The sequence below is a fragment of the Crotalus tigris genome, unplaced genomic scaffold (assembly GCF_016545835.1).
Source record: "Crotalus tigris isolate CLP2741 ecotype Arizona unplaced genomic scaffold, ASM1654583v1 scf7180000017800.2534000, whole genome shotgun sequence".
In the NCBI taxonomy this organism is placed as follows: Eukaryota; Metazoa; Chordata; class Lepidosauria; order Squamata; family Viperidae; genus Crotalus; species Crotalus tigris.
The window spans coordinates 1739827-1796311 of NW_024096645.1; the positions used below are offsets into that span (position 1 = coordinate 1739827).

Below are 56485 nucleotides of genomic sequence, written 5' to 3' on the forward strand. Positions count from 1 at the left end.
CAGTAAACAGTGGGAGCACTGGGGAGCAAAATGTCATATAAAATAAATGTTGTATGTTGGTAGTAGTTTTAGCCCGGGGGAAAGGGGTGTTATGTCCCGAGCCTTTGCAAACGGCTCGGGCGTTTGCAGGCAGTCCCGGGCAGGTGCAAAGCTGCCCGGGACCAGACAGGCTGTCGCCAGCGCCGTGCGCATGCGCGGGTGCTGGCGCGGGAAAAGTAACCCATGTACCCGGGAGTTGCCTATATAAGGGGCTGCGAGGCGTTTGGGCTGAGCTGAAGCCATCTTCCTGTAAGCTGAACGCTGAATAAAAGAACCTGAGAACTCCAGCTGCTTCTCGTGTCTGTTTTCCCGCCAAGGACGCAACAGAATTCTTGCCAGAATTATTATCTATTATTTTGACACATATATCTAGGACTAACATGATCTTTTTCAAATGCATTCTGTGAAAACCCACTATGTCCCAGTCATCCCACTGACCTGTTTTTATATTGAAGCCAGCTTTTGAAGAGAATTTTTTGAGTAGAGAAGTGTCAGGAGATGCAACAACCCATTCTCCCAGCCATTTTTTCTTTCCAAATTTAAACAGCACATTTTCTTTGCTTTGTGGAGTTCTTGGTACTCTGTTGGTGCTTAGCCAGTTAGTAATGAAATTTCATTTCATTATGTCTGTAACAACTAGCCAAGCTTAGAGAGCACCAACAATTGTACAGTTCTGAGTGGACAGAAATTCTCTTCTATTGGAACCACAAGGGTTCAATACTTTTTTGTTTTTCCCATCTCACTAGCTTCTAGATCAGTGGTTCTCAACCTTTTTAATGCCGTGACCCCCCCCCCAACCAGTCGTAAGTCGAGGACTACTCAACTGGTGCAGCATCGTTGGCAGAATGGGACTTTTGGCGGGCTCAGCAGGGCAGAGGCAGCCTGGACAATTCCTATTGGCTTTTGAAAGCCAATAGAATTATACTCTATTCAAGAGAGTCTATTCTATTGGCTTTCAAAAGCCAATAGAATAAAAGGGAGTAGCACAGCTAAGGAAAAGGGGGGAAAATGGCGGACTGCGTTGTTTGGCGACCCCTGTGAAATGGTCGTTCGACCCCAAATGGGGTCCCGACCCACAGGTTGAGAACCACTGTTCTAGATCCTTGTTTATACACAAAGCAAACTATCTGCAAAGGAAGATTAGTCAACAGCTTGTCTACTCTCAGATGAAGGGACTGTATAGATTTGTCTTGGTTTTTAAAAACACACAGAATTGAGAAGTGTTAATATTCCTTTGCAAATAATATGTAATTTGTCACTAAAATAGCTAGCCTCAGCAAGCTGAAGAATAGTGATAACACTGTAGATAGATAATGTCAACACTTTGAAACAAAAATCCTGAGGCAAATTTAAGCTTCTTTCTTCTGGCTGCTGTAAAACTTCAAGAAACCAAAATAATAAATCTTTTGTAGAAATACATTTTGCATAGAATGATTTTTATATGCTGTAGCTGTAGCTGAACACCAATTTGATTTTTTTCTAGTTTGGATGTTACAATTTTCTGTTTTGTAGTAGTCTGATAAAGAAAGTCTCTGAATCTACTTCTAGTGGAATCTGTTAGAATTAAACCTATAAAAAAATAGATAAAATATACTGTACACTAATTCACGTTCACTGAAGCTCAGTCCCAAAGATGATTAGGTTACTAAGTAATATGCTTGTTTATGCAAATGATCTGGTTTGAGGTTTATATTTGTTTTTCAGAGATGCTAAAATTGTGCATGCTATTTTTTATTTTGCAGGAAACTGAATTTTTGGATATTACAAGTGTCCGAGATACTAGAGTGGGGAAATTTGCAAAGATTCCTAAAGTAAGTTTATGACATAATATATAACTTTCTCCTAGTGTCTACTCAAATTTAGGAGACTTTGGCTCCTAAAATTGGGTGAGCTGACTGAGAATTTAGAAGTCAAGGAAAACTGTCCTATACATCTTTTGTGATGAACTAAAACCCACAGCTGTCACAAGCCCAAAAAAGCAGCAGAGTTTTGATTGTGCAGTTGTGACCATCTTGACAGTTTTCATATCTCCACGGGGTACCCCTGTTCACTGCTGTTTCATCAACAAGTCAAAAAAAAAGCTTCTGTAGTAAATATTTCCCCAACTTTTGTATCAATGTGCACAGTACAAAAGGCCCTATGCAATTTGAGATGTTACAAAAAAACAACTTCCAGTCTGATATCTTAGCAATCTTGGAATGGATTTAAGTTCCTGCAGCTGTAATGGAAAAAACTGGATTTTTCCATCTGCACCTTTTCCTTCCCATTATGTTCTCTCCAGCTCTAAAAATGATACACAGAAGGTCCTACAGTGCTGAGAGATCTCTCCAAATTTGGCTGTGGCACCTTCTCTGATTGGAGCCCTGTTCAGAGAAGGTTTCCCATATGATTTCTCAGAGTTCTGAAGATAATTCTGCTAGCAGTCTGGCACAGTTGAATACCAACAAATTTTAACAGAAGAGTTTGAGGTGCCATAAAGAAACACAATATTGCTGAAGAAAGGGAAGGAGAGAAACAGTATTGATTTTTAGAAGTAAGAGTCAAGCTTCTACTGTGAATAGAGGGAGGAAATTTGTGGGCAGAAAATCAGTGTGTGCACTCTGTGTTTGTGTGTGTGTGTGTGTGTGTGTGTGTGTGTGTTATAGGCTACAGAAGTGCACTATTGCTCAGAGCCTGGGGTTTGCACACACTTAGAGGAGTTCAAAAAAGAAAAAAAATCATTTTGAATGGCAACAGCCAAAGTCTTCCACTGGTCAAGTCACATAAGGCATTCTTGACTTGAAAGTACAGCATCAACAATATCACAGCTTTACAATATTTCTTTCTTAGTGCCAAACAAGGACCAATTTATGTAAGCATTTTATAATACAGTGACATATGACTCACTTGCATGGCATTTCTTGTATTTCTTTAACTATCCTCCTGATGCAACAGCATTAAAATAGAAGTGTTCAAATAGTTCCGCCTTTTCCCAGGGTAACAATTGACACGTTTAATTTTAAGACCAGCAATTGTAATGCTTCTCTGTACTGAGCAGCAACTGCATTTTGATAAATAGCCATTAGGTGGGCAGGAGACAGAATTCCAGTGTAGATACTGTCTTTGCTAAAACATCTGCTTCCTTAGTAGTTGTCCTGTACTTCTAGAGCAGGAGAGATATTTAGGATTCTGGCCTTAGCAGGGCCAAGCTCGTGGAACAAGATGAAGACAGACAGAGTACCTTTAAAATGTCATGCTGACTAAATGCAAATTAAAGAAGCAGAATATTGAAAACTGTTTTTCTCCAATAGCCCTATGTTGGTTGTAGCATTTAAAGGCCATTTTAGGGATTTGATAAGATGTGCAATAATATACACCCGAAAACCAAAATCAGCTTGATAAACTCATCTATAACTAAGAAAGACAAAGAGGGGAAAATAGTGAGTAAAGACTATTATTTTAATTAAAATATTGTTTTGTGTTCAAAAAGCCCAATCCCAATTTGAATTTTAAAGCAAGGTTTTCTCAAGTCTTCTCACTTCTCCTTTCAGTTTTCCTTCTTAATGTGCTTTTATTTATTAATTTCTATGTCTACCCTTTGCAGAATCACAAGCTCCGAGACGTTTTCAAGTTGGATTTTCCAAACAACAACTTTCTTCACAAGATATTGACTGTGGTTTCTGGTCCTGATATGGTGGACCTCACATTTCACAATTTTGTTTCTTATAAAGAAAATGTTGGAAAGGTATTAGAAAATAAAATAAAGTTTCAGACGTTAATGGAAGCAAAAGCTAACCAAAATAGCCACACAGTACCATATAGTATGTAAGACAAGCAGTTGACATTCTGTTTAAAGTGCTGACATTAGAGATGATAGGCACTGGTTTTAAACCAGCTTGGACATTAAATTTACAGGGTGTTTTTTTATATGTGCATTTCTTCCCTAAAGTATTTCACCGAATATAGACATGGATAAAAATGGAACAATATGTGATTGTTTTAAAAGCTAAATAAACATAATATCAGTGTGATATAGTGATTATGTTAGGGCTGATTACTTTCATATTCAAACCCCCACCCAGTTATGAGTTCCTTTCCTGGCCTTGAAATACTCATGATATTTTAGCCTAGCCAAACCTACCTATATAGAACTGTGATGTAAACAAAAAAATGGCAGGAAGAACTAAGTACATTGGACTGAACTGTCTTCAAGCAAATTTTATATCTTTTGACCTTCTATTTATTTTGACAAATGCCTAAATCTGAGTATCAATGTGATCATCCATTTTAGATAGGAGAAATATGTTAATTTGTTCTATTTAGTTTAAATACATAGAAAGTAAATGTCAATGATTCAAAAAGAGGCATAGAATAGAATCATGTCTTTAGAAAGGATAGCAATAATGGGAAATGAGCATTTATTCCATGTGGAAATACTGCCTGGCACAGCCACTCATGCACTGAAATGTAGATGTTACACTTCACAAGTTTTGGTCTTTCAGCTTGTATCCTTGGCTTCATTTCTCAGAACTGGGCAGATGATATCATGGACTTCGTTAAGAACCCCTTTATATATAATGCTTCCCGCTACACTTTCCTAGAGAAAATGTGAGTAGTTATTCACCAAGCTTGTATTTCCAAGTATTTTTTTGACAGTCCTTAGTAGTATGGTTTGGTGGCTGAATGAAGCTGAAAGCTGGTCATTTAAAAACACTTGAGTGTTATGCAGTCTTAGGAGGAAGGTACTTAATCTTCCCCCTTCTTCAAATAACAACAACAATAACAACAACAGCCAAATATGAGCAAAACTTTCTCTTCATAGGGTAGCTGATGAAAATACAGTCCTACCAGTAAAATAGCATCAACTCACTGAAATTCATTTTATTGACCATTTGGGAGAAGGAAACAAGGGACTTCCTCTTTATTTCTTTGCTCATCTCTGTTCTCTTTCCCTAAACTATCCCCCTTCCTTCTCTTTGCATCCCCTCCTGTGAAAACCTAGAGATCCAGGCTTGATACTGCAGCATATAACCTTGTTTGCCTTTTTGGATCTTAAAGCCTCTATTTTGGATCCTTTTAACAGGCTTGATTCTACTCACACAGGCTCCAGGCTCCAGTTCCTGAGGAATCAAACCAGGGTTACCTCAATATTTTTCCCTGCTATGGCTACTTTCCTTCATTCTTATTTTGTCCCATAATGTTGTAGATACCAAACTAATGAAAATGTATCTGTTCTGCCCTTTCCTGCAGTCTGCTGAAACTGAAGCTGCAGCTGAACGCTGAGGGGAAAATTCCTGTCAAGAAGTGAGTATGGTATTCATAATGCTTTGGTCAATGATACACTCAGATCTGAGATGGCCCTGGTTATAGCATAGGCTCCTATTGGGCTTTGGGCATAGATGTAACCAGCTAATCTCTATTCCTAGCATATATTTATTCAGCATTTTTCATCTGGAATGGCACAATCCCACAAAATACAATGGAATGTAGAGGTCTGTTGCACAGGGGGAATATTCCATCTTAGCAGTTTGATCACACACATATATACACTGTCATTGACAACAAAGCATCATTGATGTATCATATTTGTGATAGATATTTAAATGCACTACTTCCTTGGTCCTTATGCAAAGAGTAGGGCGTATCCTTGTACCTTTGCTCTAAGAAGAATGAGCGATTATGTATGCGCCCATGCTTTTTCTATTTCCACTGAAAAGGCTGATTCCTCAACAAACCTCCTTCTTCCGCCCTATGGTTTACAGATTAAAGCAGGTCAAAGTAGGTCAGAGCTAGGATGTGGTATAGTTCATAGGGGATATTCCTTCTTCCTGGAAATATAATTGTGAAAGAGTTTCCTTATGTTTTCTATTCGGTGCTTTTATTGTGATGTGTTAAATCTCAGTGGCATCTTATAGCACATATGCCATCTGCTGCCTCATATGCTGGTTTTGTGGCCTCTGGAATTATCCAAAAATCGTATCTGCAACATTTGAAAGAACGTCACTGAAAAACTAACGTTTTGATTTCTTGATATCTTTGTAAAAAAAATATATGTTGGATATTTCAGAAATCCATCCTTTCAAATAAAAACCCCATTCAGCTCCAGAAATACAGAAGTTTCAGCTCTGTTCACTTTAGGAATGCCTAATATAAAACTTAGACACTGAAGGTTGAACTCTATTCTGACATAATATTCTCCTTCAGATAGAGTTTTGTTTATTTTATTATTATAATGGTTAATCCTTACGGGCAGTCTTCCCACTAGAATACTGCATCTTCCACTAGTGGCCCTGTCTCTCTTTAATTTATCATCCCTTTCTTTTTCAGTATTTTTCAAATGTTTCCTGCAGACAGAAAAAGGGTAGAAGAAGCATTAACTGCCTGTCATCTTCCAAAGGGAAAGGTCAGTAATTATTTTTTTTCTTACATGTATATACTCCAGAACTCATCAACTGAATTGGAATTTAATTGTGGATAAGGTATGTAAATTACATAATAAACACAGATTTCCATGGACTTATCCATGTCAAAGCTCTTGAGCAAATGGTTTTGCTCTTTCAGCACAAAATTTGCTAAGTTGAGCAGCCACCTCTGAAAAAAATATTCTACGCAGCTTTGTCTGACAAGTCAGGAACTAAATGGGTAGAAGTAATTTGTATGGGATCATTGGGACCTCAGTGAATGTGCATATTTTATTTAGGCTTAATACCTGAATAAAATGATTGTTGGCAAATGTATTCCTATTGGCTTGTATCAAGAATAAGGAGTTAGATATAATCCTGCATGTAAAAAAGGTAAAGAGGGGAAGACTGTTGAACATTTAAACAAATAGTAAATTGGAAACAATTGCCAATTTGCAAATATCCTAGAGAAATAACTGTAAAGGTAATTCTTGTTCAGCAACTGCCTTGGACAACAACAATTCACAGGTAAGGGCTGTGATAAAAAAACTAACTTTGCAACCAATGCCCACAGTTACGACCTTTGCAGCATCTCTATCAGGTGTTTGCCATCATAGTTAGTACATATTGCCCTGTGTAAAATCATAAGCAGTTATAGTCATAAGATTTTTCACTTTGTAATCATTTTGGTTTTGTACCACTCTTCCCCAACTTAGTTGTGTTGGACTGCATCATCACAAATTCTTGAATTATGGCTAATAAATTTGGGAATCCCCAAATTTTTAGAAAACACCTGGTTACAAAAGTCTTGTTATACTGTATGTAATGCCCTTGCAAACAGCCACCATCTTTACCTTGAGTCTAAACCTTCAGAAGAATCTTTGCTTTATTCCACAAGTGTTGCCATTACTGCCATTCTTGCAATGCTCAGTACTTCACATAAGCTCAGGTGTGGGAAGAGGTGGATAAGCCAAGTAACCAGGATAAACTGCAAATTCTCACTGATGGAAAACAATTTGCTTCCCATTTGCAGTATTTCCTGCTGGGCCAGAAACAAAGCATAAGCTAATCATCTCAGTTTGAGAAGGGCTAAAACCACACATTGAGGTAACAGAACCACAACAGCATGGCACTTTTAAAAACACTACAGGTGGAGGGGCCCATAAATGACTGCACTCTACTCTAGCTACATCATCCATTGTGTGAAAAAAGTTATATTCTGAAGGGAAAACAAATTCTTCCTAAATGTATTTTTCTATTTTACATGCAGCTTTTCTTTATGACAAAAACAACCTTTTGCCATATTTAGGCACAGGAGAAAGAATTCATATTATAACTCAGAATATATTGTTAAGTATGATCATGAGCTGCTCTTTCATTTCCAGAATGATGGTATCAACCCAGAGGATTTCCCTGAAACAGTGTATAAAACATTCCTGATGAACCTCTGTCCTCGGCCAGATATTGATGAAATATTTACCTCACAGTAAGCTTTTGATGGCATAAGAGATATTATGTAGGTAAAAGGGGTCTGGGTGAATCCAATGAAATCTAGCACAGTTCTCATCTTTCAGCATTTCAGTTTGGTTGGATTCATATTAGTTTTTTGGGATTCTGAATTTGCATTCTGTGTCAACCAGCATTTTTTTCTGGATGGAAAGATTATTCCCATTTCATTCCATGTCAGCCACACATTACCTGTCAGAGACTATTGAGATAAACTGATCTTATCCCAATCTAATGCCTTTCAGATATTCTATGTTACAGTACTCCTCCTCCAGATCCCATCCTGTTGGCTGTGCTTGATAATGAGAACTGTAGATCAACATATTCAGAAAGAGCAAATTGGGAAAGATGACTTAAGTAGGAGCCATGGTGGCGCAGAAGTTAGAATACAGTATTTCAGGCTAACTCTGCCCACTGTCTGGAATTTGATCCTAATGGAGCTCAAGGTTGTCTCAGCCTTCCAGCCTTGCAAAGTTAATAAAATCAGGACCCAGATTGTAGAGGGCAATATGCCGACATTATAATCCATCCATAGAGTGCTGTAAAACACTGTGGGCCAGTATATAAGTCTGAGTGCTGTTGCTATTGCTAGTATCTCTATTATATAACATTTTCTCTACAAAGGGAATTCTTTATGGGTGTTAGTTGTTCATTTCTTAGTTGTCCAGTATGCACAAAGAAAGTTTCAGGTTGATAAAGAAAGCATTTTAGATTGAGCTTTATTTTTGCACCAATTGTTTCATGCCTTATAGTGCTGAATCAAATTTGCAGTGCAGGAAAAGATAAGATAGAACAAGCTTGTTCAATACTAAAATAAAATAAAAGAAAGAAAGTTGCCTTGCTGCTAAGGGCGGGGGGGATTTTCCAGGGACACCTAAAGACACTCTTCTTCATTGTTTCTCCTTAGCCATTCAAAAGCCAAGCCATACATGACGAAAGATCACTTGACAAAATTTATCAACAAGAAACAACGAAATTCCCAACTCAATGACACACTTTTCCCTCCTGCCAAACCAGATAGAGTACAGGGCCTCATAGAAAAATATGAGCCCAGTGGGATGAATATTCAAAGAGGTGAGTCTTTTCCATTAGAATGAAGTTTTGTCAAGATCCCAAGCCTATAGAGAGAATAGAGTGCTACACACTGTCCAATTCTTATGTGAATGTAAATAAGGTAGAAAGCATAAAGCAGTAGTGAATATATTCATGTGTGCTTGTTTGAGTATCTATATACATATACCCACTACACCAGTGGTTCTCAACATTTTTAATGCCGCAACCCCCAACTGGTCGTAAGTTGAGGACTACTCAACTGGTCGTAAGTCGAGGACTACTCAACTGGTGCAGCACCGTTTGCAGAATGGGACTTTTGGTGGGCTCAGCAGGGCAGAGACAGCCTGGACAATTCCTATTGGCTTTTGAAAGCCAATAGAATTAGACACTATTCAAGAGAGTCTATTCTATTGGCTTTCAAAAGCCAATAGAATAAAAGGGAGTAGCACAGCTAAGGAAAAGGGGGGAAAAATGGCGGACTGCATTGTTTGGTGACCCCCGTGAAATGGTCATTTGATCCCAAATGGGGTCCCGACTCACAGGTTGAGAACCACTGCACTACACACAGAGGGATATTTGGCAGTTTAGTAATGAACTTTCTCCTAAATATCAACAGAATATCAACAGGAACAGGACAGTGTTGAGAGTCTTACGAATACTTCAGGATTTCTAAGTGTTTTGTGAATACTTCAGGGTATGCCATTATATACCAGTTGGCCTTCCCTTGAACAATAGTCCTCTTCTCCCAGAAAAAAAATATACGGCATTTCTAATATTGTGGAATGCTTCCTTATAGCCTTCTTCTCTCTTTGTCATCCAACAAAAACGAATAGCCAATAGGTCAGAGGAGGTTGTGAATCACAACTGCTAAAAAAAGAAAATTGTTTCCATATTTACTTAGTGTACATATATTTCTTGATTAAAGATTTTATTCATGTTATTTATATTTTCCTTGTATTCTTAATTAATTTGCCTCAAGAATGTTTAAAATCTGTAATCAGCAATAAGCAAACAATAATCATTATCAAGATAAAGATCACTTCCATTACAATATGTAAACCCATGAATATGGAAACAAATAATAATAATACAGGTAGTCTTCATTTAACAATTGCCACATCTAGTGACTATTCATAATTATGACTGTGATGAAAAATAACTTTACAACCAATCTTTGCATTTAAAATTTCTTAAGTCTGTAAATGGAAGGAAAGCTGAAATAAGATCATAAGCACACTCATGCTTTCATGTTTTCTCTTAGCAACCATTTCACTTAATGACTAAGTTTGCAGTCCTAATTGTGGCCACTAAATGAGAACTACTTCTATATTTTTTTTATAAAAAAAAGAGTCTTAAGAGTAATTATGATGTTCTCTAAAAAAAGTATTTGGTAATATTTGTTTGGGTAGTGTCAAGAATGGCTTCTGGGGGAAAATGGACATAGAAGAAAATGAAAGTGGTAAAATGAATAAGGGTTTTTCACATTTTATTCATTCGTTCATTTAAAACGTTATAGTCACCCATCTTATGTCAAATGCTGGATGGCTCGCAACCAACAATTAAAATAATACCAATAGTAAAGTATCATAAAATATATACTGTATCTATTAAAATCATAAACATTAAAACCTGGCATCAAAGTTAAGTTCTTCATTCAGTCCATTATTAAATCCTCTCATCCAACAAATCCTATCCCAGCACTTGGGAGGAAAGCCAGGTTTTAAGGGTAGAAAGGTAATTGTCTGCCAAACCTCAAGGAGAAGGGGTTCCATAGAGCAGGGGCTGCCACAGAAAAGGCCCGCTTCTTAGATCCCATAAAATGGGAATGTTTAAGGCAAGGGACTAGGAGCATGTCCACCTTATGTGATATGGTAGAACAGGTAGATGTTCTTATGGAGAGGCAGTCCACCTAGCCCGATGCCATATAGGGCTTTAAAAGAAATAACCAGCACCTTGAATTGTACCAGAAAGGAAACCAGGAGCCAATGTGGTTTGCATAACAGAACTGTTACATGGATAAACTTAGGGGCACCCATGACTGCATATGCTGCCACATTCTAGACCAGTTGAAGCTTCTGGGTAATCTTCAAGAGCATCCCCATGTAGAGCACATGGCAGCAGTCCAAATGGGAAGTGAGTAAAGATAGCTAAATAAGGAATCTCCATCAGATTGAATGGAATTAGGAATACAAATTATGAAATAATCATGGCTCACAACAATCATACATCTACTGCCTTTAGTTTTAAGTCAGAATAAAGCACCAGCACTGCGGTTGAGCATCCAACATAGAAACAGGCAACTTAGTTTCCTCCAAAGTTTTATACTCTAACACCCACAATTCCTTGTCATTGGCCATGCTGGCTGAAGCCAATGGGAATAGAAATCCAAAACTTTTGGAGGGCAGCAAGGAATCCCTGATTCACAGTCAGCTCCTTCAAGGCCTTGAATTCCACTGTCAGTCACAATGTGATTATTTGCTCCTGCAGGACAACTGTCTCCTGAAGGAATGGTTTGGTTCCTGTGTGGTCCTGAAAACAGCATCGTATCTCAAGACAAACTGCTGCTGTACCAAGATATGAACCAACCACTCTCCCACTATTTCATCAGCTCATCCCACAACACTTATCTAACAGGTATGGTGATATCTACCAAGACACACTCATTTTCTCAGGATAATTTTCTCCAAGGGGTCAACTTTTATATGTGTTTAGGATTACAATTCCCCACATTTCCTGGTTCTGCCAGTTCAAAAAAGATTAGGTAACAGATGCTATGAAAGATAATCAACCAAGATCTAGCCATTGATGATCAAAGAAAATAGGCAAAATGAATCACAATCTGCCACAACATAGGGCAGATGCCTGTAAGCCTATTGGGTGCTTTTAACATATACATCACCTAATGTATTTGCTTTCTGAACAATCATTTTCCCTCTTGTCTGCTAAATTAATCATACCCACACAGAGCAACTTTACACCTTCGCATTCACTCATACTCACACTTATACACTCTGGTACCACTTTCCAATTGCCGCCCTCCCTATCTTTTAATCATTTTTTATTTGTAATTTTAACAGTTATTGTTTTATGGTACTGTTAACATTTTATATACATGCCTCTTTTTTTTCTTTTCTTTTCTTTTTAACAGCTGGACAGTTTTCTGGAATCTCATCTCCTGAAATGTATCGCCAAACTCTCTTGGCTGGTTGTCGTTGTGTGGAACTTGATTGCTGGAAGGGACGTCCTCCAGATGAGGAACCTATCATCACCCACGGGTATACTATGACAACTGAAATATTGTTCAAGGTATGCATTTGCCAGTGATTTTTTTTCTGTTCTCTTTGAGCCCATATAGTTCCATCTGACAACATGCTACCCCACCCCAAATTAAAGATAGAAAATCCTTATTCCAGAATACCTTTCCACCCACAGCCACTCCATCTTGCTAGAATTAAGTGTAACTGTTTTTCCCCATCCAGATTTTCACATCCTCCAGGCATTGGGATATGATCTTGATGGCATTATTTAGTCAGCTCAGGATCAAGATGTACAACTGGTATCAACAGCATACTGGTGTAACTACACTCTACGTTGGAAGATGACCTCTTTCAGTGGTTTCATGTAGTTGTTAAAGAGGAAAGGCAGGAGTCTCCAACCCTGAGGCATTCCACAGCTAAGGGGGCTGAAGAGTGGGCCTCTCCTCTTTCCTACTTATGCCAACTGGAACCAGCTTCAGAGAAAGGAGGAAAATAACCTTAACACTCTGTCTCCGTAGTATTTTGTAGCCTGAAACCCAACTAGAAAAGATCCAGATAATCTAGTTCAGAGCTTTCTGAAGTTCCAGTCCAGTCACTTCCTCAACAACTTTCCCCAAAAAAGGATAGGGCAAAAGTTGTCCAGAAGTGTTGGATCCAGATATGGAATTTTTAGGAAAGAGTCTACCACCATCTCTTTCATGGCAGGCAGAACAATTTATTTATGTAAAAATATTTGCAACCATGTGAACCCAACTATAGAAATTTTAATCACCTAGGATTAAAGGTCATGGATCTAAATTGGTGGCATGGTTGATAGAACTAAGGATCCTATTTCCTCAGGAACTGCAGTATCAAATGCTTTGCAGACAATAAGATTAGACAAAGTGTCAGTCAATTCTCTTAGATTTGCTCAGTTGGAATCCAAGTGGATCCAAGAGATTTTTGAGCAGCAGCATCCAGGGCCTCTGGAGCTTCTGAGGATCCAGTTATTTTTGAGGGCAGCATACAAAAATAGCACATGCTTCTTATCTTAAGGTTATAAAAGCTCCATGTCTGTTAAACTTTTCCTCATAGGACTTGTTTTCCATATTCCTTTGTTGTCTTCCTCTGGAGCAATTTACACTTAGCTATACTGATCTTAAAAATCTGGAACACAGGCATTGTACCCAGAACTGGGGAGTAGATGACACTAAACACAAACCCAAGATGGTTTGTGTTTAGCATGTTATCAATTACAACACCAAGAACCTTATATATATGCTCTGATTTACTACTACAAAACCAGGTACCTCTATTCTAAATATATATTTTGCTGGTTTTTGACCATAATAAAGATTTCATTTCATTAGTTCATATTTTGTTTGCCTAAATGAGTTTGAACTTAAAGGTCTTAAACTTTTCCATTACTTTCTGTGTTTTGCACAGCAATACTTTGACATTACTGTAATCAAGTCACATAAGACATAGCTATTCAATTATAGGTGCTTAAGGTCTATATATTGCATCAGTGATGCATGCAGAATAAACGATAGACTTATATATTTAAATAATCAGAATCCTATTCTTTCTTACTACTCTTTCAAGTATTTAAATATTTTCTTTTGTCCCAAAAATTCAGAAAGAAAGTTACTCAGTAGGTTCCCACCTTCAGCTGTAATTTAAGCAGCGGGGGGGGGGGGAGAATAAGAAGTCCCTTTAAATGATTACCCTGGTAGTAGTTTTTGGTGTTAGCAATTTATATTCTCCATCTTATGACCTCATAATTACCATGACACAACACCACGCAATCTACAGAGCAAATAGAAGCTATTGTGCTTGAGTGGAGCTATAATTATAGGGGATGATTGCTCTGCACCACAACAATGAAACTTGAAAAGGAATTACAGAGTGTTAGCACAGCATGTACTTTTCATAATAGCCTATATAACATTTGGACATTCCCCTCTCTTCTTTCTTCCTTCTTAGCTTTCCTCTCCAAAATAACTCGTGGGTGGAAAGAGGTGGCTCTCTCCTGATTTGAACCTACATCAGTTTCCTTTGGGATCAGATCAGATCAAGAGGCAGGATCAGTCTTCCCCTCCCCAATCCATGATCAACTGCTTGTTCAATTAAAAGTTGTTCTGCAAAAGACAATCTAAAGTTATAGGCCAGTGATGGCGAACCTTTTAGACACCGAGTGCCCAAACTGCAACCCCAAACCCACTTATGTATTATCGGGTGCCGGGTGGACGTGGCCCATTGGGTGGGCATGGCTTTGGTGGTAACGGCAGACTGGGCGGGACTAAAAAGTTCAATTAATCAATTCCAACTTTGCAAGGTCTTTTTTTCCCCCTAAGAAGTTGAAATTGATTGATTGAACTTTTTTTTTTTTTTGCACATGGCGGTGGAGGCCTAAAGCGAAAAGGTTTTATAAAACCGAGCTGAAGGCCTAGGACTGGGGTGATGGTGTGCGTGCTCACAGAGAGGGCTCTGCGTGCCACCTGTGGCATGCGTGCCATAGGTTCGCCACCACGGTTATAGGCCATTCAGTACAGTTGACTCTTGGTGAGCTGGAGTTCACCAACTTGGCCTCTCTTTCATAAAACCCATTTTTTTGGCTTTCCTCAGTTTTGTTATGTGCTGATAAAATTCATTTGGCATTACAGTTGTTGCAGAATGAGCTTCATTTTACCCACAGAAGATAAATGTCCTATTTAAAATGATGTTAATCAATGGCTGGACCACAGGAGAAGGCATATATAATTGTATAGAAAGATGTATTATCAAAAACTTTCAGTTACAGTATTGAAGTAGGGAAAATAAATAAAGAGGTTTTGCAAATGCATTCTTTCTTTCTTTCTTTGTTTATTATCAAATTTATATAGCCCCTATCTCACAAAAAGCAACTTTGGGTGGCACACAGCAACGAGATAAAACACAATGTAAAAAACCACAGATATAAATTCCAGATAAAAAAAATTAGAATGCTGTCTCACAATGCATGATTGTCCAAAGAAAGTGAGTGGTGGAACAAGCAAAAACCTCATTCATAAACTTTATTCAATTATACAATATAAAGAGGTAGGGAGTGCAATGACTCAGCCGTTAAAGAAGCTGAGCTTGTCAGCTGGAAAACTGACAGTCCGAGTATCACATGACAGGGTGAGCTCCTGTTACTTGCCCCAACTCCTGTAAAACTAGAAGTTTGAAAGCATGCAAATCCAAGTAGACAAATAGGTACCATTCCGGTGGGAAGGTAACAGTGTTCCTTCATGCTGGCCACATGATCATGGAAATGTCTTTAGACAACACTGACTCCCTCAGCTAAGAAACAGAGATGAGCACCGTCCCCTAGAGTCAGACACGACAGGACAGGAAAAACTTTACCATTACAATATACCAAGAATAGAAATGGCTTTAAAGACCGGTCAAACATATTAATAGAGGATAAGACAATTACTGTAGCTGTTTATTATGATACTTCTTCCAAATGAGGCTTTTTAATATCAGACCGGGATAACTGGGGAGCAGCAGTTTCAGTTCCTGACCTTCTTATGCAATGTTCATAAAAAAACCACTTGGCCCCTATAGGAAAATTGGTGCTGATCAGAATAGGTCTTTGATCTGGCACATACTCAAATCATGCAATCCTCAGAAGCAAAAACAAATCCCACCTCATTACAATATTAAGAAGGTACAAAAATTCTGCTGGACCAGATCAAATGCCTCCATGATTTTGTCAGAAGCCGGTGTGAAAATTTTATTAATGATCGTCAACTTTTTAAAAGGATTCCTCTCCTCCCACAGTCTACCTCTTTTCCAAGAGTTATGTTCATTCATTCTATGCACATTTATCTTGCCACAAATAAGGTAGTTTGATTATTCTTCTATCTAATGTCACCTTTCTATGGTTAGCCCAACCGATATTTTCTTTTTCCCTTTTAATTTATCAAATAAAAAGGCAGATGTATATAGGTTCAGCTGATTAGCTAATTAGTACTGCAGGTCTTTCTTTTTGAAAATAAGCTTTGATGAACCTCAGAGGGTGAAAAAAAAATGCTGTTGAAGACATCCTTTCCTTTGGTGCAATTTCTGATTGCTACACCATGGCTAAATCTGTAGCTCTACAGACTATGGTTAGAGCTGTTAGCTTTAACAATAAATTTGACCATGGACTCAGTCATCATAATGTTTAATTTGGTGTATGGAATAGGTCATTATAAAATGCAAGTAAATTGCCATGGCAGTTGCATTTTAAATTAGATTGAGGTGTAATCAGGCTAAAGTTAGGAGAGTTTAATTGCAATTTCAGCCTATAAAATTAGAAGAGGACAAAGACACAATTGCTCATTTTAAAAGTGCTTATCTCTGTATTTTGGTATATTTATATATGTCAAAATAATTCCAAATATTATGAAATAATTGCCAGTGGGGTTTTTCCCCCCCAAAATACCATTTTTTTCAAATCTTCTGCAGTTCTCACCACAGACAATTAGGGTATAAACCCATACTGTATACGCTTTAAACACATTCCCAATATAATCAGACATTATACTATTTCCCAATTATGGACATTATGGCTTTCAACATTGCTAACCTCAGATGTTTTTGCTTTGACAACAGTTAGAGATGCAACCATTTTCTTCTTGTGTTTTATTTACTTTTAGAGTTAGATGATGCTGGGGGGGGGGAGGATTGTGCATGAGAGTTTAGATAGACATAATAATACTGGACTTAGTGTGTGAACCAAGGTTAATGAAATAAGAGATGATAAGAATTGGCGGCTGGAGAAATGGAGGGAGAGCCTGCATTTCAAACTAATTGGAGAATGTGATTTATGACTGTTAATTGGAGGAGGGAATTGTGCTTTGATACTATGGGCTCAGGGGAAGTGAATCCAGTTTTTGGCTACGACTGTGTTAGTGCCAATGCTATGCTACTCAAATAAAGAATCTTTAAGATAAACAATGCCTCGAAGTTCTTTGAAGAGTTCCATCTGTCGGAACCATGACAATGGCATTCTCCATTTCACTTGTAGTCATGGTCTCTTGTCCTTTAACATCAGGCATCAGTCTATAAATGACTGTTCACGTGATACTAGAATCTCTGAGACTTTCAGGCAACTGACCATTGTACAGTATTGCGCTGATAATTCCCACACAAATATGCACATATTACTGATTTGGGTTCCAGTTATATATGTGAAGGCTTTCTCCCAGACATGAGTAATCCGTGGTTTTCCAGATATTGCTCAACTAAAATTCTCCCCAGAACCACCCAGCATCAGCATTTGAATGTAGGTTTCTTCTACCTATGCAAACATTCAATTACATTCATGAAAAGCCAATCTCTCCTTCACTCTCCTTCTCTCTCTTTGTCTCGTACAGGATGCAGTTGAGGCTATTGCAGAAAGTGCTTTTAAAACCTCTCCCTACCCCGTAATCCTGTCTTTTGAGAACCATGTGGATTTGTGAGTATTAGGATCTTACTCAGTGGGAAAAGACTGAATCTGTGTTTTGATAAACTGGAAGTGGGGAGGAGGGTATTCAGTCAGTCAGGGTAAATTAATTCTTGCTGCAATATTATTAGCAACCTTCTAGCAAATCAAAATTAACTGTGGCCTACTCTTTAAAGGAAAAAAAAACAATCTCCATGCAGAATCCCAGTCAATTACATGAGAAAGCAATTGTATATGCATGTGCCATGCTAGTTTTCAGCCAATAAACATATTTCCTCCAGCTGTGGGTTTTCTCTGGAAGTTGTTTTTTCAGTTTGGTGCTCAGACAACTCACAAAAGGCTAAGCAGGATTGACAATCAAGATATGGCAAAAATATCTTGCCATATTTTTTCAAAACTTATTTATAAGGAAAAGGAAATTCTCATCCAATCTTCCCCTCCATAAACATTAAAACAATTATTTCTAGATTTCCTAGAAAATGTATCTATTAAAATGGACCTGGGAAGTGTATTCGATCTGAATAAATGTAGAATGCAGCAGTGTGATAGTCAAATTATTTAATAATTAAGAAGAAGAAAAAAAATCTTAAATTAACTCTAAATAATTTTCAAGGGCATTTTAAAAACAATTACCATGCAATAGCAAGCATGGGATATGGTAGAGAGGAGATGCAGACCAAGGTTTAGAACAAAACCAAACATTTTCTGAGGTAGTAAATTTAGATCAATCTTGCACGTGCTAGGATATAAATAGGGAGTAAAACAAGTGATGTTAAACTCAGTTTTTTTTCATAATTTACTCCTTTCTTGTATTTTCTTTTAGGCCTAAGCAGCAGGCAAAGATGGCTGAGTACTGCAGGACCATCTTTGGAGACATGTTACTGACTGAACCACTGGAAAAATATCCAGTAAGTGAATAAGAAAATTAAATAGTTAAGTAAGTAGTCATTCAGATTCACTTGTCCAGACCATCTGCATTCTGTGTTACTGTGACGATGATGTGAACATTAACTTGGTCCATTTCTTTGTTTTTTTCTTTGGTAGCTAAAACCAGGAGTTCCACTTCCAAGTCCTCAGGATCTCATGGGGAAGATCTTGATTAAGAACAAGAAGAACCAATTCATGCCTGGGGAGAACCAAGATATTCTGAAGAAGAGGAAGAGTTTGGAGGATGAAGTCACAGACCAACCCCTACCTACAGAAAAGGATAGTACAGGTATCATATCATACAGCACCCTTTCCAAATTTGGCTTCCTCCAACTATGTATTTACGACTATAATTTCCAGAATTTCAAGACAACATGGGGGAAATACTTGCCCAGGAATTATGAGAATTGTCATCCCCAAACAACTGAAAACACTCAGGTTAAGGAAGATTATGACAAAAAATAAGATTGGCCTTTGGGGTATTTTTTACCCTGGAATACAGGTTGTCCTCTACTTACAACTATTTGTTTAATGACCATCTGAAGTTACAACAGCACTGAAAAAAGTGTCTTATAACCAGTTTTCATACTTACAACCATCGCAACATCCCCATGGTCACTTGATCAAAATTCAGACACTTGGCAACTGGCATGTATTTATAACCGTTGCACTGTCCCATGGTCATGTGATCACCATTTGTAACTGACCCAGCAGGCTTCTGACAAGCAAAATCAATGAGGGAAGCCAGATTCACTTAATGACCACATGATTTGCTTAACAACTGTAGTGAATCACTTAACAATCATGGTAAAAAGGTTGAAAATGGGGCAAAACTCATTTAACAACTGCCTTGCTTAGCAACACAAATCTTGGGCTCAATTGCAGTTATAAATGAAGGGCTACGTGTAGTGATTCAGGATTATCTAAGAGACCACATAAACAGCATCGTGATTGCATAAAAAATAGGTGTTATGGGAGTCTTAGAGAATGTATAATAGAGAACAGAGCAGCATAAAAGTCTGATTCTCTTTAGCAAAATGAAAGACTAAGGATAGAACTATATAAAGATAATGTAAGGCTTCAAGATATACTTAACACTTTCTTCTCATTTTCCCCCACAATAATAATTTTGCTGGGTAAATTGGACTGAGAGATAGCGACTGTCTCAAAGTCATCCAGTGAACTTACATTTCAAAAAGCAACATCTACTTTTGCATTTGTTGCTAAAGAAATAAAATTTGAATTCATGTCTCAAAAAACCATGTAAATTAAAAATGTATAGGGGCTCAGTAACCACTGCTAATTATTTTCTTATATATTACAGATCCCTATAAGATAAAGGAGTTACAGTGGTATATATCCAAACTAACCTTCTTAATTTGCTTTTAGTTAACATTTTTATGACCTGCCTCCACTGACTATTAGTATGTTGTAGTTCACACTGGTCAACAATCTGTGCCTGGGTGAGTGAGCCTCTAAAGCTCCAGAATGGAAGTTGGATGGGGAAATGTCGGTCTGGAGGAATTACAGATTAGATGCGAACTTTCATAAGTATACCGATTTTTCTTTCAAATTGGCAGTCAAACCAATTGAGGAGGATGAAGAAGTTCCTGAAGCAGAGAGAAATTTGGAAAACCTAAATGAGGAAGAGATTAAAAAGCTACAGTCTGATGAGGTATGATTTATGATTTTGTGTATTACCACATAGACAATTACCATATACCTAAGTATAAGGTAATTATTCAAGACTTTAGCTTAGCTTCCAAGGCCTTAGCTTAATGATCTCTTATACAGTCATATATATTCATGGGATATTGTCCTGCCTTTAACTAGGTGAAATAGTTTGGACCTCATACTTTCCTTCACTTAATGAAAGATGATCAGAGGATCTGATAAAAAGTAGAAAAACTTCTTTTTTTATGAAATAATTAAACTGTAATTTTCTGCTAAGCTGAATGCTCTAGGAATCTTTTAACAGAATAACAGAATTGGAAGGGACCTTGGAGGTCTTCTAGTAGTCCAACCCCCTACTCAACCAGGAGACCCTATACATGGGGTAGGCAACCTTGGCTCTTTTATGACTCATGGACTTCAATTCCCAGAATTCCTCAGCCAACATGGCTGACTCAGGAATTCTGGGAGTTGAAGTCCACAAGTCATAAAAGAGCCAAGGTGGCCTACCCCTGCCCTATACCATTCCAGACAAGTGACTGTCCAAACTCTTCTTAAAAGTCTCCAGTTATGGCGCACCCACAATTTCTGGAGGCAAGCCGTTCCACTGGTTAATTGTTTTCAGTGTTAGGAAATTTCTCCTTAGTTCTAGGTTGCTTTTCTTATTGATTAGTTTCCATTCATTGTTTCTTATCTTGCCTTCTATGCTTTGGAAAATAGGTTGACCCCTTTTCTTTATGGCAGCCCCTTAGATATTGGAACACTGCTATCATTTCACCCCTAATCTTTTTTGCTAGGCTCATGATTACATGTATTGGTATACTTTATCATATATCGTGATTACAGTATTGATATACTTTGCAGAGATTATTTTATCTTGGTCAGCTATTCTTACTGAAAAGTTGATGATGTTGTTAATTTTCACCTTCATCCTTTGTATGATTCTCTCTAGAAACGTAACAGAATAGTTCATTGAAATGGCTAAGATTTATCCATTGGTGTCAGTTATCCTATCATAAAAGATTAGCCCTTCAAATGTGTTGTGTCTTTCCTGAATTCTGACAGAGCATGACTTTTGGAATTATTTTAATAATGACAATATTGGCTAAGCTTTTTAACTAATAAATAAATGAAATTCCTTGGAAGTCTGGAAGACACAACACTGACACAGCCATGGGAAAACTAGCTGGTGAGGTCTGAAAAGTATGCATTGTCTTTAGCTCTGTTGTTTTACCACACCTAAATTCTGCCCTCTCTGGTGTGTCAGCAATACCAATCAGCTATCCTTGCCCAATCAGCTAGGAAAGGGCAAGAGAAAAATCAATCCCCATTAACTGTCTAGAGCAGTGGTTCTCAACCTTTTTAATGCCGCGACCCCCAACAGGTTGTAAGTCGAGGACTACCCAACCAGTCGTAAGTCGAGGACTACCCAACCGGTCATAAGTCGAGGACTTTCCCTGCCCGGGAGTGCCGCGCATGCGTGGTGCCGCCCCTGCGCTGGCTGAGGCGTAGCTGGCAAGCGGCAGAGACGGAGCAGGCCGACCACCGGCTGGGCCACCAGATGGCCCAGCCCAAGGGAGTAAGGCACCCGCTGGGCCCCACGCACACCAGCAACCCTCCCTGCTCCCGCCGGCCTCCCACCTCCCACCCCTGGCCCTCTTTTACTTACATTTTAGTAGTTGCTCAGCAGGAATGGATTGAAACTTCCAGACAGCTCGCCTTCGCTGCAGACAACTTGCAGCACCGTTTGCAGAATGGGACTTTTGGCGGGCTCAGCAGGGCAGAGACAGCCTGGACAATTCCTATTGGCTTTTGAAAGCCAATAGAATTAGACTCTATTCAAGAGAGTTTATTCTATTGGCTTTCAAAAGCCAATAGAATAAAAGGGAGTAGCACAGCTAAGGAAAAGGGGGAAAAAATGGCGGACTGCGTTGTTTGGCGACCCCTGTGAAATGGTTGTTCTACCCCAAATGGGGTCCCAACCCACAGGTTGAGAACCACTGGTCTAGAGGCAGAATCATGAATAGGGCTAGGTTTATCCCTCTTTTGCATATTCTAGTCCTAATCTTGAGGCAGAGGCAGAATCTTGAGTAGGGCTTATCCCTCTTTGCATATTGTAGTCCTAATTTTACAAGAACAACTTTCCCTAAAAGGTTGGAACTACAACTCCCAGAAGACTATGTAAATAGATGCAGTTAGTTGGAAATCCAATTCTGAAAAACTCAGATCTGCAGAGCATATAATATTCAAAGAGGAAGGCACCAGCCGCCCTTCTTCTTCTGACTTCTACTTAGTCCTTTCTGATACTTATTTTGCACATCACTGGCGTTTGCATCACAATTTGCTCTGTAACCCTCGAAATTCTGTTTAGGGAACTGCAGGTCTGGAAGTGACTGCTTATGAAGAAATGTCCAGTCTGGTGAATTACATTCAACCCATCAAATTCGAAAGTTTTGAAATTTCAGCACGTAAGAACGATTTGTTTTCTCCTGTTAAGGAAAATGTTTTTCTATGGTTAAAGCAAGCCTCACATATATTTGCACTGAAAACTATGTATCTATTAACTATGTAAATGTCATTCTTTAACACTGTTCTATGTGGTTTAGGACCTATATATGGGGGGGGGAGAAGCCCTACTTCTAGTAGCAATATGATTCAGGGTGGTACCAGTCAAGGAAAAGTTATTGCACCACTAGATGAATTGTATGTTTCAGTGATCGTCTAAGTGAGCAGAAGGTGACCCTGCTTTTAAACGGTGCAAAATTAAATATAGCATCTTTCAGCTGTATTCAGCAGCTGAATACAGCATTCATTCAATTGAACGAATACTTATTACTTTTTTTTATTGAAGAGTTTTATAAAAGTTACAATATAAACCCCAAAACCAACCCACCTTAAACCCCCCCTCTCCCTCCCCCACTTCCCAGAGCTGAATACAGGGTTAAAATTATAATAATCATAATCTAACTAACATTAACCAACTATATAAATACTTATTACTTATGTATAGTTTTTCCAGGTCCAAAATTTTAAAAACCTTCCTGATAGAGCCTAATCTGTGTCTTCATGTGAATCTCCATGAAGAGTCTAGGACAGGGTCTAAATTAATTATAACGGCTTTATAAATTAGTCTGAAAGCCAGCTGAGATAATCTAAAAGTGTATCTAGCCCTCAAGCCACATTTGCCATCCATCTTCTAGAACATACTAGGATAACAGCATCTTATGGGCCAGGTGAGGCCACATTCCAAGGCAGAAATTGGAACAAGATTTGGGTTTGTTGATGCACAATAGGTATTTATCATTTGTGGTTTCTTCTTCAGAAGCATGTAACCCAAGGAGCTTTACCTGCTTGTGGACTTATTATGCATCACTGATTCATTGAGAATTAACAGGGAGAAAACTGTATATCTGTAACCTTGTGTCATTGTCTATATTTTCATCACATTTGCCCAAGTGTATCAAAAACATTCTCTAATTCGGGCCAAACACTGAATAAGAATTTATGAAACTGATGAAAACCCAATGAAATTGCAGACTTTTATCCCATTCTATGCTTAAAGGATAGATAATAAATAATAATGAAATTGAGACAAAGAATTCAAAGAAATTATTCCCTATAAAATATATTCAATTAGTGCAAATTTTAGCAATGGAAAAACTGAGCCAATTTACGTTCTAGTCAAAAGTTGCAGTACCTTTAAAAGAGCTACTGTATTTTTCCGTGTATAAGACACTATTTTTTCCTGCAAACACCCTGTTCAAAAATCAAGTGCCTCTTATACAAATGCAGCATCTTATACACAAAAAAATAATGGTAACCTCCGCAGCCCAGGCCATGCCTATGTGGGTTCTTTACATGCTGCTGCCATGCTGCCTGGTGCAGGTGTCAAGCCCCTGCAGGAGGGGGGGGGGCAAGATCGTTGGGTGGTGGCGTCCAGAAGCAGTGGATGGGACCAGCAGCATGGATGGCAGCGACAGCCCTTTCCCTCCCTCGTACCTGTATGCTGGCCAGGGACCCTGTGGAATGCAGCTGCGAGGCCGTCCTGCTCGTTAATAGCGGCCGGCCAAACTTCCGGATTTGCCGGCTCAGCTGTTCTATGCACCGCCAAACAGCTGATTGGCATGGAGAAATGGTGGGAAGTTTAAAACCTGCCTTCGCTTCCCTTGCCTTGCTGTCATGCTGGTGCTCACACCGGTTTGTTTACCAGGGTCGGAAGGCTGCTGCTTTGAACTGACTATGCATGCTCATCATGCCGGATGCTGGTTAGGGGGGTGGGGGGCAGGGCTGGCCAGGAGGCGTCTATTCAGAGCACTGGGAGGCGGTTGCTTCCAGCGTTGACTTTGTTTGCTGTAAGCTTGGAACTCGCATGCCAGAAAGTCTTATACAATGGTGCATCTTATATACAGAAAAATACAGTAATTTTTTCTGACCTCCTTCCTGAATTTGGAACAACTGATAGGCTGGTTTTTGACTTTCAAAATAACGTTGTGGGTCCCAGCTTTCAAAGTTAATCTATGGTTTCTATTCTATTTTTAAATATGTTCCTAGACACAATAAAAATGGCTTCATTGCACATAAGTGGAAGCTTATTGTACAACTACTTCATGAAGGTTCTACAGCATGTGACAAGTAGAATTTGCAGCAACACAAATGCTATCCTCCCCCCATGAAACACAGTTTAATAGCAACCTTAATTAGGCAGTGACTGGTTCCTCCCGTATTTTCTGCAGAGGTTATGTTATCTACAATTTTTTTTTGTTGCCATAAGTAATCTCCCTGGATACGCTTTCATGCTCAAAGGAATCCTAAAATGAATTTCCACCTGACCCCCAACTCTTTCTGTGTCTTCTTTTATTTTTTATGTGAAGCAGCATGTGCAACCAGCATTTTTATTTAGAAACGATAACAAGGATTGAAAATTAAATTGAAGAAAGGATGGATTTGAAAACAAAAGATTGTGTTCTATGCTTTCTTCCTTACTTTTCCAGAGAAAAACCACAGTTATGTCGTTTCCTCCTTCACTGAATTAAAGGCTTATGAATTGTTGACCAGGTCACCCATCCAGTTTGTAGAGTATCCTTTTTAAAGGCATCCTTAGTGATTAGTTATGTTTTATATCTGTATATAGGAGCTCATTCTACAGAGCTCATTGTACAGAATTTCTCTGTACAAATCAAATTGGGATAATAGTTGCACATTCCATCGTATCGGACATAATGTGCAATTATCTATAGAGTATATTTGTTGTTTTTATTATTGTAACAGAGATTGTTATTAACTAGCTGTAGTGTTTTAATAATATTAGATATTAAGAATTTGTTTAAAAGATGTACACTATTAATCATTCTACTTAGAGGCTATGACTCTTGCATCAATATCTGTTGGGACTGCCCCAGAAAAACTCTTGCTACTATTTTATGTGTGCAGAACAATTATAAACAATAGCAAAGATGGTTTATCTCTGATAATCTCCTGTCTTCATTGCCTCTGTCTCCCTTAATCACTCTGTACACAGAATATTCTTTGTTCCCTTTCAGCTGCACAATGATTAATTTCAGCATAATATGAATGAAATCAATAATGAATGGGCAGGAATAGCATTTATCTTATTGTGTACAACTGTTTATCCTACAAAATGAGAATAGTCATTGCATTCATTCAAATAATGGTCTCCTATTAAAAGAAATTCAGCTACAACAAAAGGCAGATGAGCCGAATTTATCCCAAAGGGACTCGGATTGATTCATCTAACTATATGCCACAGATGTTCTGGAATGTTGGGTGTCAAATGGTGGCATTAAACTTTCAGACAAGTGGTGAGTGGCGCACTTCTTTGGGCTTGGGTTCATGTGCTGTATTAAGTTTCTGGGTCTAATATTGTTTTGCATAAATGTATTTACAGTATTTATTTAACAAACTGATATAGCTGCTGATCTATTAGAAAGATCTCTGAGTGGTAAACAAAACAGAATATATAAAGAGACTATTTAAAACAATAAGCAATAAATAATGTTGAATCCCAATAAAGCTCGCATCCATCCATTAACCACCCAATACCTAATAGTATGTTAGATCTGAACTTGTCTATATGATCATGCATCTCTTGACTTTAGTTGTACTAGAAGGAAAGGTGCCCAATTCAGTGGAGCTTACTAATTTATTTTGTTTGCCCTGAGATGAAATAATCTTCTCTGCCACCTCCTTTCCCAGATGTCCCCATGCAGCAGAACATGGCTCTCTTTGAATTCAATGGGCAAAGTGGCTATCTTCTCAAACATGATTTCATGCGTCGTCCAGACAAGCACTTTGATCCTTTTTCAGTGGATCGCATTGATGTAGTCGTGGCAAGCACTTTGTCAGTCACTGTAAGTAAACACGGTGGGGTTGATTGGGAATCTACTGCCCAAAGGTGTGGTGATAAATATCGAGTGTGTTTACTACCTAGCAAGGTCTCCCTAGCACAGTAATTCTATAGTGATCTGCAGGACATTCTGATCATAGAAAATTATAGTTGTTACTGTGTTTAAATAGAATGAATTCATTTCATGGAATTAACACTCACTTGGCCAGTTATACTGTAGCTATAGAGAGAAAGATAATGACACAAATGGACTAATCTGCAATTTTAGACAAAACTTCAGTGTATCTACTCTATTGCAATTGGACATGTACCGGTACCACTTCATATCCAAATAGAACAAACCTGTTTGAAGGCCTCTCACTGAGTAAGCTAGGGCTACCATATGGCCATGGCTATGTTTGACTCCAAATCTGGTGTTCTCCAGCAGCTGGAAATATTCCCAAATCAGTCTGTCAGTTCTTTGATTTTCTCATGTTCATGTAGCAGTTGGTGTGAACTTCTCATCCTTTTATAAAAATCTAATTCCCTTTCCTAGAAATAGTAGCATCACCACATTTTAGGAATGTAATTGTGTCACTAGGACTAAAGAAAGCAGCTCAGAGGGGGGACATGATAACAGTGTTCCAATATCTCAGGGGCTGCCACAAAGAAGAGGGTGTCAAGCTATTTTCCAAGGCACCTGAAGGCAGGACAAGAAGCAACGGGTGGAAACTAACCAAGGAGAGAAGCAACCTAGAACTAAGGAGAAACTTCCTGACAGTTAGAACAATTAACCAGTGGAACAACCTGCCTCCAGAAGTGGTAAATGCTCCAATACTGGAGGTTTTTAAGAAGAGACTGGACAGCCATTTGTCCGAAATGGTATAGGGTTTCCTGCCTGAGCAGGGGGTTGGACTAGATGACCTCCAAGGTCCCTTCCAACTTTACTATTATTGTTATTGTTATCATTCAGGTAATAGTGCTTGTAAGCCTAGTTTCATTCTAAATCAGGGGTAGGCAACCTTGGCTTTTTTATGACTTGTGGACTTCAACTCCGAGAATTCCTGAGCCAGCCATGCTGGCTCAGGAATTCTGGGAGTTGAAGTCCCTACCCCTGTTCTAAATACACAAATTTTACACACCTTCTGAATTCATACTTCTCACTTAAAGAAGAAAAGTTGTTTTTGAAGGGAATTATAGCAGTCATGATGATACTTTATGTTAAGCTTTGAACTACCTGCCTACTAAAATTTAGAAAACTAAAGAAAAGCTAAACTAGAATGCTTCTCAACTGTTGCTTGTTGAACAGTTTTTGATACAAAAAGCATTCAGTCATGCATTTCTATGAACAGCACTTTGCAATAATATTGTCCCCACAGATAGAAGAATGTGTGAGGTGAACAAATATATAGTATAAGAAATAATGTGTCTATTATAAAAGTTGGAATTTATTTTATTCTTGGTTAGAGAAAAGAATGAAGGATTAGGAAGCGAACATGTATTAGCTTAGCAAACACCAGACAACTTGTTGATTGGAAAAATTAACATATGTTGATGGGGAAAAAAATTAATAAAAAAGATTGTTAAAATAAAAAAAGAAATAAAGTGTAATGTAAGACCAATAAGTCTTACATAAGCTAATGAGAAATGAACCTGAAGGATTTAAATAGTAGCTTAAAACAAAGATGCAAGTACATTCAAAGGTTGCTACTGAGTTGAAATGCATACATGATCCAGAAGCGGGAATTATTCAATATGTGACTGTACTTAATAGTAATTACATGAACGCGGTGTTAGAAATGAAACAAAAGTTAACTTTTGCCCCAGCCCTATCCACACTTTTTTTGGAATGTAGTTCTCGGCCTGATCACTCAAAGACCAGATTCAGCCTGAGAAAAGTTGTGTGTGCCTCTGGCCAAAAGAAAAAACAAAAAGGACTAAAGAGCTAATGCTGAAACTTTATGTAATAAATTATTCGGCTCTTCTTATTCCATGCACAGATCATTTCTGGTCAGTTCCTTTCAGAACGCAGCGTGAAGTCCTATGTAGAGGTAGAGCTGTTTGGCCTGCCAGGAGATCCGAAGCGTAGATACAGAACCAAAGTGACACCAAGCGCCAACTCAATCAACCCTATATGGAATGAAGACCCTTTTGTGTTTGAAAAGGTAACAGTCCTTAATATAATAATGTGTCACTTCCAAGGGTACAATGTCAGCTGTTTCCAGGTTTTAGGCCAGGGGTCTTCAAACATGGCCCTTTTATGACTTGTGGACTTCAACTCCCAGAATTCCTCAGCCAGGCATGCTAGCTGAGGAATTCTGGGAGTTGAAGTCCACCAGCCATAAAAGAGCCAAGTTTGAAGACCCCTGTTCTATGCATCTAAGACAGGGGAGATTCCTCTATCGTTCTTGATGTAGGAAACAGTATAAAAATGGAATGAAATAAACAGGATCAGCAGCACATTTTTAGAATCATCACTTAGTCATGGGATTGAGGAAAATATTCAGGAGCATATTTCATTGAGTAAGCGCTATCCTCAAAAATTCCAAGCATTAGAGGTTGTTATAATTTGTAGTTTCTAAGACACGTTTTATGGGCAGAATGCTTTGCAGACTTCATTTCCTTGTTTCTAGTGACCCTCTCAGGTACTCGTTAATATTTCAATGCTGCAAATGGGAAATTTAAGGGAAAATGATGTATATTCAATTCTTTTATTTGAAAAAAGAAAAAAGAAAAGATCTCCTAAAATATGCCAGATCAAGGGCTACAAATTTTGTGCTTTCTAAAAAAAAATTAAACATTTGCAAAAGCTCAAGACCACAAAATATGGAAATATATGTCCCTTTCATTGCATTATAATCTTCATTATTCTGCAGATGAATTGCAATATTCTGCAGATGAATATAAGAAAGTGAAGGCCAAATGTGGCTCTTTTAGGCTCGTGCCTCGGCATGCATATTTTCCAATGAGACAAACTGAGACAGGAAGATCATTTTATTACAATTTATCAGAATATTCAGACAAAAGGGATTCCTCTCATTCAAAGAGGGAATCTCAATCTTTAGCTTACAACTCCTTTTATAGTTAGCATAGCAAAGAAACATCCAAGAGGGAAGTTGATTGGACAGGATAAAAGTAACCTCCCCTTTGCATAGGAAATCAGTTACATGTGGTCAAGCATGTAACACATTTGCATCCCATAATATCACACATGTTCATTAAAATAAGGCCTGACAGTCAGAAGAGGCATAAGTTGTAAGGAAAAAGGTTGTTTAGAGTTCACTAAACAGATAAACCAGACCCAATTTGTACTAACAAACTTTTTCTTATCTTCAGATAATCTTCAGCCTGTTTATCTCTTCAATTTAGGAATGTTAAAAGCTATTCCTAAATTCCTATCTGTATTGTACCTGAACAGAGAAAATAATCATATCTGAAGATTTATCTTTTCAGTTTAGGAATGTTAAAAGCTATTTAACCAATCCATACAACTCTCCTATATTCCAATCTGTAATGAACCAACATTATTTTAAAAGAGAGAAAATACATCAAATTAAAATACAAAATACAAAATAACTCTGTTAGTTAACAAATTAAAAAATCCATGTCATTTGTCCCTCACAGCCAGTATAGAACTATCTTCTCAAAATTAGGAATGCAGAAAGCAGATCAGCAGTGGTTCATATTGTCCACAATGATAGATAGGTAGATAGATAGAAAGAGAAAGAGAGAAAAAACCAAAAGATATAAAGAAGATTTCAGTACAGTTATTTTATTTATATATTTCTAAGAATATCATACTTCCAACCAGATCGGTCTTTGTTTATATCTCTTGGCTATCAAAAAAGTTTATGTTAAGAGGAGCAACCCATATAGGGAATCCTCCCTGCATAGGGTGGCTGACCTTGAGGCTGGCAGAATATTTTTTTTTAAAAAAGTGATATTACTCTTGAACTAAGTTGAATCAGGTAGTGAGAAAGCAGCTACCAGTAATGAAGAGGAATAATTGGGGATGTGATGGGGAGAAAGGGAAACAGCTCAGTGGCTTGCTTAGAACAAGATATGGCCTTAGGAAGTGATATCATCCACAAGAACGTAGAAGCCCTTTTAGATATGAAAGCACAGAAGATAAGGGGACCTCCAAAGTATAGCTATGGAACTAGTTTTCTCCACCTTGGGATTTGTTTTTTAAGGGGGAAAATGTTACAGACCATCAAACAATTTTTTTCCTGCCAGATTTTGATGCCAGAGTTGGCTTCTCTCAGAATTGTAGTTTTGGAAGAAGGTGGGAAGTTTATTGGTCACCGCATTATCCCGGTTACTGCTGTGTGCTCAGGTAAAACTTGATCATTTTTCTGACCTTTGAACTTGACTGTTTCTCTTTTTTTTTAACCACAATCTTGGGGTAGTTTCCTATGAATCTTGATGTCCTTCATAGAGCCAGAGGTGAAGGGTGGCTCAATAGCCAGCAATTAACTCAAAGCTATCTTTGTGCATTCTTCAGAAGCGTAAAGTACTAAAGTAGGATCTCTTTGTGAGAACTAGAAAATCTGAAACCTTTTACAGTATTCATGTCTAATTGATTACAAATAGAAGTGGCTTCACAGTGCTTTAACCCTACTCAGGGCTAAAAGATTTGAAAGTGAGGATACAGAGAACTATAGGAAATGGAGTAATGTGTGCCACCAGACTTTTTCCTTAATATTTTCTCCTTATATTTGAAGGAATGCACAAAGAGAGCTCATTCCTTAAGGATATATATATATTGAAGAAATGCTGAAGGACTCTTTTCATTCTCTTGTTATCCAATTTAAGTATTTCATCATGAGTGACATTTGTGACTTCTTTGGTATGAAACTGGTACACAGTTTACAAAAGCAGAAATAATATGATGTCGAAGAACCTACAAAGATGCTGTTTTTCTAGTCAGGCTCATTGCATTTCTTACTCTGGCACCCAAATTGCCATCACTATATATTTTCCTACTGGATTCATGCACTTTTTTTTTTAGGTTATCATCATGTTTGCCTTCGTAGTGAGAGCAACCAGCCTCTTACAATGCCCTCTCTATTTGTCTATGTGGAGATGAAAGATTATGTTCCTGATTCATGGGCAGGTACAGTATTCTGAAGATGAAAGAGCAGAACACCTATATTTTAGTTGCAGGATTTTAAAAAAGAATAAAAGGTGGCTTTCAGTTTTTATTGCCATTAGTCTTGGTTTGCTTCTAGGTGCTATTTTTAAACAGAGGCCTGGTGTATATTGGCCAATTAAAATTATTTATTACACTGTCTGGATGAAGAATGTTGAAAAGATTCTCTTAGTAAAATTGTGAAATAACTTGAGTGAGGCACTGGATGAGGTGTTTTTAGGCAGATATGAGTGTCTTAGGCAGCCTCCAGTAAAGATAACAATCTTATAATAACTGTTACCAAAAGTGAACAAGTGTAGAAGATGAAGGAATGGCCTTGAAGGACAGGAGAAAAGGCTGCTATAAAGGCAATAACCAGACAAACACAATTTAAATCTGGTCAAAGAAACTAAATTGAGAAAATGTCTCAGATAGGCCCCTCTCTCATTCACACAAAGAGAAAATGAGAGAGGAGGAGAACATACTCAGACTTGCAATATTCTGTTACTATATTTGTTCCAATAAAAATAATTTTAGACCTACATGGCATTGATTTCCTAGTCTGGTCTACTTATAGAGGTACTGCCAATAAGAACAATAAGTCTATATTGCCATATTTGTAGCAACCACAGCGTGCATTTAACTTCTTTTCAGCTATTTTTTAGTATCCCAAGACAAGGATAGGTAACATAATGTCTCCTTCAGATACATCCATGCAGCTTTCTTGCCCAAAGTGCAGAAGTGATTAACTATTGCCTTACTCTGAAGATTATTTATTTCCCAATTAAGCTTACAGACCTAAAGTTCTTCAGAGGTTTCCTATCCAAACACCAAACAGACCTGTTCTTATTTGATGTTTTTATTTTTTCAACTTCTGTTCTTGTTACGTTTCTAATCCCAGACAAAGTCAGCCAAACAGGACAGAGACAGGGAAGGTTAAAACTTCTTTTCCTAGATGTTAATAGGCTGAACAATGATTGAATGGCTACTCATAGTCACAATCTACAGAGATGGCTATTATTGTATTGCAGCACACTTCCCAATCTTAGCTGAAGGAGGGTGTATAAGTCCTTCCTAAGAAAAACTGTAAATGAGGTTGTAGGTCACTCAGCATTGTTCTAAAAATAGTCAACAATGCAAAGCAAGAAAAATGAGATTTTGTTGCTCTTATAAATTGTATACTTTTGAACTGAATACAGGCCCACTTCAATTTTATCTCACAGCAGGCAATTTTCAGAAGGTTAATAATCTATTATTGCAAATTGTATGTTCTGAATTTTTTTTACTAGTTGATTCAGAATAACGAAAAGCATATAAGGCAAATATTACTATATTCTTAGAAAAGGAACTAGCAATCAATCAATAGGGGATAACGAGATAGTATTCTACATCTTGTTTTTTTAAAAAATAGATCTCACCATGGCTTTATCCAATCCAATAAAGTTTTTTAATGCTCATGATAAAAAGATGAAGAATGCAGATGCTAATAATGAGGTGAGTGCTCCAAATTATATATATATATATATTGTGTGTAAAATACCTGCTTTTGTACTATAGCTCAAATCACGATGCTAGTGATAGAAGTTAAGCCAGCATATTCCATCTCAGAGTCTGACATGCCTCTTAATAGCAACCAAAGAAAAACAGAGATCAGTTATTTTAAAGAGGCTTTTAATAAAATGGGCCAATGTTGTTTTAGAATCATAAAATTTATACTTCTGAAATACTTCAGTTAGGATCCAGAATGTTATCCATACATTCTAAATGTTACAGAGTTATCCAAAAGACAAGAAACACTTATGTAACTGGAATAGCAAATAGTTTATAGATAGTCCTCACTTAACGACTGGTTGCTTAATGACCAAATTAATAATAGCTTCAGAAAGGGTGGTTTATGGCCTATAAAGTACTTCCAACCATTACAAAACATTGCACCAAGAATAACAATCGGCTTGATTATGATCTGGGTGCTTGGCAACCAGTTCACTTACTTATTACAGTCATGATCATGTGATTGTCATTTGCAATATTCTCTGCTGGCTTTCCCAGAAGGTCAGTGGGGAGGGCATCAGGGAAGGTTGTAAGGAGAGGAGATGGATGTAAGCTGAAATCCTTCATGCAGCTGGAGGAACAAAGCTGAAACCCTTGAATCCTGAAGATTTCAGCTCTGTTCCTGCAGTTCCATGAAGGGTTTTCCCTTTTCCTTTGTGAAGGGGAGGGGAATCCCTTTGTCAGATTTCAGGAATGGAGCTAACATCCTAAAGATTTAGATGAGGGATTCTGTGTGTTGAATTCCACACAGCTTAAAGTTGCTGAGATTGAAAAACACTGTTTTAAGGTCTGCATTGCACTGTTATATGGAGGATGAGGAAGGAGATTTAGCAAAGAAGTCAAGGAATGTGGGGCAGTGCATTGGAATTTTAAAATAGATGAAAACAAGCTAACAATCTCTTCTCTTTGGCCTCTAAAGCATTTTTAGTTATTATATTCACAAGGAATCTTAAATGTTAAACCTGATTAATATACCATAGTTGCTATCTTCACATAATGTACCCAAAATACCCTATTATGCTTTATCATATGTTGAAACAAACTATATTATGGATTAATACAATGACTTGGTTTAACCCATGTTAAAACTGTGACTTGCTTTGTACAGCTGTCGATGGCACCCACTTTCAGCCTATTTTATCCTAGCTGCAAACCTAGCTGCTAGATATTTTGAAAAGCAGAATTAAATTCTTTTTTAGCCCCTTTTCACATCAGACAGTGTCAGGCCCAACCCAAGAATGACATAGAACAGACATGTCAAACACAAGGCCCGCGGGCCGGATCCGGCCCGCTATGTGGTTTCATCCGGCTGGGGACCTGCTCTGGAAAGAGCGAAGAAGCAGGCCGCCACACCTCGGCCTGGTCCAGGCTGACCAGGCATTGATCTACAACTTGGTTGCGTCCATCAAAGCCAGAACGTGCTCAGCGTTAAATCCACAGGGCAGCCCCGCCCCCTGGGTGCGCACACAAGCAGAGTCCGGCGTCCCTGCTGGCTGTCTTGTTCCGCAGGCTGACTTCACCCAGGACACTGGTGCTGGCCGTCTCCTGTGCACCACCCAGGTGGCGGGGCAGAGATGGTGAGGCAGCTCCTTGCTGGTTCCAGTGGATCTTAGACTGAGCACGTTCTGGCTTTGATGGACTCAACCAGGTTGTAGATCAGTCCCAACCCCCCACCACCAGCACGTCCAGCCTCGAAGCCATGAGGCATCCCTTTCAACAGGACCGCCCCCGCCCGCCCACATGGTATAGGAATGGCCGGCAGCAGCATATTAGTGTTAACAATCTCTCCCCCTCCCATCACCCCTTCCTGAGTGTGGGGGAAGGAAAAAGATGAGAAGGTGAAGAAAGGAACGAGGGAGGGAGGAAGGGAGGGAGGGGAAAAGGGAGGGAGGGAGGAAGGAACAGGAAGGAACAGGGAAAAAGGAATGGAGGGTGAGAAGAAGGAAGGAAGAAACGGAGGGAAGGAGGAAGGAAGGGAGAGTGGGAGGAAGGGAGGGAAAAAGGGAGGGAGGGAGGAAGGAACAGGGAGGAAGGAATGGAGGGTGGGAGGAAAGAAGGAAGGAACAGAGGAAGGAAGGAACAGAGGGAGGAAGGAATGGAGGGTGGGAGGGAGGGAGGAAGGAAGAACAGAGGAAGGGAGGGAGGGTGGGTGGGAGGGACCATGTCCCAGCGCTTGCCCCAGTCCCATCCTCTGCCAGAGACCCTCAGATCTACCCCAGTCCTGCCCAGGCACCCCTGAAGCGAGTGATGTCAAGCTGGCCATGCCCACCCCAGACACACCCATCCAGGCCACACCCACCTGGCCCCCCAATGGCAACCGCAATGCTGATGTGGCCCTCAATAAAATTGAGTTTGACACCCCTGACGTAGAAAATCCAGCCAAAGTTCAGTTCTTTATTTGCTATACACAACAGACAGAATCTGCCAGACTAAACCCTTACTGGCCTAAGGAAATACCCTGGAAGATTCTAGAGAGTGGCCATCCTAACTCTCTTCCTCTGTCTCCTAGCCAGGTGTAGGTTGTGTTGCCTCTTGTCTTTCCCCTTTTCTTAGAATGTACTTCCTCCTTCCTGGGAAACTGCTGCTTTACTATTGTCCATCACACCACCTCCCCTTCTGTAGGCACCACTCTTCACCTCCAGGAACAACATAAAAGCCTGGATATATAACTGTTTTTGGGAGCAGCTGAAGTGCTGCTTTCCAGACTTGTTTTTCTCCACTTCTTATTCCGGATTAGACAGTTATTCACAAAAAGAGTGACTGTGTCATCAAATCTTCATAAGATTTCACATTTAATTATCAAGGTGCTGTAAATGGAATTTTCTTGAAGCTAAGAATAAGACAGTACTTAAAAGACATATTTTCAGCTTGCTTTCTGAGTTATCACAGCTCTGAGTGTTACTGAACAATTTATTTGGAGGAGTCAATGTGAAAAGTATAACAATTGTGTCTATTGAGGCTGTTGTTTGGGGCTGTCAGAGAACCAAACACCCTGAGATCTTCAGTTTAAAGAAGTCAAGTGAATGGAAAAAAGAAATAACATTTTTCAGGTTGAGAAATTTGGATTCACTGGTAGGACATTCACATGGGCTACCCTGAAGAATGATGATGGAATATCTCCACTTTGTTACATATTTTATAAATGCACCTTATGATATTTCATCTTTCTTGCTGCTTTCATGCAGGAACATTAAAGTGCCAAACAAGAGTAAAAAAAGCAAAAACAATATAGGATTGGGTAGGAAGCTGCCAGTTGTTTCCAAGGATCTATTTTTGCACTGACATCAATTTTCTGTTGAACTTTATTTTATAGAAATCCATTTTGGAAATGAATCTTTCAGTCAACGGGATACCTAACATCAAAGGAAGTTATTGCACTCCTTCAAATGGCCCTGCAGGTAATGCTATGGAAATGATAGGAGCTGAGAACGGGAGAACACATATGGTTCACATATTGAAAGGAGATGGTATAATTCTCCAAATGACAAGAAGTAGGTTCAACCCACATCCCTGGGACCAGTTGAACATTCTGACCATAGTCAAAATCTATTTATAAAGGAATAAAGTTTTAGTCTGCTGTGATGTTGTTTCCATTCTCCAGGAACCTTGATTACACCAAAAGAAGGGACCATGAAAGAAGCTGCAAAATTAACTGCAGGTAAGAAAGCTCTCTCTTTTTAGCAATCTGACACAATGTCATATGTATACAGATTCCATATGTATATCATTATTACAAAATGTGTGGTGATTCAGCCAGAATATGATATATTCATATCAACTGGTAGGCTTTATCACAATACCTTTCAAAAGCCACTCCACACATTTATTCAGGGATGGGACTTCATTGTGGAAAAAACTGCGATAGGAATTAAGGAAACTCTCTCCTTATTACTTTTTATTTTATCTAGGCCATTTAGGGCTTTTAGAAAATATATGATGTGGAAGGTATATGTTTCCAAACTGGTTCTTTAAGACTTCCAACAGTTTACCCATCAATAAAGAGACTATTCACCTTGTTCTGGTTGTTCTTTTTCTCTCTTTCCTTTTACTTTTCTCAGTATTGTTAACTTCTCAGAGAGCTAGGACTTCACATAAGTAGGATGATTTGAACCTTGTTATTTGTGACACAAGTGAATCTAAATGTCTTTTCCAAAGGCTAATCTGTAGCATATTTCTCAACTGCTGGTTCTTTTACCTGATATTCATTCACAGCTAATTTGTAGTAGCCTAAGGAGCAGCTGTCCAGAGTACATGTGGACAATCTCCTATCTTCTCCTTATCCAGACAGGTTTCAAGGAACCCATCTACCCCCCCCTCCCCCGGTTTCTTGGTCTTTGCTGCAGTCATTATCTGTTTTCAATTTGCCATACCTCCCCTGGAAGTAGAAGTAAAGTTACATTTTTTTAAAAAAGAAGAAAATACATTATCCTTATCCACCAAGTTGTTTCCTTCATAGTGTAGAACAGAGGACGGAGTACCAGATGTCCTGTTTTCCATCTCTATTCTGTTGCCATTATGAACATAAAACAATTAAGGCTGGAATAACCAAAGGTTACTCTCTTTGGGACCGCTCATGCTAATTATTCACTGTAATGTTTTTGTTTTCTGAAAAATTCTCTGGCCTGTTCACAGGGGTGGTAGTGTAAATTCTTGTCTATTTACGCCTCTTTCCTGTTTTACCTCCTTTTTGTCATGTTTTGCTAGTTATCTCTTCTTGTTGTTTGCTTGTCTTTAATAAATAAACATCAAGCTATATTTTTACTTGCTGTACTGGCATATGTGCTCGCCTTGATATGCATATTGAGTATGCTGGATGCAAACTGGAAATTATGGTAATTTTTCCAGGAACAGAGAAGTTTCACTTCTACTTAGAGTACATGTTGATGGAATTGTCAATGCTTATGCTACCTGGGAATTATGGAAGTAGGTGCCCCACTACATTGCAAAAGGACCCAGTTGGGACATATTTCTCTTGCATGATTATTGTTTTAAGAAAGTTTGAAAAGTTCACTCCAAGTGAGATGAAAATCCAGAAAAAAGTGAAGCAGAAGAATAGCATTAGCACTTTACAGAACTCTCAAGGTGGTTTACAATATAGAAGCGTTATTTGCATATTGCCTCCAACAATCTGGTCCTCATTTTACCAACCTTGGAAGGATGGAAGGCTGTGTCAACCTTGAGCCCTGACAGGTTCAAACTCCAGCTGTGGGCAGGGTTTGACTGCAATGCTGCACTTTAATCACTGCTCTACCAGGGCTTAAGAAGAAATTAGTTATTTATTCAGAATAATGGCTATGAAGTAATGAAGTCACAGAACCCCATTTATAAGTAGAGGAAGGGGTGTCATTAAGCCAGCTTTCCACTAAGCCAGCTCCATATCCAGCTGGAAAACCCAACTGAATGGACCAACCATTGAGCAGAGTATTGGGGATCCCAATCAGTATTATGAACAGTACTCATCAGGTGGCTTTGAAATTTTTACAGATTCATTCTAGAGCCAGGGTCCCCAACCCCTGAGCCATTAGGAACTGGGCCACACAAGCGGCAGGCGAGTGAGCAAAGCTTCATCTGCACATGCATGGGATCTAGGTTGCACTTGAAACCAATCCCCACTCCTGGTTCGTGGAAGACTATTTTTTTTCCAAATCTGGTCCCTGGTGCCAAAAGGTTGGGGACCACTGCTCTAGATTATTCTTCAATGGGATCTGTATTGATTTTTTTCTTACGTTTGAGATGCTTAGAAGACAAAATATATTCATGCAACATAAGATTAATCTTGAGAGAAAATGGGCATAGTAAATTAGTTGTGGAAAAGGATCCTTCAAGAAGGTGGCAACCTAGCATCTTATTTCAACTGATGGATGTCTATTTCATACTGTGTTTCAGAGCCACAGACAGCCAGCATTGAAGAGATACAGCAGATGAAAATTTTTGTGAAAGTCTTGAAAAAGCAAGAAAAGGAACTGAAGGAGCTGGAGCGGAAGATGACAAAGCGCAAGGAAGAACTACTACAGAAATACACCACTTTTTTCACTGAGGTGGTTAGCCAGCTTGGCAGAAAAGAAATGCCATGCCCACCAAGAACTCCACGAAGAAAAAGGTAGACTTTAGTTCAGAAATAGGCAAACGAAGAGTTTCTTATTTGCAATCCGATTAAAACTGTGTTTTGATACATTACAATCTTGTCTTTCTGCCATCTTGGCGACACATCATGGGGCTCCTTGGTGGTTCCCCATCCAGACCTTAGACCAGTTTGGCTCTGCTTAACCTATTAGCATCTAAATGGATTATAACTAACTGATAATGGTATGCTAAAGCAGAGAGCATGCCATTTATCTGTTTTCATTGTACCTGCCCCTGGGTATATGCTGAGCCAAGCAAGAGAGCCAGAGGAATAAAATTCAATCACCAAACTTGTGATTGCCTGAAACAGAATTCTCTAGGTAAATTTTTCTTCCTATTTCCCCATGTTCCACCTTCCTGGCCTGTAGTTCTTCCAACAATAGAGTCCAGAATTTCTTGCTAGTATTGTAAAACTGGATCAGCTCCATCTGCTTTTATCCTATCCACAGCCTATATAATAGACTACAGTCTAGGCAGTGTTTGCCATTTCAGCAACTTTAAGATATGTTCTTAAAAATTCTAAAGTTGCTGAGATTGAGAAACTGAGCTAAGGAAAGGAAAACCATTGCTTCCCCTCAGAAAAAAATAGGCACAAATAAGAGTGTTTCACTGTACACACATGCAATTCCTATGCCCGCTAATTCCACAATAATTAAGTTTTTACTTTTCCAATATTTGGGAGGGGGGTATCTGAATGGCTACTTAAAAGACAAATGAATTTCTGCATTGCCAAAAGTAGGTACTTTCTCATGTTTAAATAGCAGTTCTGGTGCATTTCCTGAAATACAATATTCATGTCATAAACATTCAGTATATGAAAGGACACTATCCAAACAATATGCTTTTCTAGTACAGAGATTTGGTAGAAATTGGTATATGTGGTTATATGTGTTAATATGGTGGTAATGTATTACTCTTAGTGCTAGAAAAGGGTGTGGGAAGCAGCCCTTTAACCAAACTGGTTTGTTCCCAGTGCTATTCAAACGTGCCAAACAAGAGTGCTATGAAATAGAAGGAGAACAGGCATTACACAATTCCAGACAACAGAGAGAATTAAAAGAAAAAATATATAATCTTTATTTCTGAAGGGGCAAGTTCAGAGTAAGAAATTCCAGATTTCTCTGACATAAAAATAAGAGTTTGAACTCCACCCAAGCTGCTGAATTGCAGTTGTTTCGTCCTTTTGTCAAATAGTGCCTGTCTATTGAGGAAGCAGATCAAAAAACGGTGGAGTCTTACTAATGATCCTTTCATTTACTGATCTGATCATATCCCAGGTTAAAAGGGAAGTACAGTCAGGGACTGGCCACTTCTGCCTTAGACTGAGAATTGTTGCTGTCTCTAAAGTTGCAGGATTGTTTTGGATGAAAGCAACATGAAGGGAAATGTTGCAGAGTTGACTGAGAATGCTGATAATAAAAGGATAGAGCTAAAAGAGAAGTTGGAGGAAGAACTACTCCACCTGGGAGAAGAACAGTATGACGCAATCTGGAAGAAGAAAGATCAACATGCCACAGAGGTATAGTAACCATATTTTTATTAGCATTCCTTTATATAATAATAATAATAATAATAATAATAATAATAATAATAATAATAATAAAGTAGCAACAATGGTGCATTGGAAGATCTGCAAAAAATATCATTTGCCTGTAAGCAAAAACTTGTGGGATCATAAAATAGAGAAAGTCATAGAAAATGATAAAATTAAACTGCTCTGGGACTTCAGAATTCAAACAGACAAGCACCTGCAACATAACACCCCAGACTTAACAATTGTCGATAAGAAAGACAAAAAAAGTCTGGATAGTGGACGTGGCAGTGCCTGGAGACAGCAGGATAGACAAGAAAGAACTGGAGAGGATAACAAAATACAAAGACCTAAAAACAGAAATAGAAAGACTGTGGCAAAAGCAAGGAAGGGTAGTACCAATAGTAATAGGCTCCTTGGGTGCAATCCCAAAACAACTGGAGCACCACTTGAACACCATTGGCATTGACAAATTCGCTATTAGTCAATTGCAAAAGGCGTCCTTATTAGGAACTGCTTCCATCCTGCGACGATATCTGTAATACCATCAAACATCCACATCTGCCTATCCCAGGTCCTGGGTAAGGACTCGATAGGTAGACAAAATGCCAAATCCAGTCTGAACATCTGGCTGACTATGCGATGATCGATAATAATAATAATAATAATAATAATAATAATAATAATAATAATAATAATAATAATAATAAAGTTGGAAGGGTCATCGAGTCCAACCCCCTGCTCAGGCAGGAAACCCTACACCATTTTGGACAGATGGCTGTCCAGTCTCTTCTTAAAAACTTCTAGTGTTGGAGCATTCACCGCTTATTACCTTTATATATATATATATATTATTAATTTTCTAATTTTACAATCATAAATACTTAATAAACGTGTTGTCTGGGTCCATTGGTAATTCAGTGGTACGTATTAACTTTCTCAGTCTAGTTCCAGCACTACACCATCCAGTGTTTCCTTGATCCTCTCTTCTTCCAGTGGTATGCATTTTTCTACACTGGGCAAATACAATTCTTGTTACTGTTAATACATATACAATTAAATATAGACATCTTCTTCACATTTTTCTGGTATTATCCATAATATCGATAGTGTCAGTTTATTATATCTTTTCTAGCCAAAACATATCTCAGTTGCATTTTCACTTAAAATCCATTTGTTCAATCAATATCCTGTTTTTCCTGTTTTTTTAAAAAAATTAATTTCCCATCAATGTTCAAAATATCTCTATCACTTATAATTTTCTCATAATAAATTATATTTGGGTAACCAATGGCTTCCCTTATTCAAATCCTTTTAGAATTTTCATATTTCCCATCTCATAACAAAGTATAATATTCTAGTTACAAATCCTATCCTTCTAATTATAATAATACTTTTATTTCTAACAGTTATCTATTTTCTTAACCATATTCAAACATCTGTTTAATACTACAATATCCCATCTAATAGGTCAAAACCTCTATTTTCTTCAGTCTTACTCTAGCTTTCTTCCTTTGCCAAATAACTTTCCAAGTCAATGCATTTGAATCATCAAGTAATTCTTTCTCTGTTTGTGCATATATTGTATATATCTGTATTAATTCCAGATTGATCTTGTAGTTTTCTCTATTTTCCCCCAAAGCAATTAATTTGCCACTTTTCTTTTCCTGAGGGAGCGGGGCAAAAACTTCCCTTCCTTCTCTCATCGGGGAGGATTCTTTGCTTCGGGCATTCTTTTTTCCAGGAGAGTAGTATTAAGGTCACAAAAAGAGGATAAAGTCTCACCCAGTTCCATCCACATTGCTCAAAAATTGCTAGTTAGTGCTTATCTTCGGTTGTCAGCAGCTTCTAACTGGCCACACAAATGTAGCCAGTCTTTCCCCTGCCAGTTTGGAGGGCGACTTTCAAGTCTTTTTAGGGTCCCAAGTGGGGCAAAATCAAACATGGAAGATGGAGCCCCATCTTCCTGCATTTGTAATACCGCAACGCATAACTGGAAGCCCCTTTAATTACTTATTACTAAAGAGCACTAATTAACCTGAACCATTTCATTAAGACTGTGTTATATACATGCTAAGCTTGTCAGGTGCCTTTAATCCCAACATCAAAAGTGCTATCTGAATTTTCATTGTTGTTTTGGGGGGAAAGGTTATACGTATGTGCATGTGGCTTCCTTATATTACCAAAATGATATTTCATCATATTTCTGGGCAATTCTCAAGAAAATTCCTTGGCAATTCTCAAGAAAATTTATCATTTGAGAGTGATACTACTGTATAATACAAACACAGCTTTGGAAACATCTGGAGCCATTGGATAAATCACTTGCTGTGTGGTTTCCAAGGCAGGAAAGTTGCTCTTTCTTCTTTCTTATGTTTTCCTTATTTGGTTTTCCCATTGTGGTTCTCCTAGGCCCATAGCAAACCTGCTTCAAATGATTGGAATGATGTGGGAAGTGGTAGAAAACATTTCAAGGAAGATCAATGCTTCTGTATGAGCCTCTATTGAATCTGAATCCCTTCTGTGGAAAGGATCCTCCTACTTCCAAGTCAGGATCATGTCTATGGAGATTGTCAGTCATCCAGGTCATTAAGGTTGCCACAATGTAAAAAAAGATGTTAAGACTCTAGAAAGAGTGCAGAGAAGAGCAACAGAGATGATCAGGGGACTGGAGGCTAAAACATATAAAGAATAATTGCTGGAATTGGGTATGTCTAGTTTAACAAAGAGAAGGACTAGGGGTGACATGATAGCAGTGTTCCAATATCTCAAGAGTTGCCACAAAGAAGAGGGAGTCAAGCTATTCTCCGAAGCACCTGAAGGCAGGACAAGAAGCAATAGATGGAAACTAACCAAAGAGAGAAGCAACCTAGAACTAAGAAGAAATTTCCTGACAGTTAGAATAATTAATCAGTGGAACAATTTGCCTCCAGAAGTTGTGGGTTTTCCAACACTGCACGATTTTAAGAAGAGATTGGACAACTATTTGTCTGAAATGGTATAGGCAGTGATGGGATTCAAATATGTGAATGACTGGTTCTCTGTGTGGATGCCGCTTCCGGAAGTCCATTCTGGGCCTGGGCAACAAAAAATTAGCTACCGGTTCTGCTGAACTGGTGGGAACTGGCTGAATCGCACCACTGAGTATAGGGTTTCCTGCCTGAGCAGGGGGTTGGACTAGAAAACCTCCAAGGTCCTTTCCAACTCTGTTATTCTGTTATGATTGTCCAAAAGGTGCTTGTTCAAAAGGCAATTGGACTCTAATTTCCTTGAATATGTCTCATTTCTCAACTAGACCTGAAGAAGCTTCTTGGATGAGAAGTGAAACATCTTCAAGGAAAAACAAGAAAAGTCCAGTTGCCTTTTGAAAAAGCACCTTTGGGACAACTCAGGATAATGTTTAAATAAACAAACAAACAAAATGGAGGGAAGTGTGTAGTGGGGTGCCCCAGGGCTCTGTTCTGGGCCCAGTGCTCTTCAACATCTTCATCAACGATTTGGACGAGGGGATAGATGGGGAAATCATCAAATTTGCAGATGATACCAAGTTGGCAGGAATAGCTAAGACTCCAGAAGACAGGCTTAGGATACAGGAGGATCTGGACAGACTTGAATACTGAGCGCTATCTAACAAAATGAAATTCAGTGGTGAAAAAAGTAAGGCTCTACGTTTAGGCAAGAAAAACCAAATGTACAGGTATAGTATAGGGGGTACCTTGCTCAATAGTAGTAACTGTGAGAGGACCTCGGAATCCTAGTGGACAATCACTTAAATATGAGCCAGCAGTGTGCTGCAGCTGCCAAAAAGGCCAACATAGTGCTGGGCTGCATTAACAGAGGGATAGAATCAAGATCATGTGAAGTATTTACAATGCCTTCGTAAGGTCACACTTGGAATACTGCATCCAGTTTTGGTCACCTCAATGTAAAAAAGATGTTGAGACTCTAGAAAGAGTACAGAGAAGAGCAACAAAGATGATTAGGGGACTGGAGGCCAAAGCATATAAGGAAAAGCTGTTGGAATTGGGTATGTCTAGTTTAACGAAGAGAAGGATGAGGAGAGACGTGATAGCAGTATTCCAATATCTCAGTGGCTGCCACAAAGAAGAGAAAGTCAAGCTATTTTCCAAGGCACCTGAAGGCAGGACAAGAAGTAATGGATGGAAACTAATCAAAGAGAGAAGCAACCTAGAACTAAGGAGAAACTTCCTGACAGTTAGAACAATTAACCAGTGGAACAACCTGCCTCCAGAAGCGGTGAATGCTCCAACACTGGAAGTTTTTAAGAAGAGACTGGACAGCCATTTGTCTGAAATTGTATAGGGTTTCCTGCCTGAGCAGGGGGTTGGACTAGATGACCTCCAAGATCCCTTCCAACTTAATTATTATTATTATGGATCATCGCACAGTCAGCCAGATGTTCAGACTGGATTTGGCATTTTGTCTACCTATCAAGTCCTTACCCAGGACCTGGGATAGGCAGATGTGGTTGTTGTTGTTATTGTTGTTGTTGTTATTATTATTATTATTATTATATTTTCCTTGTGCTCTGTTTAAACAGAAAGTTGCTAAAATGTTACAGCTTGCAAGAGAGAAGCAAGCAACTGAGCTGAAGGCACTAAAGGAGTCTTGGGAAAGGTAATTATAAAATTAATGTTCATGTATGCAGAACTTTTCAATTCATTGTTGTAGCTTTTCTTCTCTCAGCCTTATTTTACTTGTCCATTGTTAAATCTGTGCTTTATAACCTTGAAATTTTCTGTGACCTGAGTAGAAAAGGAGCGAGCTTTTAAAATTAATCACAATGCACTGTTGTTAAATTTGTAAACTCAAGTTGATTATCTTCCTCTACAGCATCACTAAAGAAATGAAAAAGAAATTAGAGATGAAGAGACTGGACAAAATCCAAGCCGTGGCTAAGAATGCTGATAAGAGTGCTCAGGAAAGGTATTTTTGACTCACACCCAACTGTAGCTTATTTCTGTTGGATTTTGGTTTTTCATGAAAAAGAAAATGTTTTAAATAATGCATAGGTTGCTGTACTATGTACTGTACTGAATTAATGTTTGAACCTAATTTTAATATAGTCTTGTCCACTTTCTGCAGCAAGACTTCCAGCATATGAATCTGGAAAATCAAGCATGACTCTTCACAAAACCTAGCATGACTCTCCACGTGAAAAATGGTTTGCATGCTCCTGATTTGGAGTCAGTGCCTGTTTGGCAGATCTTTTGAGTGTGACAAAGAAGCTATTCTCCTCACTTGAGAATTTAAAACTTAAAAAATGCAGGGAGGTTTAGTCATCACTTTAAAACAGTGGTTCTCAACCTTTTGAATGCCGCGACCCCCAACCGGCCGTAAGTCGAGGACTACTCAACCAGTCATAAGTCGAGGACTACTCAACTGGTGCAGCACTGTTTGCAGAATGGGACTTTTGGTGGGCTCAGCAGGGCAGAGACAGCCTGGACAATTCCTACTGGCTTTTGAAAGCCAATAGAATTAGACTCTATTCAAGAGAGTCTATTCTATTGGCTTTCAAAAGCCAATAGAATAAAAGGGAGTAGCACAGCTAAGGAAAAGGGGGAAAAAAATGGCGGACTGCGTTGTTTGGCGACCCCTGTGAAATGGTCGTTCGACCCCAAATGGGGTCCCGACTCACAGGTTGAGAACCACTGCTTTAAAACATAGTTACCATGACCTGTCTCATTCTGCAAGCTGCAAGATGATTGGAAGCATTTATTTCTAGTTTTGGTCAATTGCAATTTATTGTGCATGACAAGTAACGGGGATGTCTGCAGGTGTGAGGGGTTGTACATGTAAAAACAATCAAGATTTTAGTCAAGCCTTCACATCTCCTCTCCAGCCTACTTATGAAAGAAGATGGCTTCCATGTTTCCGTTAGTCCTAGTTGAGTATGATTTTAACATAAGCAACCTTGATAACCTATGACGAAACTGGATCATTTGATGAGATGGAGGAGAGGAGAGGAGAAGGAATGCAAGCCCAAAGCTTCTTACAGTACCTATACCTGGCAGATTCAAAATATCTTCTTTCTTTACCTTAGTTTCTTAATTTCTTTACCTTAGCTTCTTCACTTCAGTCAGTCTGCTTAATTAACCAGTATTTTAGTCTGAGGGCAGGGCTTTTTTTTATCATAGAACACCCAGAACGGAGTTCCGGCACTTTTGGATGGAACCTTATAGGGTAGGCAAGGCGGGTTGTATGACATGTGTGAGTTCCAACACCTTTTTTTTTTTTTACAAAAAAAGCACTGTCTGAGGGGTTTATTTTGACATGTCCTCAGAAAATAATAAGTAGCCCATCTTATGGATGAACCTGCAGTCTGTAAGGCTCAAGCGATTAGTATAATTTAGGTAGCCCTAGATTAAAGTTTGTAGGATGCTTCTCTCTAATACAGTTTCTTTTGCAGACCAAATTAATTTTTCTATACCGAAATTCTTTCTGCTTTTAAGTGATTACATATGGCATGAAAACATTTTATCTAGATGATGCCTTAACCACAATCTAAGCTGTAAATTTTAACTAATACGTAAGATTTGGTTTGTTTTTTTCCTAAAGGTTAAAAAGAGAAATCAATAATTCACATATTCAAGAAGTTGTAAAAGCAGTCAAGCAGGTAAGTGTCTTTCTGGATTCTTTCTGTAGCATCTAAAAGAACAACTATTAGGTCTGTCCTACTGACTTGTGCAAACGCTGTGCCCAGTGATTTACAAATGCTTCCTTCTTCCAAGGAAGACACTTGATTCTAATCCAGATATAGGGACTCAAACGAATGGGGTTGCCTCAGCTTTATACAGACCCCCTAGAAGAAGGAAAAAACTTGTGTTTTGAGCTCATTTAGTAGATCATATATATTTCATCTCTCTCTTTTGAAATATTTCTATAGCTACATTCCCACTGCAGTATTTTGTATGGTGCCTGGAATAGCTTCCAACCATACGTTACAGTGGCCTTAGTACCCATTTCATCTTTTGTCTGTGATTTGTGTGGGAATTAAAACATACTGAAGTTTTCAAATTTTAGACATTTATCCATCTGGGGTCCTGGGTGACGTATAATGGGGACAAGTGTAATTATTCATTATAAACAGAATAAACAAATTGGAAGTAGATTAAAGTCATAACATGAAGAAACAAAAAAAGAGTAAATAAGTATGTTTATTTTAATTAAACATATTTCCATCTGAACAATGTAACTAAATACTAAGGCCATTAAGGTCATGTAGAAATGTCATAAATAAATAAACTTTCATAGGGCAGAATTTTAATTCACTGATGTTATTTTCACAACATAATCTAATTCATAGAGTTATTTGAGACTCCTGAGTGAATAATTCCACAGAAGTAAGCACGTGAGGAAAGTCATTATGATTTTAAAATTGGAACAGAAGCAGTTGACCATTTGCCCCTCCCCTTTGCTTAGTTGGGCAATCATAGAATGTTTCTCACCACCTTAAGACATTCCAAATGATCACCTGTGCATGAGACAAACTGCTGTCAGGTCAGCTGTCTAGGGCAGTGTTTCCCAAACTTGACAATTTTAAGGCATGTGGAATTCTGGGAGTTGAAGTCCACATGCCTTAAAATTGTCAAGTTTGGGAAACACTGGTCTAGAGTGACTACTCATAATGTCCTACACAGGGAAGAATAAAATTGGAATCAAAGTGTCATGAAACTAAGAAAAAAGACACTGAAGCATTCCTCTTTATCGCCTATGACTCAGCGTCTAAATCTCAGAAGTTGTTGGTTTCAACATTGATGTATAGCAAAGCATTCTAGTACAGGTAGTCCTTGACTTACAACAGTTGTTTAGTAACCATTCAAAGTTACAATGGCACTGAAAAAAGTGACTTATGACCATTTTTTACACTTATGACCATTCCAGCATCCCCATGGCCATGTGATTTACATTTGGATGCTTGACAATTGATTCATATTTATGATGGTTACAATATCCCAGGACCTTCTGATAAGCAAAATCAATGGGGAAGTCAGATTTACTTAACAACCATGTTGTTAACAACTGAAGTGGTGGTTCACTTAACAAACTTGGCAAGAAATGTTGTAAAATGGGGCAAAACTCACTTAACAAATTTCTCACTTATGAACATAAATTTTGGGCTCAATTGTGGTCATAAGTTGAGGACTACCTATAATATTTAATAGCAAAAAATCATACTTGGATATGGGACTATTAGAGGATGAAGAGGAACTGGGAGCTAAAATACCCTGCAGACTTCATCTCGGTATTGTTTTATCTACAGAATCATACTGCATTGAAATGTTGCACTTATATAATTGCATGGGAGATTATTCCTTCTAACATAACTGTTTCTCTTGCTTTAAGATGAATGAGAAACAGTCAAGGCATCAACAGGTCTTAGAAGCAAAGCAGTCAACCTGCCTTGGAAAAATCAAGGAAAAAGAAAGCCAGGTATTGCGTGACTAATTTACAAAAAATGTCCTTTCAGGATTAGTGGTATAGCAGACGGTCCAAAGGCTTCACAAATTACTTCCCTTCAGAAGTACTGGAACTGCAACTTCTAGTACAGCTCAATTAACATGGCCAAAGCTGACATCTCAACACAAATGGAAGATTGGGGAAGGCTGAGGCAGCCTATTCCTTCCCCTCCAGTCCTCTACTTATTAAGCAGCATCTATGCCATAGAGATTGCATTCACCTATTTAAGATTCATTCATGAAACGCTATTTGTTCTGAGCCTCTAAGGTAGCAAGAATAAACAAACTGCTTAGGCTTACTTGAATAGGCTTTTTTTCTTCTTCTTTTAATCGGAAGGCAGTTTTATTTGGGACTGCTGTACAGCGCATGAAGAAAAAAGGTTGAACCTTTCATTCCCTCCATGTTAGCAAGGTGGCGTTCCCCATTGGCCCCAGTGGGAATTATCTTCTCCCCACATCTATAATTACAGCAGAGGAATGGAAAAAGTAATTTACCACAGGGATCTTGTCCTTGGAGAAGAGTATTTTTTTTAAAGTTGGCATTGCTAAAAGACTCATAGCTGAATTTGTAAACATGCAGCAAACAGGTTTCTCCGTTGTGAACTTCTCCTGTCTCTTTCTGCAGCTCCAGCAGGAAGCATTTGCCGAGTATGAAAACAAAATGAAAACTATCAGCGCAGAAGTGCAAGATTTAGTGAAGAACTGCATGAAAGTCTGTTCCGCTTTGGAAGCTGACACGGCAAAGAGAGAGGCCCCTGGAACTGCTGGTGAGGGAGATCAAGGGCCATGTGGGAACCTGGTGACCCCTGAGACTCTAAGATATGCAACTGAGGTGGTGAAGGAGGATGCCATCATGGATGAAGAATCCACTGATGCCCAGGACAGCAGATTGTAAGACTCAGTGGAAGTCTTATTTCAAAGTTCTTATATTTTAAAAATAAATCTCACTTTGTTTCAGAACTCTGTAGAACATAATGGAATATCTGTTACTGTTACTCAACATTTCTGAATAGTAGGACATTTTGATCTGGCAGACTTACATCAGAGGTTTTCACTCTATTTAGATCAGTGGTTCTCAACCTGTGGGTCGCCATTTTTTTCCCCTTTTCCTTAGCTGTGCTACTCCCTTTTATTCTATTGGCTTTTGAAAGCCAATAGAATAGACCCTCTTGAATAGAGTCTAATTCTATTGGCTTTCAAAAGCCAATAGGAATTGTCCAGGCTGTCTCTGCCTTGCTGAGCCTGCCAAAAGTCCCATTCTGCAAACGGTGCTGCACCAATTGAGTAGTCCTCGACTTACGACCGGTTGGGGGTCGCGGCATTAAAAAGGTTGAGAACCACTGATTTAGATGTACCACTGAAATCCAACACCAACAGATATTGCCTACTACTATCACAACATAGAATGAGCCTTATTGGGTGGATTTGAACAACAGCCAGCTAGTTAAGCTTCTGAACTCTCCATCTGGACAAACTAATCTTGCTCTGAAGCAGTTTCAAGTCCAAGCCAGAAATAACTGGCTCAGCTGTTAAATGGAAAATGTTGGAGGGGAAATCAAAAGGACAAGGCATCAATTATGGAGTGGAAGACATCACATATAGAGATGCCCACACTGATGTTTTGGCAGTTATAACACTTCCCTTCAGAAGATTTTCCTACAGTACTATGCAGTGCTGATAACACCCAGCTTATTCTATTTATCAAATTCTCTACACAATAAAGAGGGATCACTTCCAAAGTTTCACACATCTTAGCTGATTGCAGAAAACAGCTATGTAGTCAGTTCTTTATGGCATTCAATAGACAACTGAAGCACCTTAATAGTCCTAGCACAATGGAGGTCAACCACAATGCAGAGGAAATGTGTACTGTTTCCACTTATCTAAATTAAGCTTGATTGAAAAAGATTTCTTCCCTGATCGGAGGGAAGGTTTGACTGTTTTCTTAAACCACTTTTGTTGTGGGATATTAGCTGACTCAATATCTTATAGGGCAGGGATCTTCAAACTTGGCACGCTGGCTGAGGAATTCTGGGAGTTGAAGTCCACAAGTCATAAAAGGGCCAAGTTTGAAGACTCCTGTTATAGGGGGACAGACAGTCAGCAGAAATAGTTCTCTTAATCTAAACAAATACAGCCAATTAACCTAAGTTGTTCTTCTTTACCCCATCTATATAGACAAATTGTCTCACAGATATCCTTTATCATAAAGTCTTTGTGACAAAATGCAGCAGCTAAACATTGTTTGCCATCCAATATGTAATCACCCAGATATATATTTTCTCTGGCACTCTTATAAACCAGTTGGGAGAGATGGGTTTTACCTTTTCACAGAGCAGTTTTCATGAGGGACAGTCAGGAGCTTACAGGCTGAGCTGGTTGCAGGAGAAGAGGTGGCTGACAAGCCAGGTTAGACACAGCAATTTTTAGCTGCTGCCAGTTTGTTTATCTCTGAATAGATCCAAGACCAGTGACATATTCCAGGATGATCCAGAGAAGAACTGCTGTTCTAGAGTGGTCCAATGGATCACTACAGATATTGTGACAAGATATTCATCAGTAAGCTGTCCTGGCTTTTTTTCTGGCTGCTCTTAATTGTATGTCCAGTTTAGGAGGGTGGGGGAAAAACCAAACACCGAGATTTATTAGTCTTATCTTGCTTCTTTCAAGCTATGTAAGCAGGCCAATCAGCTGTCTTTTTCTAATGCAGATCTGTGGCCAGCAAAGGAACTATCTCAGCACTGCTGTCCCAATTGTGAAACAAATTTAAAAAATAGTCAAATCTACCAATAGAAATATATTTTATAAACCTGGCCCCTCTCCAGTCTATCAAAGGAATAATTTGCTATGTGCACCAATATGCAAGATTTCACTATCATTTATCATCTTTCATAAAACCAGTAGGCATCTGGGGAGCTGCAGCTGAAATTACTGTCTAATAATAGATGTTTTGAGAAGACCATGTTTTTCCAAAAGAAATATATGGCCATTTTTCAGGCTATGGAATGGCAAAAATAACCTTTAAATTTGGGGGGGGGAGAGTCTGTATGCACACAAGTGTCCATCCATGTTGCAAATATGAAACAAGTGTGCAGTTTTGCAAACAGTAATACAAGATGGTTTTCAGTTTAGGGATGATTTCTTGATTAAAATAATATATGCAAATTCATTCAAGATTAATTAGTGCAGTCATAAATCTAACTTAGGAACTATCAGTGCCACTAGATCCTGGCCTCTGTGCAAAAGGACACAGGCCGATGAGTCTGGAGCAATTCAAATATCTGCAGAGAAAAGGCCGCACCCTTGCTTTAAAAAAAGGAAGAAATCCAACTCTGCAGGGGTAGTCTTAGCTGCTCTTAAGACACTTTCTGACTTGATTTTTACGGATCTCAGGTGAATTTTCTGAGAGTTCAGGGTGTTTAGAAAGCCATCTTACAACTGCTTTGCTAAGAAATACTCAAATACCTGATATCATCAGTAAGATTTCTTCGTTTATAACATTTAAGAAAATATTGTACCACAAGAGGCTCCCGCTCAGTTTATGCCTATCTACCATCACATACTTAGCAAAGGTATGGCACCAGCCTGTTGAGTTTTTCCAGAGAAGCAATTTGAATGGAAAAAGGAAAGAAAATTATGCTAGCTGAACAAATTTGGAAGACAGATGGTAGCTGCAAAGGGACACTGGGGCTTTCTTGCAGATTCTTAATTCTAGCAAGTCACTGGCCTTTCATAAAGTGTGAAACTGTCCCACCACCAATGTACAGCACATGCATGTATTTTTTTTAGTGCTTTATTTTTTAAATGGGAAGAGAGCTTTTAAAAGTACAGTTTGGAGACTGAAAAGAAGAGAAATTTCTGCTTGACATGCTGGTAGAAAGTATAACCAGCCTCAAAATAGGCCATATTTCTAATAAGCCGATCCATTTGTCGACCACAAAAAAGCTCAAATCCTGTTGGGCTAAAATGAATTGATTGCAATACAAATGTTTTTAGATTGCTCATTTTTTCTAAAGTATTGTTTCTATCATCAGTTCTAGAAATATAAGGGATTAGAACTGGAAGATTCAAAGGAAGAAACAGTTTCCATACAATGTGCTTGAGAAAGGAAGAATCCACTCAATTAGAAATAATTCTGTCCCCTCATGAGACTCAGAAATAATTGGTAAGATGTTTGGAAATCCCATAATGTTATAAAAAAATATTTAATTTGTCAACAAAATATGCCCTTTTTATAAATATATGCTTTTATTCCCTCCCACAAAATTAAAGCATTAAAAAGAATAATGCAATATTGCATCAATATTGCATATACAGTATATGTGTGTGTGTGTATATATATATTAACATCTTATAAAAGTACATCCCCCAGCGCCTACCTTTTAGAACCCTGACGATGTTGGATGAATCCCAACGAAAGCTCGGTTATTAAAAACTCTTTTATTATTTCTCTTGGTGATCGATTTATTTTCAGATTTTATCGTGTGTGTGTGTGTGTGTGTGTGTGTGTCTGTGTCTGTGTGTGTGTATTTGTTTTCTGAGGTTTTCGTGGGTGTTTGTATGTAGGTCTTCGGTTATTCGGGTTTTCTCCCGCATAAAATTGGAAGTGTCTTGGCGACATTTCAACAAAGTCCCATTCGTCATCTTCAGGCTCCTAGAAGCACGAAGCTGAAAGCACCAGCTTGACGAATGGGACTTCGTCGAAACGTCGTCAAGACACTTTCAATTTTACGCGGGAGAAAACCTGAATAACCAAAGACCTGCGTGTGTGTGTGTGTGTGTGTGTGTGTGTGTGTGTGTTTGCATGTATAAGTTTGTATGTATTGACTTATGACCACAATGGAGCCCAACATTTCAACTGCTAAGTTGTTAAGTGATTTTTTGCCCCATTTTATGACCTTTCTTGCCACAGTTAAGTGAATCACTGCAATTGTTAAGTTAGTACAGGTAGTTGAGTTATAACCATAATTGACCCCCAAATTTATGTTGCTAAGTGAAACATTTGTTAAGTAAGTTTTGCCCCTTTTTATGATATGGTTGTTAAAGTGAATCTGGCTTCCCCACTGACTTTGCTTGCCAAAAGGTGACAAAAGGAAATCACTACAACTGTCATAAATATGAGTCAGTTGCCAAGCTTCTGAATTTTGATCACGTGACCATTGGGATGCTGCAATGGTCGTAAGGATGAAAAATGGTCATAAGTCTCTCTTTTAAGAGCTGTTGTAACTTTGAATGGTGTCTAGATGAACTATTGTAAGTTGAGGTCTCTCTCTCTCTCTCTGTGTGTGTGTGTATGTGATGGAATACATTTTTTATTTAAAGCAGTTTGTTTTTTTTATTACTATATTAACCACTGCCTCCTCCACCTATTAAATACCTGGACAGGAATTTGTACCAGGTTACAAGCCTCCTGGAGAAAGAAAAGCATTCCCTGCTTTATGTTTTACTGGCAAACTTTCTTTTCTCTCTATGTAATTCCTACCGTTCATAATTTCAAATTCTATACAGGAACAGTGGAGAACTAGGGTTCTTCAAATACTGCTGGGTTAAGAGGTTTAAACAGACAGCCAAACTGTGGGAAATGCCAAGGCTGTCGTTCAGCAACATGTTTCCCATCCCTTCAGTAATAGGTAGTAGGTAGGAAAAGAATATTGGTTTCATGAGCCATAATTAGTACTCCATTGGGTTTCAAATGCTTTGAAGCAAGATAGGAACGTATTTAATCTTTTATCATCTGGGAATTGTCAGATCACATGGAAAATCAAGAACAAGAGACTAACTTCATCCCAGGAGGATAACAATAACAACTAGAGTAATCATCACAACATAGCAAATGGTGGGTGGGAGGGATTACCACTCTATAGCTGAATTAATAAACTATATTAGAATTTATTACGAAGTATTGGTTAAAATCAAAATTATAGGTGTTATATGCTCTTCAACACTCAGTAAAGAAAGCAAATTGAAGTGTGTATGTCAGTATGAAAGACTTGTGAAGGCTAGGTCATTAAAGCGTTGATGTGAATTGCAAAGACGCAGCTGGTGTCAGTCTGTTATTTTATCACCACACTTAGGCATTTCGTCAGACTTATTGCAATATTCATGATGAAAGAAATAATCATGCAAATAATCAGAGAAGGATATGCTATAAAGGCCACTGTTACCAATTTATATTTAGAACCATCTGAATGCTACCTGAAGTTGTGAAGCTATTATTTAATGGTGGCCTATAAAATATAAATAATTCCTATTGTGAATAATTAGAGGTCTGTAAAAGAGCATAGACATTTATCCACAAAACATTCAGAGGATCCTTTCCTTTTGCCATCCTTTCTCTATGGTGATTAGTAAAGTCTCCCTTGAGTCTTGGGATTCCCATGCAGTTATCTCTAGATGACTCATGGATAAAATCAGGCAACAATTGTTGGCAACAGTAAAGAGGTAGTTTGCCACTGGCTTCTTCTGGGATATAATTCAACGTCTTAGTCTGTTCTATAGTCTTGAATTCTGTGCTGGTCTCTCAGCTAACTATTAATTAGGACTAATCCTATTTAGCCTCCTCATGTAGACAAGATCAGCCGAGTACTAATCATGTGAAAGAGGTTTTCAATTTTTCTAAAAAGATGGTGTGATGATACTTATTACAGTAATTACAAATAAGGCTAAAAGAACAGTATTCATCTCAAATTAATTAAGATACAAAGAACTGTTGGATTAGACCCAAAATAAGATGTGGGAGAATGTGACATTCAGTTCCCTATGAGCTTCTGGTTAACAAGCTACAGAACATAGATACAAGTTAGAAGTATAACAACTAATCTTCAAGTGGATTTGTGGACAAACTATGCCAAGAATGGGCTGTGTAGAAACATACATGCATGCATACATACATTAAATAAATAAATATTCAAACAGTGCTTCTCTTCAGCTCGTTATCAAATTGGAGGGAGCTATCAAGCAAGGTGTCACAAGGTTCATCCCAAGGCTATGTATTTTACAACATTTTTATTAATGATTCAGATGATGAGATGGAAGAAAAACTTAGACAATTTGAAG

At 38.4% G+C, this 56485-nt stretch overlaps 1 protein-coding gene across 1 annotated transcript; it reads left to right on the forward strand.

Moving 5' to 3' along the window:
- The first annotated feature begins 1693 nt into the window (after positions 1-1693).
- Positions 1694-50389, forward strand: PLCB2 (phospholipase C beta 2). Its single transcript, XM_039342668.1, has 31 exons — positions 1694-1717; positions 1782-1850; positions 3623-3763; positions 4547-4626; positions 5269-5322; positions 6346-6421; positions 7805-7905; positions 8833-8999; positions 11466-11612; positions 12127-12284; positions 17602-17684; positions 18496-18580; positions 18717-18888; positions 20180-20274; positions 22642-22738; positions 25262-25346; positions 25965-26089; positions 26484-26638; positions 28614-28778; positions 30850-30949; positions 31625-31729; positions 33156-33238; positions 36609-36693; positions 36897-36953; positions 39182-39395; positions 40766-40937; positions 45511-45587; positions 45804-45896; positions 47529-47586; positions 49317-49403; positions 50055-50389. Exons 1-31 carry the CDS (start codon positions 1694-1696, stop codon positions 50322-50324), a joined length of 3480 nt encoding a protein of 1159 aa, XP_039198602.1. The 3' UTR covers positions 50325-50389.
- Positions 50390-56485: the final 6096 nt, after the last annotated feature.

Bases quoted from the DNA above. Each gene is read 5' to 3' on its own strand.
- PLCB2 (XM_039342668.1), top strand. From the start codon at position 1,694: ATGCTTGTTTATGCAAATGATCTG. The intron at 12,285-17,601 runs GTATGCATTTGC...TGTCTCGTACAG, and splicing joins CAACTGAAATATTGTTCAAG to GATGCAGTTGAGGCTATTGC. The intron at 45,897-47,528 runs GTATTTTTGACT...TTTTTCCTAAAG, and splicing joins GATAAGAGTGCTCAGGAAAG to GTTAAAAAGAGAAATCAATA.